We start from the raw sequence: 72,089 nt of genomic DNA, 5'->3' as shown, positions 1-72,089 counted from the left end.
ATGAGGAAGCCAAAAAATTCCATTGAGCTCACTTCAAAAGCACATTTTAGGGGATTGAGCTTCATTCGGTATCTTCTAAGGATGTCAAACATTTTTCTCGGATGTTCAATGTGGCTTTCGGCGACTTTTGACTTGAAGAGTATGTCGTCAATGTATACCTCCATAGTATTGCCGATTTGATCAACGAACATCTTGTTCACCAAGTGCTGGTAGGTCGCCCCAACATTCTTAAGGTCAAATGGCATAACCCTGTAACAATAAATTCCAGTAATAAAGGAGGTATGTTCTTCGTCGGGTTGGTACATCGGGATTTGGTTATATCTAGAGTATGCATCCATAAAGCTAAGTAATGCGTTTCCACCTATCGCATCTACAAGTTGGTCGATCCATGGTAGCGAAAAGCTATCTTTTGGACATGCTTTATTCATATCTATGAAGTCGACGCAAGTTCGCCTCTTGCCATTCGACTTCTTAACCATGACTAGGTTGGCGAGCCAATCTAGGTACTTCACTTCCTTGATGAAGTTGATGTTCAAGATATTGTCAACTTTATCCTTGAACGCTCTAGAGAGCTTTGCATCTATAAACCTTCTTTTCTGCCTTATCAGCCGAGCTTTCGGGTCGATGTTCAGCCTGTGACACATTAACTCGAAGCTGATCCCCACCATATCTACATGTACCCATGCGAAAATGTCAAGGATTTTCTTCAAAAACCCCGCCAAACTGTCAGCCATGTCTTTGCTCAGGCTGTTGTTGACTTTTAGTATGTGAGTTGGATCTTCTTCATTGACACATATTTCTCGCAGCTCTTCCCTTGGCGTTGCTGCGGGCTCCTCTTTATGGATGTGAGGATCAATGGTATCCTCGAGAGGCCCAGGGTTTGGCTCAAATTTTTTGATAACCATTGTTCTTGGAAACGACCATTTTTGTGTTGTATGTATGGCTCGATTGTAACATTTTCGAGATTCCTTTCTGCAACGCATAATCGTCGTGACTCCCCCAGGAGTGGAAAACCTCATTGCTTGGCAACGCACTGATGTGACTGTGCTCAAGTCATCCAAGATCGGTCTTTCAAGGATAACATTGTATTTGGTTAGGTAGTCTATCACTAGGAATTCGGCCATCACCGTCCTGATCTTGGGTTCTGTCCCCAGAGTCACAAGGAGGTCAATCATCCCTCTAGGAACCAGGCTATCCCCGATAAATCCATAGAGCAACGAAAGGCACGCTTTCAAGTCTTTCTTTGTGAACCTCATTCCTCGAAAAGCTCCCAAGAAAATGATGTTCACTGCACTCCCATTATCAACCATTACCCTTAGCAACCTGGCATTACTGATTCTAGCTGTGATTACGATTGCATCATGATTGTGGTGAGAGGATTATTCGCATTCCTCGACTGTGAATCCTATTATCTCGCTCTCTTGCCTAGGCCGCTTGGGTAGCTTCTGTTCACAACTCATTATTCAAGGGACCAAATCTATTCTAGTCTCATGAGCATATTGTTCACAGGTGTGCCTTGAGATGTTCACTATGTCAGGCTCCCTGTAGATCATACCTACCAAGACCTCATTGTTGGTATTTGTCGGGGCTTATTGGACTTGGTTCAAGACTTGATTGTTTTGCTCGCTAGCTCCTTCCCGAGCTGGTGCCTTCTTGATGAATTCTGTTAGGTGGCCTCTTCATATCAGGTCTTCGATGGCATCTTTTAAAGTCCAACACTCGTTGGTGTTATGCCCAATGTCCCAATGGTATCGGCAATGTTTTTACAGATCTTTTCTGCCTAGAGCTCCCCTCATCCTTTCTAGAGCGGATAATCTTTTTGCCTCACGGGAGACTTCATAGAAGTAATTTATGTCTCGCATGAGAGGGGTATATTCTACATACCACGAGAAAGACTACCTGTCCCCACAATTATCTGTTCTTTGTATTTTTTGGCACCTGTTGCGGTTCCTATCATTGCGATCTTGGTCCCTACGCTTATCTGAGGGGAGAATTGTTGCCAAGAATTAATAGAGTTCGCCTTGAGTCTCTTATACCACCTCTTAGCATCTCCTACCAATGTGACCGCGAAGCAGTGGCATTTCGCTAGGTCACATACCTAGTGCAGCTTCATCAGGTCATTGAAATTGTCAAGGTGGTTTCTCAGGTCTCCTCTCCCGTCGAACTTACTCTCTAGTGCCCTGAATCCCTATGGAAGTGGGGCCTAGCAAACCTCCTTCGTGAAGGGGAAACTCGCTATTTCTTCCACTACACTGTTCTGGCGGGCGCACACGATCCAAATCTTCATTGTGGTTGCATTGGCTAGCTCTATTTAGCCTTACTTCAAGCAAGTGTGTTCGCAAGTCTGTGGCTCTCAAAGCCCTTCCATTATGTGCATTGATGCACAAAGTTGAGTCATGATGGCTAGGTTGATAAGTGCTGTCATGCTCATCGGTGCGTTGCTCATGACGTCAGTTATAACTAGAATGTTGGTCATTGCCAAATTGGCAAACGTGACTCATCTCGCGAGCTTTCGAGGATCGAGCTTGTTTTGGGCATGGGTTAAGATCAACATGCTAACGTTGTGGATATCTTCAAACGTCTCGGGGGTGACCGTTGCCTTCGCTTTCACCCGGCGATTGCTTCCTTGGCCGCCTCTTGCGGTTAGTTTGCTCGTGGGACTCATACTCGTAAGCGTAGAGCAGTTTGTGATGTCAGAGGTATCGGTCGCCTCTTACCGCCGATGAACTAGACTGGCCACTTGCTGAATTCATAGCTGTTGGGAAGGCACTACTGAAGCGTGTCTGGTCAAGGTTCTAGGCAGTTGGTTGCTGATTTCTCAACTCAGCCACGTTTTGTTGCACTGATGAGTGCTTGGAAATGCACTCATACTTAGTGATTTTATGGGTAGATCGTGGGAAATTCATGACTTTTACGGATTATTTTTTGTTCAAGTTCTTTGCATATTTTTATTTGCAAGAATCACGGGTATGTGTATGAATTTCAGGTATTCAAGAAGAAAAAGTGAGGAATTTATGCTCACACGATGGTTGGAGGCTTTGTACGTGCTAAAGAAGAAAAAGGGATTGTCAAACAGAAGAAATGAAGTGAATTTGCTTAATGGCACCATGGCATGGACTTTTTGCACCATGACGCGAGAAGTTGAAGTTGGGTAGAAAGTTCATGCCGCGGCATGACAAGGTCGTATGTTTGTGGAAAAACTTTGCGCTGCGGCACCAAAAATTCACGCCGCGGTGTGGATCACGAGAAAAATAAAATCCTTATTTTTTTTAACTCCGACTTGAACTTGGGCTCTTCCAAAAACACCCCTAGCAGAGGAAAAGTATGAATAGGATTTTGTAATTTAGTTTAGGGTTAGCTGGAGATTACGAGGAGAGTTATTTTCTTAGTAAAAGGAGAGGAGATTTTTCTTAGGGTTTTGAAGATCATTCATACTTTTGGGGAATTTCAGGTTTGCTCTTTTCAATGTCAATGTGTAACTAAACTCTTCTCTAGGGATCCAATGTAGCCTAATTAGAAGGCTCTATGTGTAATCGTATATTTATTGTTATTAATTCAATGAAAATATGGATTCATTCATGTATTTATTACTCCTTTAATTTCCATTATTGTGTGACGACACTGAGTGTGAATTAGTAGGTTGTTTGTGTTGAGATTATTGAATGAATGATTAGTATTTTGTGCATATATCCTGATAGAATATTAGTTGGTTCATGATTTCTTAAATAATTAGTGTATGTGCATACGCCTTGATAGATGCACCTTTTGTTAGAGTGGGTGCCCTAGAGCCAATCAATTATTGTAGAATTGACTCTTTGTAATAATGTTCATTGATCAATAAAAAGGCATTTTATTCTATATCGTGTAATTCATTATTGTCTGTATTGATATATGTCCTTAGAATGGTAGAACCGTGACCAGGGTATCAAGTGTTTCAAATCTTGATAGTGAGAAACCAATGAGCTTATATGGTGAACATTCTAGAAACGTCTGTAGCCCTAGTATTATTATGAAGTAAGGGCACAAATAATATGGTAAGGCTATCATAGTATTGAACGACCCTGTCGAAAGGCAGTGACTGGTCTCATTTGTCAAAGTTGTTTGGTGACAACCTGGTGCAACACATGGGTGCTTACTGTAGGCAAGTTCACTGGACTGACCCACCAAAGGATTCCATATAGATGGTAACCCCAGTGTCTATGGAACAAATCCTCTAATGAATGGTAGTGCATGAGATCTTTAGACTTAAGATCATCGGAGTGCCTTGTGCACCGATTGGTGCAGATTGATACTAGCCCAATACAGTTCTATTTAGAGCTATCAATACGGTAGTGATTGGCTGCATCAAGGAGTGTATCAAGACTATGGTGGATCGACAAAGGATTCATCACTCCCAGGTACAGGAGAAGTTATCTCATGGCGCAATTTAGTAAATAGCAATGACACTAAAACTGTGGCCATAGTGGGATTGAGTTGTTGCTCTATCCAGATTACTATTCCGATCATTGGTCCAGTAACTGAATACATACATATCAAGAGTAACTGAGGTTGACACTATTTATGTGCCTCGATTTCGTTGAGATAACAGATGATGAAAGAATTGGATTGTACAGTAACCATATCGTTGATAGTAGCTGCTTCGCTGAATCTGAATCTATCGGGTGGCCATGATGCCTTGCTAGGGGCCAATCCTGGTCTATGTATAGTGAGATTATTAATTGGTGTTAATCGCGATACTACACACTACCGGTATGATAAGGAGCCTATGAATCACACACATAGAAGATAATTTAAGAACCAGCTTATAAGAAGGGCGTTTTCGTTTTTGTAGGCAAAAGGGGTATTTTTGTAATCTCACAGTGCAATTAAATTTGCTGAGGTCGTAGCCTTTATTTAATTTGATATTAAAAATTAAATAAGTGAGATTATATTTAAACATGTGTTCTCATATATTTAAATGAATTATTGTTATTGTTAAATATATATATATATATTAATTTAATTTAATTTAATTTAATTGAAATAATAATAATATTAATTAGAATGTCTAAATGGGGCTGTTTGGACATAGGGGTTGTTTAGGTTGGTGTCCAAGCCTATTCCATGTGAGAATAGGGCATTGTGTGCACTATATAAGTGCAGAATTTTTGTGAAATGAAGTAACATTTCATTCAATTATTAAGACTAAAAATTCCAGCCCCTTTTCTCTCTTCCCACGCCAGATTGCCTTTCGTGTTGAATCAAAATATTATTGATTTTGTTCTTGGTTCTTAAGGCTAAAGAGGATCTAGCAAGTCCCTCTTTAGTTCCTTGGGGTTATCTTCGTGTGGACTACTGCTAGTTCGATCCTACCCTTGGATCGGTAGCGAAACCCATTCAAAGACAAGTTGAAGGAGCCTCCAAACGTGCATATGATTTTTTAACTCTAAACTGATATTTTCTACTGATTCTACTATAATGTATAAACTGTAAATTTGTGCCCTGGTCTTGGTTCTAAGGAATGATCCATGTTGTAAATAATTTTTGTTTTCCGCTACCATGACTTGATCGTTTCCTAACACCTTTATTCATGATTCCAAGTATTCTTGTATTTAATGGGTTTTTAATTCATAGGCTAGACTATACGCCCTAGCTAGTCTTGTGTTAAAAATACTAGGTTAATCCCGAACACCTTACAGTGATACCTTGATTTAGTGAATGCGAACCCTAGAGACTAAATTGATAAACAATAGAGAGATGTTTGACATAGAGCTGGATAGTTATGGTGAAATTGGAACCCTAGGTTTTGGTCAATTTGGTTTTAGATAATTTTAGTAGTTGTTTAATTTTAGTTTTATTCAGTTGTTGCTTCTAAAGTGATTTTTCATAATTATTTATTATTAATTCTATTTATTTGGTTAATTAAGGCATAGTTATTAGAATTACTTGATAACTTACAAATCTCTATGGGATCGACCCTTGCTTTGTACACTATTCTGCGATAGCGATTCGTGCACTTGCGAGGAAGTAGAATTTGTTCATCAAGTTTTTGGTGCCGTTGTCGGGAATTTGTTTTAAGTTATTTAGTTTTCTTGATAACCGTGCTTTAATTATTGTTATTTAATTTAATTTGTATTATTTTTATTTGTGTTTTTTTTTTCTTTTGTTTTTGTTTTCGTTGGTGTGTTTGTATTTGAATGCAAGGTCGCCGATCACTAGATAAAGAATTAGTACCTTATGTGGATAGAGTCAATTTGATCAATTGAAAGAGGAAGGAACCAGAATTTCCAGAAAATTCATCAGATTCAAGTTCAGAGCCAGAGATAATGGCGGAATTACCTCGACCTATGAAGGAGTATGCACGTTCTACCATAGGAACGTTGCCATCTTGCATAGTGTTGAATGAGGCAGCAAGGAATTACGAACTGAAGCACATTCACTTTTAGATGTTACCTTTATTCTATGGCACAGCCACAGAGGACCCCTTAACGTTTATTCGTGATTTTTATTCTACTATTCAAACTTTTCCTTTTCCTTTGATAAAATACCAATTGCGGATGCGTTGTTTTCCTTACACCTTGAAGGATGCGGCTAAAACATGGTTCATGTCATTAACTCCCGCTTCACTTACCATCTGGGATGCAGTTTATAATAAGTTCATCAGTAAATTCTATTCTCGTGACAAAACTACAGAGTTTAGGGGTAAGATTGCTACTTTCTCACAAATGGAAGGTGAGCCATTCCATGAAGCTTGGGAATGTTTTAAATTGTTTTTAGTTCAGTGTCCACATCATAGATATCCTTTAGAGTTACTAAACCAATTTTTTCTATGATGGACTGACCCAGGCTTGGTAAGCCATGGTTGATAATGCTACAGGTGGTGCTATGGGGGAAAAGACTGCACAAGAGACGAATGAGTCATATGAGATACTTAGACCCAACTCACAGCAGAAAAGTGTTAGAGGAAAATCAAAAGGGATGTATGAAGTAAATACTAACACTGAGTTGGCGATGCAAGTTTCAGAGTTAGCCAAGCAGATGAAAACTATGTGCAATATGATGATGGGACAAGGACAAAGTATTGCAAAACAAGTATGTGCTATTTGTGGTAATATTGGTCATGTAACTAACTCTTGTCCTTCTGGTGGAATTTTTAGAGTATTCAGAGCAAGCTAATATGATGAACTCTGACAACCTGAGGCCTAAATATGATTCATTTTCAAATACGTACAACCAGAGTTGGAAGAGTCATCCTAATTTTTCATGAATAGCAATCATCAAAGGTCTGGCTTAAATGATCAATCAAGGATATCTTCACTAGAAGAGACATTGAATAACTTCATCTAAGTGTCTCAGCAGAACCAATAGAACTTTGAACAAAGGTTTCAGTAGCAAGAGGCATCCATTAGAAAGCTAGAGGTTTAGATAGGACAGATAGCAAAGGCGGTACAAGGCCATGTTCCTGGGAAATTAACAAACCAACCTGAGAAGCGAAAGCAGTCACAGTGCTCCAAAGTGTTAAGGTAATTCAAAAGGAAATTAATTTTGAATCTAATAAGCCTTTAATTGATCATGTAGGGGAAGATAAAGTGAAGGGGAAGCAATCACGTGTATCCATTCAGAATGAGAAGATCAGCCCCATCGTTGTTCCACTAAAGCCTTATGTTCCAGCTATTCCTTTTTCGAGCCTATTGAAGAACCGCAAATGGGATAAGTCATTCTCTGAAATTTATGATATTTTATCTAAATTTAATGTGAACTTACCCTTGCTTGATGTGATAAGGAATATGCCAGCTTACGCAAAGTTCTTAAAGGATTTGATTACTTGCAAGCGTAAGTTTGAACCCAATGAAAAAGTAATGGTTCCTAAAATGGTAAGTGTTATGCTTCAAAGGAATTTGGCACCCAAATTGAAAGATCCTCGTAGCTTCATCATCAACTTTACTGTGGGTGATAAAAAGGAAGAACGAGCAATGCTAGATTTGGGGGCAAGTATTAATCTCATGCCTTACTCCACTTACTTGCGATTAGGATTGGGGGAATTAAAGCCAACAACAATGTCTCTACAACTGGCTAACAATTCAATTAAATATCCAAGAGGTACTGTAGAGAATGTCTTGCTTAAAGTTGATAAACAGATAATTCCTATTGATTTTGTAGTCTTAGATATGGAGAAGTTTTCAACTCATGATAGAGATTTGCCCATTTTGCTCGGCCGCCCATTTATGGCTACAACTAAGACAGTGATTGATGTTCAGAATGGCAAGCTCACTACGACAATTTTGGATAAAATAGTGGAGTTCTTAGTTTTCAATTCCTTGGCATTTCCCTCAGATTCCAATGATTGAGCCTGATAAACTGTGCATTCCGTCTAGCCTAGATGTTAAATAAAGTGCTTCTTGGGAGGCAACCCAACTTTTTACTTTGAATTTTATGTTAATTTCATTTATGGTTTTATTTTCTTTAGTTTTTCAAGTGTTTTCATTGTTTTGTTTTAGGTTATTTCGTTGTATTTTATGGTTTAGTTGTTTTGTAGGAAAAGAACTTCATGCCGTGGTGCAACATATTTATGTCGCGATGGAGCAAGGAAGAGACATAAGCAATTTGGGCAGCAACTTGATGCCACAGCATGATGAAAACGACGCCACACGGGTTTTAACGATGTCTCTCAAGGGGGGTTACTTCTCTTTCCTTTTCTGCTTTTCCTTTCTAATTGTTACATTGAGGACAATGTAGGTTTTAGGTTAGGGGTGGGGAAGTTCTCCTTTCCTAAATTTTCTTAATTGAATTTTTTTTTTTTTTTTTTAAGATTTGGTGTGTATTTATATTATTTTTAATTGAGTGTGTTTCAGTTTTTCTGAATTAATTTATATGTTAATGATAATGACATGATTGCAATGACATGGACATTTAGAACAAGTTAAATTCTACTTCAGTTTAGAAATAATTCTGAATGTTGGTTTTGCTTAAATTTGAGACTCTCATGAATGTGGTTTGTAAGCAGTTAGTTCTAGCACTTAGGGATGTTTTGTGTGTGACTATTGTAATATCCCACTTGAGGTACGTACTTAAGATTTTCTGTATTACTTAAAGGATTCACTGTTTCAGCTTCAATTGAGTTTGTTTGTTGTCATGGTTGGTTGGTGAGTCTTTAATTTAAAATGGTATGTTGTATTGGTCAAGTGTTTGCCTTGGTTTGGTTGAAATTTAGTGAAGTTTGGAAATTCGAGCTTCGCCGGGGCGAAGAAGAAGCTTCGCCACGGTGATGAGAAGCTGCACCCACGGGTAGGCTCTGCCGTGTTTCGCCGGGGTGACGGATTGTTCTTTGTCGCGGCGAAGAGCCTAACAAAAAGTTTCTTGAGTTTTCTAGAGAATTCTTATTTTGGGGCACAATAACCTTTCTACCCCTAATTAGTAGGAAAAGTGGGGAGTAAAATGTAAGGAAATTTAGTAGAGATTGTGGTTGGATGGGGGTGTACTTGTAAAGAATCAAAGGATATAGATGAAATTTCTAAGGAAGGGCAATGGCAAAATGGGAAAGGATGACTATAATATGAGCTAAAAAGGGTTAAGTGTAGAGAAACCCTTTAGTCCATCCATTTCCACCACCTCTTCCATTGCCTATTTTCTCTCAATTTCTCCATCCAATCTTCCAAGATTTCTAAGGGGTTTAAGAGAGCTTTTGAGTAATTTTGAGTAGAGATTTCATCTAAAGCATCCTAAGGTAAGGATTCTTGCTTTAGATGTGAGTTTGCTTATAGTTATATTGAAGTCTTATTTGGTTGTTATTGCTTTTGTTGTTGTTTTGAGTTGTAGTGAGAATACAAGTCAACAAAGGAAAGGAAAAGTGCTAAAGAAGTCACTTTTTCACAAAGTAAGTAAATCCAACCAACTTGAGTTTTGAATAAGCTTTTGAGTAGAGATTTAAAGATTGAGTAGAGATGTATGCTTGTATAAGTATGTTATGTTGTTGAGAATTGAGTTGAGATGAAATGTATTATGAGAAGTGTTTTTGATGTGTGATGAGAGATGGAAATTGAGTTGAAGTTGGAGGAGTTTGTATGAATATTTTTGGGAGTGTTTTCCTTGGTATTTATTATTACTATATGAGGGAGTTTTTCTCCCATTTTGGATGATTAAAGAGAAGAGTAGAGTTATTGATAATTAGAGTTTTTGGTATGCACAAAAGTTGTTTGATGAAATGCCTAAGTGGAATCTGCCCTGTCACAGCCGTAACTTTATGAGTAATTTTTAGGCATGTTACGGATTGAACTGGGTTTAGACCAAAACATAAAAGTTGTAGCCCTGTCTCTAAGCTTTAAAAGAGACCAAAATCGTAGCAATCCGAGGTGTATAACGCAAGTTATGTCCTTTTTAGTGTGACATGTGCAGAATGACTGTTTTGATGCAATCTTGTATTTGGCATTTCATTAGTGCATTAGTGAGCATGAGCTATCCATACACATTTGTTTATGCACTTAAGAAGTAGCTTGAGACATAGTAGAGAATTTGAGTATAAGCTACTTTAAGAGCTAAGAGAAAGAGAATAGAGTAGGTTGTGCGATGGGGAACCCGTGAGTAATGGGTAGAGTATTCCCGCATGTACGCCGCATTGAGAGAGCGGCATGAGTATGAGATAGAGAAGTGGTGTAGCCTGTGAGAGTGCATGCGGATGAGGGCTATACCCGAGTACCCGAGAGAGAGATTATACACTCACATGGCCAAGGGTTCCGAATCCATGTATAACCGAGTCCGATCGGCTAGAACGAGTAGAGGTCACATAAAGCGGGAGCGAGTCCCAGCCATGCTCCCGGTAAGATGGGGCCGTGACTTACTAAAGAGAGTTAATAGAAAAGAGTTCTAAGAAAGAGAAAGAGAGAGAGAAGTACCAAAGAGAAATTGAATGAGGATTTGTAAGGAAAGAATTAGAGAGAGAGAGTTACGGGGATAGATGAGTAGAGGATTTACTTACTGGGCATTGTTTTAGTGCTCACCCCGTTATTTCTTATGTTTGCAAGATCCAGGTGAGGACGCGGTCGGATGGACGTCGACACGCGAGGGGAAGCGGTTACACTATCCACCATGTTTTTGATATCTTTTGTACATATTATAATTTTGTTTAAAAATATATATGGTTGTACAGAACATATACTTATGTTTAATTAAAAGAAACATTTGGGCCCAATTCTTTACACTGTTTTATATGTATTTTATTATGTATATTATATGAGTACTTGAGTAGAAAGTGGCTGTCACAACTATCCTATGACATTTTGAGATCCCCAAACTCTAGAACCTATTTGATGACCACTTGAGGCCAAATCCTAAACGACACGTGACTTAAGAAATGATTTAGGCCATCGTTGGACCGTTTGTGTCTTTCAAGCCAACCCTATATTTTATTATCTCTTGTCACCCTTTTGTGCCGATATTGAATTTATATTAGCCTTGACCTTCTTTCATTTATCCCACAATAACATACCCTTTTAACCCTTAAACACACTACTCTACCCACGATTTTTAAGAGGATTTAATTTGAATTTATGCAAAGTGAGAGTGTTTGTGTGTGACTTACAGTGTTTTCTCAAAATTAAGGAAAAAAAAAAAATGAATGAATCAAGGAAGTATGGAAAGTGTGTAAATGCAAATGCGGTTGAGAAGAGAGAAGTAACAAAGGCTTGGGAAATTTAGAGAGAATGTGACATGCTTTGAGTGATGTTGTTGCAAATAAGTAAGATTAATCCTCTTATTTTGTTTGATTCCTTTCCATTCTTTCATAACCTAATACCTTAGCCTAAACATTACAAGCTCAATAAAGTCCTAATGATCTAAAGTTGTGTGATTGTCCTACATTAGTGGAGAGTGGTTTGAGTTTGAAAAGTAGGCCTATGAAATTTGTATTAATAGAATTTTATTCATATTTCATAGTTATTGCAATCAATTTTTTTGTCTATGGATGTTGCATATGGAATTAGTTCTGGTGTTAGGATTGACAGATTGTGGATTGATGGATATTAGAGAGTTGAGAACGAAGGTGAGATCGATGTTTAGGATGTTCCTAGATCTAAGGTGAAGTTTGATTATTCTCTATGTGGTGCGTATGCGATTTTTGAGACACTTATATGAATTAGTTTGGAAAAGTTTTGTTTTATTTTTATTTTACGTGTGAGTGTTTATGTGTTAGTTAGATTTGTTGGATGTTTGTGGGTATCATCACTGTAAACGCTCACGAGACTATAACTCGTCCACTAGGGGGACCTATGGATTTAAAGGCTTATTGCATACGCTAAATGCAATCGTGTCAACCTACAGAAATGGTTTAGGTTAGGTTATAGTTAGAACTAGATTTTAGATCGCTTCGGTTGCTAGGGACTAGCAAGAAGCCGGTTGGGGGTTGTGATGAGTGCTTGGTAGTGCACTAATACTTAATGATTTTATGGGTAGATCGTAGGGAATTCGTGACATTTATGAATTATTTTTTGTTCAAGTTCTTTGCATATTTTTATTTGCAAGAATCACGGGTATGTGTATGAGTTTCAGGTTTTCAGGTAGAAAAAGTGAGAAATTTATGCTCACACAATAGTTGGAGGCTTTGTACGTGCTAAAAAAGAAAAATGGATCGTCAAACAGAAGAAAGGAAATGAATTTGCTGGATGGCGTGCGGCATGGACTTTTCGCGCCGCGGCGTGAGAAGCTAAAGTTGGGTAGAAAGTTCATGCCGCGGTGTGAAGAAAGTGGCGCCATGGCATGACAAGGTCGTATGTTTGTGGAAGAACTCTGCGCTGTGGCGCCAAAAATTCACATTGCGGTGTGGATCGCGAGAAAAGTAAAATCCTTATTTTTTTTAACTCCAACTTGAACTTGGACTCTTCCAAAAACACCCCTAGCAGAGGAAAAGTATAAATAGGATTTTGTAATTTAGTTTAGGGTTAGCTGGAGATTGAAAGGAGAGTTATTTTCTTAGTAAAAAGAGAGGAGATTTTTCTTAGGGTTTTGAAGATCATTCATGCTTTTGGGGAATTTCAGGTTTGCTCTTTTCAATGTCAATTTGTAACTAAACTCTTCTCTAGGGATCCAATGTAGCCTAATTAGAAGGCTCTATGTGTAATCGTATATTTATTGTTATTAATTCAATGAAAATCTAGATTCATTCATGTATTTATTACTCCTTTAATTTCCATTATTGTGTGACGACACTTAGTGTGAATTAGTAGGTTGTTTGTGTTGAGATTATTGAATGAATGATTAGTATTTTGTGCATACACCTTGATAGAATATTAGTTGGTTCATGATTTCTTAAATAATTAGTGTATGTGCATACGCCCTGACAGATGCGTCTTTATTCATGATTTCAAGTATTCTTGTGTTTAATGGGTTTTTAATTCATAGACTAGACTATAGACCCTAGAATTATTATTAATAAAATAGTCATGGTGTAATGAAATTTGTGTAAAGGTAGTATTACCCATTTTAAAAAGTATCCATGCCATGAGCCCCATGTCGTAGTATTAACTATTAAGCCACTAGTACTGTGGCGGTTGATGCAGCCTGCCCAGATTTTTTTTATTTTTTTATTTTTTTATTTTTTTATTTTTTTGAGTAAAAAATTTTCCCACCCAAAGTTTGACAAATCTCCGTTCCCACCCAAGGTTTGGCAAATCTACAGTTCTCACCCATAGTTTCATAAATTCTATATTCCCCTCTTAAATAAACATAAAATCATTTAATGAAACGGTCAAGGTATTTAGGTTTTTTTTATCCAAAAAAATAGTAAATCCTAATCTATCACTCCCCAAATTAGCCAAATTTCAAAATAACCTTTCAAATCTCAAAATTTTTTACCAAACTTTCAGCTGGCACTTTTGTTGGTCATTGTTGCCGTTTCTAGTGACAACTCACTATCCCCAAGCCTCATTTCGAATCCTCAACTATCCTCTTGCCATTGTCGACGTCCTTGCAACGCAACCACCAACCAACCGCAGCCTTTTGCTCCCACGCGACAACCTCCTTCGACCGTTGTTGGGCTGTTTCTGACAGCGAACCACCCAACATCACCATCACTTTTGCCTCAACTTGCTGGCCAAAACCCTCACTGCAAACTACCTCGTTGACCACCAGATCTCCATGAATGACAACCTATGTCATTCACGTGCGCCTTCTCACCTCTTAACATGCGCGATTTGCACTGACTCACAGTCGCCCATTTTCTCCCCTTCTGGACCACCATCATTCACCACTGTTGTTGTTTCTTGTTGCATGTAAACCAGTCATCGGAAAACCCCCCATCAACACAACCTCTCCACTCACAACTCGCCCACCAAGTGTTCGAAGAAACACCCTAGCCAGCCTCTCCAACCTTACACACAGCACACCAGTGCCCAACAGCCACGCGCGTTCCAAGTGGAGAAGAGGAAAGTTGAAGAAGGTGGTGTTTTTTAAAATAAATTTGAAAGTAAGATGATTATTTTCTAATTTTACTAATTTGGGGGTTATAAATAATTTGTTAATTTAGTTGTGAAGGGCAGTTTGATAATAGCTAATAACATTTTTTTATACTGTGTCAGAACCCAAAAATCACAGGTGTTAATTAAAAGGTTGGAATGTAGAATTTATGAAACCATTGGTACAAGCGTTTAGATTCGCCAAACCTTGGTGGGTACATGTTTACTCTTTTTTTCTTTTTGGTTTTTTTTGTTCAGACGGCCTGCCCCAGATGAAGCCTCTTAGTTTAATTAGGATTGAAATTTGAAAGTGATGGCATGGGCATCAATTTCATTAATGCAAAATAGATCACCGTCAAACTCAATTTAAAGCCATATGCTACAAGGAATTTTTGAATTACGATCCGAGGATTTCCATCAATCAAGCGGCGTACAGACAAAATGATAAGTGGGTCCACCTTCTATTTTCAACTCTCGGATCCAAGTCGTGCTTTAAGATATGTACTAACCATGCGTCGCCAAGTGAACCACCGACACCAAGCTCAAAAATATTAAACAAGATACAAAATCCTGATATCTCCACGTGGCACTCTCCCTAAATATCTGATCATGGAGCCTGCAACCGCGTTGTTTGAGTCTGGATACTCTACAGCACCATCTTTACAATCATTTCCATCCTTCTTCTATTTCTACTCTTTTCATTTCTTAACTGGCATTATTAGTTGAAGGATATTTTTTATTTTTTAGAAATTTATTAAAACGGCATAGATACTGTATATTTTATCAGTAAAAAATTTCGAATTTCAAATAATTAATATGTATATAAACTTTTAACAAATATAAAATTTGGTTGAATTATAAAATTGGGATTCTAACGATAATACTGGGCCAATGGTTTTCTTGTACTTTTAAAACTTTATTCTCTTTAATTATTGGTTTATTGGACCTATTAAAGGCAAATAAATAAAGGATAAATTGTCATAAAATGGGTAAATTGCAAAATATGAAATTGGAAAAAGATATATATAAATTGAAAAAATATATACAAGAAAAAGGCTTTTCATAACTTTCATATAATACATAATATAATTGCCAAAATAATTTAATATTTGCTCTGTTGGGGGCCTATTTGACATGACCCATTGAAAAGAAAATAATACTCCACATAGTTCCAATCTTCCATGTTCTTACCAACTTAGATTTGTGGTTGTTAGTTTGCTGTTATATATTTACTAATTTAATATATCACGTGATTACTTAGGTTTTAATTAATACTGAATTTTGTATTATGATATTAGGGCAAAGGTTTAGCCTCTATATACCCTTTAAAATATTATTCATCTACTCCAATTCTCATAATTTTAAATAAATATTATGCAACTAATATAACATAACAAATCAATCCTTAATTAAGATAAAAAAAACAAAAACAAAAACAAAACAAAACAAAAAATACTGTCGAGAATTTAAGAAAAAAATAATTTTCAAAATTTTAATAATAATATATTTAATAAAGGATCAAACTATTGTAAATTTGTAATACAAAATACACCAATTTTTTAATCGTTAATCTGGTGTGATCTAATAGACAAATTGCTTATAAGATGTTAACTTGACACTAAAAACAATTATCCTTTAACCTCTCTTTCTAAATAATTGGATTTGTCATAAGTTGTGTAATAAATTTAAAATAACCTAATATTTTACTAAAACATGAGTACAAAATTACAAATATACCATTTTTAAAGCAAATTATTTTACTAAAACATAAGTACATTTTTCAAGTAGTATAAATTTTGTTAGCAACATTAAATTGCAATGGAAAAAAAACTAAACCGGATGGGAGACTTACTTTTGAAAGAGTGATGCTATTTCACCCAATGTTTTAAAACCCAGTCTAACCCGGTCCGTTGAACCGATTGAACCGAGACCCGAGGGCTTCATCGGGTTACACATTTTTCTATTCATTAAAAACTCTAGAAATTACGGCATCAATATGTGAACAATTAAAGACTATACTGTTAGGGCTTTTAAAGATCAATGGCCAATGAGTGCAATAATGGCGACGTCGGTAATTTATGATGAGTGGACCGACTAGAAATCGTAAAACTATGTCATCGGAAAAAGCCCGCTATTGTCAACGATTGGAGAGACGAACGAGGGAATGGTGAGATGGTTTTTTATCACAAGGCTGAGGGGAGTATTTTCGTAGTGATGAGGAGTGTTGTTGTCACCGGAAATAGGCCTTATTTACCAAAATTGACAGTGGTGTTTGGGGTGTTTTTACAAGATTTCAAACCTATAAGGACTTATAGAATTTTTAGGGGTATTTTTATTAGATTTCAAACCTTTTGACACTTGTTTGATTCGTTGATCAAATCGGTTAAACTGGTCAATCTAGAACCCAACCACTTTGTCGGGTTTCACCTAGGTTGGGTTTTAAAACACTAATTTCACCTCGTTAAATTTTTTAAGAGACCTCATTTTAATAACTTTTTAAAATTACAATATTATCATCAATTAAAATTACATAAAAGAGTAAATATAATGTTATCTATACATCTTGTTACTCTAGTCTCTTCTATGATTAATCGAAGTATACGTAAAGTTGACTGGAACACTTTGGTTACAAAAAAAAAGAAGTATATGTAAATCATTTCATTGTTTAAAACATTTATGTGCCCATAAGTTTGAGCTATAAAACATTTTTACAGATTATATTCTTCTTGAATATCCTAGGACCTAGGCTATGAAGTACATAATTTTGAAGTACAAACTTATTTTGCATCAAATTTGGGATATTTTTTTTAGGGCAAAATTGGAATGAAAAAATAATTTAAATTTTTTTATTAGATTTATAGCATCACTCTCTTCGAAATCGGCCAGGGGCCCAGCGCTTACTGCTAGTCTAAGAAAGACACTGGGATTTACATAAATTATTCTATTTAAAGGGATGTTGATCCAATGGCTGAAAAATCATCTAAAAGAAATAAAAAAAGGAATTTCATTATTTTAAATTGTTACTGTACATATAAATTTACGTCGATCAAACGGCTGATATTGGAAGTACAACCCGTATACCAAACACATGGGAGACGAACCCATCTTCTTCACTAACCACGATATCTACGTCTAACTATATATGCATGTATATCTGTTTGAGTGAGCGCGTACTTAATTGTTAAAACAAAGAATCACAGCACACAGATTCGCGATTAACACCAATTCAGCAACAATGGAGTTGTTCTATTTCCTTGTGTTCGGTGGATTGGGTGCAGTGGTTGCTGCGATGGAGCTCAGCAAAAATAACAAAGATAGAATCAACACCTCTCCCGCTTTCAATTCTTTCAAGAACAATTACCTTCTTGTCTACTCTCTTATGATGGGTACTTTCTTTTTTTCTCTTCAGATCTGATTCTTTTCTTGTTAGATCTGACTTTAATTTCATACCCATGTTTTAGATTTGTGTTTTCAATTTGATTTACTTGTTTTGAAGTAGTTTGATGTTAATTAAGCTTCAATTTATGTGCATTGCCTTTGTATAAAGGGCTAAAGGTCCTGGATCAAGCTTTTGACTTTGATCCAAGGGCTGGCAATATTCCCAGTAATACTGTGGGATGAATAGGAGCTTAAATGCAAAAAAGAAAAGTATGAATGATATGGGATCTGGGTTGCATCTGATTGCTGAGAAAATGTACTTAATAGAACTCTTAAGTACTCTGGTACTGAAGTTGAGCAATCTTTTTTTTTTAGGAAAACTTTAGCTTTTAGTGCAGGATGATTCAAAGTCACATTGCTTTCTTGGTGTAGATCGTGATGATGTTTTTCTTTTTTAATGGCAGATGCAATTGTTAACTAGAGATCTGAACTTTAAAACAAATGGGATAAACACCTAAAGGTTTGAGCTTGCTTGAAGCTTCTTTCATGAATTTCAGGTTTAAAAAATGATAAATAAATTTATTTAATTATTACCAATTTGTCAAACTCATTATAAGTCCTGATTTCCTCAATAAGTCAGGTCTTGTCATCGAAACACACACACTTTTGTTGTTATGAAAGACTACTCTTTTTTTAGCTATGATCATGGTTTGTATGGTTGTTGTTCTGTGATAGAAATTGTTTGACTTGAGTTGAAGTTATTGTGGTGTTTTTCTTTTTTAATTCTTTGTCTGACTGATTGTTGTTATGTGGCAATAGCTGGGGACTGGTTGCAGGGCCCTTATGTCTACTTCCTTTACAGTCAGTATGGATATGGCAAAGGGGAAATAGGACAGCTTTTTATAGCTGGTTTTGGATCCTCCATGTTGTTTGGGACAATTGTTGGATCTCTAGCTGACAAACAGTGAGATTTTTCTTCATGTGGTTTTGTGGTTCGTGATCAATGAATTATGCTTACAAAAATTAACAATGCATTTCTTGTTCTTAAATTCAGAGGTCGAAGGAGAGCATGTGCGACTTATTGCATAACATACATACTGAGTTGCATCACTAAGCATTCTCCCCAATACAAAGTTCTGATGATAGGTCGTATTTTGGGAGGTATTGCTACTTCTCTCCTATTTTCAGCATTTGAGTCATGGCTTGTTGCTGAGCACAACAAGGTGAGACATTGCTTCTCTTGTCTATCCATGCTTTTCAAATAAATCATTTATTGTTAGCTGACAGTTTTCTGCTAAATGGTCCCTTGAGTTGTTAGTTTTTACTTTATTTTTAATGTTTCTCAAGTGATTGATTGTACTGTCTTAGTCAAGTGTAACCGCTCTTCACTATTTTGTTTATACACAACATCTGTGCAGAGGGGCTTTGAGCAACAATGGCTGTCAATAACTTTCTCAAAGGCAATATTTCTTGGCAATGGTCTTGTTGCTATTGTCTCTGGATTGTTTGGAAACTTACTTGTTGATTCATTTGCTCTTGGTCCTGTGGCCCCCTTTGATGCTGCTGCATGCTTTCTTGCAATTGGGATGGCCATTATTTTATCTTCATGGACTGAAAATTATGGAGATGCTTCTGAGAACAAGGATTTACTCACCCAATTCAGGTCTGCTGCTGTGGCAATTGCTTCAGGTAAAGTTTTTTCATCAATTGACATCGATAATATTGATCATGGTGGCCTTTGGTGGCCAATTTTTGTTCTTGGTGCCTCACTACTTGTTTGTCTACCGCCTTTAATTGTTATCTGTTTCTTTGAGATTCCTCATATTAATTTTGCTTTGGTCCCCACCTTTGGTGTTTAGTATTATCTTCCCTGTGCTGCAGATGAAAAAATTGCTTTGCTGGGTGCTATCCAGTCCCTATTTGAAGGTTCAATGTATACCTTTGTCTTCCTCTGGACTCCTGCTCTAAGCCCAAACAATGAGGAGATTCCCCATGGCTTTATTTTTGCTACTTTCATGTTGGCTTCAATGTTGGGCAGTTCCCTTGCATCTCGGTTGCTGGCTCGCTCATCACTCAGGGTAGAGAGCTACATGCAGATTGTTTTTCTAGTGTCTTCTGTCTCCCTCCTCCTTCCAATTATTACCAGTGTATGTTATCCGTTCCAGTTGACATCTTCTTCTTGTATTAATTTTATTTATCTGCTCTTCTGCTGTTTGTTTGCTGGATGCGTTTTTCTAATGATCTCTAATTTCACAAATTTGGACAGCTTCTGGTTACACCCTCCAAGGTAAGAGGTGGAAGCATCTCATTTTCTGGTTGTATTCAGCTTCTTGGCTTCTGTACCTTTGAGGCTTGTGTAGGGCTATTTTGGCCATCCATTATGAAGATGAGGTCCCAGTACATTCCTGAGGAGGCCAGAAGCACCATCATGAACTTCTTCCGCATTCCTCTCAATATCTTTGTGTGCGTCGTGCTATATAATGTATGTTCCGCGCTTTACTCTGAAACATTGAGATGTTTATTGTTTTTTTCGATATAGGATTTCTTAGAGTTATAGAAATTTAATCTATGGTTGTATATAAGATTAAGTGCTCTCTATACATCCAAATCTGATTGGTGTTATTAATTTGAAATTCTGTGGATGGTCAACCTTGTTGGGTTGGTTTGCACACTAGACAGTTGACTCGAGCTAATCTAGTAGCAGCCCTTTTTAAATATGTAGACTTAAGCACTCTTGTTCTTGGTATCTTATTCTCTCTTTGAATCTCTCTCTCACGTTTATTGATTTCTGGTTTTCTTTTCTACCTCAAGGTTGATGCATTTCCCATTACCGTTATGTTTGGTATGTGCTCGATTTTCCTCTTAGTGGCATCAGTCTTGCAGAGGCGACTGATGGTGATTGCAGAAAAATCAAGTGAGTATATTATTCACGCAATACTTACACTAAGATTCAAATATAAATGCGGTAGATATCATTTGTTACTGGCCTGTATCCTACGTGTTGAAAACAATATAAATGGATGCTTTCCAACATTAATTTTATGCACTTTATATATCCTGCTTTTCAGATCCGGACTTCTTAAAAACTAGTCATAAATCATCAAATATCCTGGAGTTCAAATCTCTTTGTGTTTGTTGCAGGGCCACAAGATTGGTCACTAAAGGAAAGGGACGCCGAGGCAGAGCCATTAAACATTTGATCGATGTTGAGTTGATAATTCGCCAGCATTGCCGTAAGGTTGAAAACAACCACTTGATTCATTCCATTCACTGTTGAAGTTTCTGTTTGATTGAGGTGTATTAAATTTACCAGTGATGATTCAAATGGATGAGAAAATTAGTGGTCTGCTAAGCAGGGTGAAGGAAAGGTCACTTGAGCATTTAAAATAGTTTTTTTGGCCGCTATTATAACATGTGGTGCATCAGATTATAGTCGGAAATTAAATATCTACTTCTGTAATTCAGATGATATTGATATTCTTTTTCGAAACAGGGTTTATAAGTTGTACTGAAATAGTTATATTTTCTTCTTTATTTCCTCCATAATCTTGAATCGGTGATTTGCTTTAGCATCTGTCATTTTTTGAATATAAGAGTAAATTGCATTCATAGCTCTGAATATTGTATAGAAACTTTTGAATGCTATGATGGCTCCAATTGTTCTTGTATGATTGTTCACAGGTTGGAGTTGCTTTAAGTTAAAGAAATGACAAGAAAGTAGCTTAAAATTGATTTGGTAGAAGTTTACATCATTCATTAATTTTATTTTATTTAAAAGATGGATGTGTGAGACTGAGTCCAATCTTATATTGTTGAGTTAAAAAGTGAAAACAGGCTAACTCATTAATGTCTAATAGCTGTATAAAAATGTACCAATTTGATTTGTTATAAGTATGATCCAGGGTGATTAATGTATTTGAATTCGTCCATCGTTCAAAGTATTTGGTATTTTTTGAAAGACACTGTCGAATAAAATAGATTCCTTTTATTCTCATAATCCTCCTAAAGAGAGCAAATTATTTTTGCGCCATGATTTTGAAGAATTGGTAGTTAGGCAGATTAACGAGTTTCTAACCGTTCAAGATTAAATTTACCCATCTCTGTGAGTAAAGGGTGTCAAAATTAGAGAGGGTTAACTTTTGTGCATAATACCCAGTTAAACTTTACAAAGACTAGAATTATGGAGCTAAGGATCCCCGTCCTCCCACAATTGAAATCGAGAATTGGACACAATTGCTGATCTAGTTCATCTGTTAGCATCCCAAATTCTGAGCGCAGAATGAGGAATGCAGGCAAAGCTTGGGGAAGTTATGGCCCCGGCCTGTTGAACTTGATGTGTGAGTTTCAATTTGTGAATATGTTTACATTACAACTGGAATAAATATACAAATGTTTCTACATAGTGATAATGCATAGTCTTTAACAGTTGCCATCCAAGACCATCATATTCATAGCATTCGGCAGCGTTTGGCATCCGTTGAAGCAACTTCCAAGTCTCTAATGAAGAAAAGGATTCTGTTCAGAATGCCTTCCCTGGATTCCTCTTCTTCAGAATTGGATGTACAATTATCATCTCCTCTTTGACTTCTGGAACCCAAGTAGCGTTGGACTTCACCTTGGTGAACAAGATTGTAGTCAATGCCTTCTCTGATTATTTTCAACCCCCTGAAAACATTACCACGAACCATCTCATCAAGTATGCCCAACAAAATACTATATTTTACCATCTCGTGTTATCGTTAACTATTATATAAAATGCACTTGTTTTTGCTGAAGATTCTCCATGTTTATTCAATAGTTTCAACTTTCAATTCCCGGGAAATGATATTGTCCCAGTATCATAGAATTCCGCGAGGCGGTGATAATCATATTGGTTGAAGGTTAACTTACAATCCAACTCGATCACATCGATCTTGCACCTCATACACATCTTTCCAAGATCTTGAATCGGCAGGGGCATAAAATGCGGCGCGATCTCCTCCCCATCTTTCCTTGAATAGGTTACACCACAGATTGTTGTCCGAGGCTAAGACCTTCCACTTCCTGCAAACTTTGCGACACCAAATTGCCGTGGTTTCCAACATTTTACAAATGAGACCTCAAAACAATCAAGATAAATACATACAACAAAAGGATGAAAAAAGGCATAAAAGCAAGATTTCCTTTAAACAGATTATTTTAAGAACTACAAACAGTTCCTACAATTGAATTAAACAACTACTGTAATTAGAGTCAGATTTGCGGATTATCCAATAGATATCAACAACAAAGAAAACCATGACGATCCAATAAACACAAAACTTTACTTAATTTAACATAATCTAGAATCACCATCCAATTTTTGCAAATTCAAAAATTCCCAGTTGGCATCTTATCGTGAAAAGAAAACTTACNCGATGATTTGCTTTAGCATCTGTCATTTTTTGAATATAAAAGTAAATTGCATTCATAGCTCTGAATATTGTATAGAAACTTTTGAATGCTGTGATGGCTCCAATTGTTCTTGTATGATTGTTCACAGGTTGGAGTTGCTTTAAGTTAAAGAAATGACAAGAAAGTAGCTTAAAATTGATTTGGTACAAGTTTACATCATTCATTAATTTAATTTTATTTAAAAGATGGATGTGTGAGACTGAGTCCAATCTTATATTGTTGAGTTAAAAAGTGAAAACAGGCTAACTCATTAATGTCTAATAGCTGTATAAAAATGTACCAATTTGATTTGTTATAAGTATGATCCAGGGTGATTAATGTATTTGAATTCGTCCATCGTTCAAAGTATTTGGTATTTTTTGAAAGACACTGTCGAATAAAATAGATTCCTTTTATTCTCATAATCCTCCTAAAGAGAGCAAATTATTTTTGCGCCATGATTTTGAAGAATTGGTAGTTAGGCAGATTAACGAGTTTCTAACCGTTCAAGATTAAATTTACCCATCTCTGTGAGTAAAGGGTGTCAAAATTAGAGAGGGTTAACTTTTGTGCATAATACCCAGTTAAACTTTACAAAGACTAGAATTATGGAGCTAAGGATCCCCGTCCTCCCACAATTGAAATCGAGAATTGGACACAATTGCTGATCTAGTTCATCTGTTAGCATCCCAAATTCTGAGCGCAGAATGAGGAATGCAGGCAAAGCTTGGGGAAGTTATGGCCCCGGCCTGTTGAACTTGATGTGTGAGTTTCAATTTGTGAATATGTTTACATTACAACTGGAATAAATATACAAATGTTTCTACATAGTGATAATGCATAGTCTTTAACAGTTGCCATCCAAGACCATCATATTCATAGCATTCGGCAGCGTTTGGCATCCGTTGAAGCAACTTCCAAGTCTCTAATGAAGAAAAGGATTCTGTTCAGAATGCCTTCCCTGGATTCCTCTTCTTCAGAATTGGATGTACAATTATCATCTCCTCTTTGACTTCTGGAACCCAAGTAGCGTTGGACTTCACCTTGGTGAACAAGATTGTAGTCAATGCCTTCTCTGATTATTTTCAACCCCCTGAAAACATTACCACGAACCATCTCATCAAGTATGCCCAACAAAATACTATATTTTACCATCTCGTGTTATCGTTAACTATTATATAAAATGCACTTGTTTTTGCTGAAGATTCTCCATGTTTATTCAATAGTTTCAACTTTCAATTCCCGGGAAATGATATTGTCCCAGTATCATAGAATTCCGCGAGGCGGTGATAATCATATTGGTTGAAGGTTAACTTACAATCCAACTCGATCACATCGATCTTGCACCTCATACACATCTTTCCAAGATCTTGAATCGGCAGGGGCATAAAATGCGGCGCGATCTCCTCCCCATCTTTCCTTGAATAGGTTACACCACAGATTGTTGTCCGAGGCTAAGACCTTCCACTTCCTGCAAACTTTGCGACACCAAATTGCCGTGGTTTCCAACATTTTACAAATGAGACCTCAAAACAATCAAGATAAATACATACAACAAAAGGATGAAAAAAGGCATAAAAGCAAGATTTCCTTTAAACAGATTATTTTAAGAACTACAAACAGTTCCTACAATTGAATTAAACAACTACTGTAATTAGAGTCAGATTTGCGGATTATCCAATAGATATCAACAACAAAGAAAACCATGACGATCCAATAAACACAAAACTTTACTTAATTTAACATAATCTAGAATCACCATCCAATTTTTGCAAATTCAAAAATTCCCAGTTGGCATCTTATCGTGAAAAGAAAACTTACCAACAAAAACACAAAATAAAATAAAATAAAAATAAAAAAACGGCTCAGACAGAATTGAGAACTGAGAAAGTGTATGAGCTTAAAACTAACCTTGGTGAGCAGTGGAAAGGCTCTGCTGATCCAGAAAACGGAAAATCTTAAGGCACATATCTTCTGATAATCTATCCATATTTACTTGTCGTAAATTTGTCTTGGATTCTTTTATTCAGATGATCTGACGCTTGACCATTTTTTGTTCGAAGAAAAAAGGAAAAGACAAAAACCCTAGAACTTATAAAACCGGTTGAGTAAGAATAACAAAACAAGTGTCGACAAAATATAAAAGTATAGTGATACTAGGTTTGCAACACCTTCTCACGTCATGACGTGGTAGATGACGTAACAGTATTACATCATCTGTCACATTAACAAAATGACACGTCATTTCCCTCCAAATTATAAAAGAAAAAACCCAAAATTTCAATTCCCCTAAATCTAATCTCTCTCCCAAAACAAAATCAAAACGTCAAACTCTCTTCTTCCCCTAAATTAGAAATCTCTCTCAAAATTGCCCTACAATCAGTCTTCCACCACCGTCATGCGCAACTCCTCTTCCTAACAAAAAAATTTTTCTCCCAAAATTCAATTGAAACCTTAGAATGGAACTTGAACTCAGCACCGTTGACAGACTATTCGCAAGTATACGAAATCGTGCAAGTAATAAAGCTCGAGTAAACGAGTGTCGAATCCCAAGAGAACTACTTACCAAGTACTAAACTAGTCTATTTTATTGCTATTTGATGAAACAAAATTTTATTAATGAATTTAATGAAAAAGAAAACAAATTAAAAACTAAACAAAATCAGAATTTTATAAATACTTGGATATAAAGATCAATATGGCTAAACCCTAGGGTACAGATTTCACACCAATTTAATCATATGTATTGACGATTATTGCTAATTTAATTAAGCTTATTCTAAAGGTCAAACTCCCTAATATTCCACTAACTTTCTCTCAAACAATTAGCGAATTAACCATTAAACAACAACCCAAAATATCTCTAAGTTGGATTTAGAAGCTAAGAGATCATTAAGTTCTATGAAATTTACCAGAGCCTCATAAATCGCGGTAACCTATCTCTAGCGTTTGCTCAATCTATGATTTTATTACCTTAGACAAATCAGGTTTCATCTCTCAATCTCAACCCAATCCCATGATATCATTCAACTCTCGGATCCTTAAGAATTAAAAACATTACACACAATAATAAAACTTAGAATTAATGATCAATAAGGAATCAATAAAGATAACGTCAACACATATTTAATAAATTGGGCTACAACTTTGGCCCTAGAAAAGAGATTTAGTTCATAGTTGCAGTAATAAAAATAACCATTGTATTCAATAACATGAGTTCAAGAAAGAAAACTAGAAAAACTTCTCTTATTGGCGAAAGAGAACTGTAAGAATTCCGATCTCCAAAATAGTAGTTGTCCTTTCCCCTTCTTTAATCTCTAAAAAACTAATTAAAGACCATTATTTATAGTGCTAGGGTTTGGGGGTTACTTAGGAAAGAATTAAATGCCTTAACCCATCCAAATTTGGACTAGGAGAATGCAATAACCCAAACAGGCCAGTGACCCATCGTTGCAACGATCGTTCTTTCTATCCCATGAGTTAGTGATCTTCAGAATTTGGTAAAGTCATCAACACAAACTTTGTAGCTCTCTGAATAAGATTTCCAACGCCACAAGAATCGTCCAATTCCGATTTCTACAGCTCAAGTGATGATCGAAATATTGAAGCATGCTCATCTTGAAGGATTTCCAGATTTTACGTTGTATTTTCGACGCGTCACAACTTTCTCGTTTCAACTCCGATTCTTGCACCGTTTGTTCCTACTTGTCACGAATTCCATTGACATCATTATTTTTTTTTAAATATCATTTTGAACCTAAAAATACTCAAAATACACTCGTGATCCTGTAAAAGGTATTTATGATCGTTTTGAACCTAAAAATATTCAAAATACACCCGTGATCCCGTAAAAGATATTTATGAAATAATTAATTCAAATTCCACAAACTAAACACATTTTTCCACAAATAATCCAATTAAATCACTAACAAAATATATACTTTTAAGCTCTTATCAACCGTCATTTGCGACTCCTCTTCCACCACTGTCATTCTTGACTCCTCTTCCACCATCGTTATTCGTGACTCCTCTTCCGCGACAGTAGGCTATCGTCTTCCACCACCACTCGCATTCATAGTTTAAAATAAAAGGTAGCTTTACTTAGATAATTTAATTTTGGCATTCATAGTTTAAAATGAAATGTAGCTTTACTTAGATAATTTAATTTTGGCATTCATAGTTTAAAATAAAAGAGTTGGGCTATGGATTGGGCATCTATTTTTGTTGTAAAATGAGATTTTATGCTGTATATGAAAAAAAAAAAAAAAAAAGGGCAATGTGTAGGAAGGGAAGAGTGAGTCATGACAATATAAAGATTATGTGTTTTTAGAGATTACGTGTTTTGGAATTTTGGTTCAGTTTGCATGACAATTAAAAGGATAACAACAAAATAGAATGAACTTAAATAATTATCATAAGTTCACTATTGTTTTTTAATGTAAGCCTCGGGACAACCCCAACACCCCCCCCCCCCCCCCCCCCGGCCCCCCTTTTTTTTGTTCTTGGTTGTAGCTCAAAATCCAATTGGTTGAAATTGTTGTTGACATGCTTTAATATAGGTTTTATTGTTTACATTAAAAGTTTTTGTATGTGCATACTTCTTAATTGAGCACGCCACCACCACCAATCACAACCGTTTTACACATTTAGTGTCTCTTGCAGCACGACCAATTCAAACCGCACCACTACCGTAAACAGTCAGTGTTTGCTCATCCTCTTCCACCACCACTTTAAAGATGGAGGAGTGTAACTTGAAAAAAGTAGAGAACCATTCCTCTCAATTCAATATGGTGGAGGTAAGTTTGTCTTTGTAATCTTTTTTTTATTCATTAATATGATTGTAATTCCTTTAATAGTATTATTTCTACCTTTTTTTTTTTAGTTCTTGTGGTGGGAAGCGAGATAGCAACTCCAGAAATGTTTGTAAAATGGTACCATTTAAAGTGGTTGTAAGGCTCGTTGCACTGCATCTCAACGTTCTGATGGAAAATAGGAAATAGTATCGATCATCTATAAGCATAACTATGAACTCAGTAGTCCTAGCAAAACTAGATTTTTCAAGAGCAATCGAATTATACAGCCGTATGTGAAAAGGAAGCTTGAAGTAAATGATAAGGTTGGGATTAGACCTAATAAAAATTTTAATTCCTTGTTAATTGAAGATGGTGGTGCTAAGAATTTGACTTTCTTACAAAAGGATTGTAGGAATTACATTGAAAAGGTTAGAAGGACCCGACTTGGTGCTGGGGATGCTACTACAATCCAAAAATATTTTCTGAAGATGCAAAAGGATAATCCAAATTTCTTCTACGTTATGGATTTAGATGAGGATGGTCGATTGTAGAATGTTCTATGGGTGGATGTAAGAAGTAGAGCCGTATTTAGGGAATTCGGCGATGTTGTCACATTCAACACGACATATTTGACTAACAAGTATGATATGCCGTTTGCTGCGTTTGTCGGTGTTGACCATCACGGCCATTCCACATTGTTAGGTTGTGGGTTGGTCTCCCACAAGGACACACAAACTTTTGTATTGCTTTTTGAATCTTGGCTTGCATGTATGTGGAATTCTGCTCCTAAGGCTATAATCACTAATCAAGACAAGGCAATGCAAAATGCAATCGAGATTGTTTTTCCCGGTTCATGACATAGATGGTGTTTATGGCATATAATGAAGAAGTTTCCGGAAATGTTAAGTGGTTATTGTGAATATGAACATATAAAGTTTTCTTTGCAAAATGTCGTGTATGAGTCATTGACGTGTGAGGAGTTTGAAGAACGTTGGAATAGGTTCATTGATAAACACAGCCTTCATGAAAATGACTGGTTACTTGGTTTGTATAATGAAAGATATCGGTGGGTGCCAGCATTTCTAAAAGATACTTTCTGGGTAGGTATGTCTACTACTCAACGTAGTGAAAGTATGCATTCATTTTTTGATGGGTATGTAAAATCAAAAACCACATTAAAACAATTTGTGGAACAATATGAGAACGCATTGCGTGATAAAGTGGAAAAAGAAAATGAAGGTGATTTCAAGTCGTTTAAATCATAGATCCCTTGTATAAGCACTTATTCGATAGAGAAAAAATTTCAAGATGCATACACTACTGCAAAATTCAAAGAGTTTCAAAAAGAGCTTGTTGCTAAGCTCTATTGTCAAATTCATTCTTTCAAGGAGACTGATTCCAATATCGAATATGTAGTCGAGGAAGATGTATTGGTTGGAAAGAGCTACCGTCATGTTCCTTTTGTAGTTTGCTTTGGTGAACATGTTTCTGAGGTTCGTTGCAATTGTCAATTGTTTGAGTTTAGAGAGATTTTATGTCGACATGCAATTGCAGTATTGATTCATAAAAAAATTTATCTTATACTAGAAAAATACATTTTAAGGCAGTGGAGGAAAAATGTATACAGATGTCACACCAAAGTTATGATAAGTTATAATAGTTGGAGCACGACTCTTGAAGGACAACAATTTGATCAGTTGTCTAATTCATTCTGTGAGGTGGCAGATTTGGCATCAAGCAATGACGATGATTGTAATATAGTCATGCAAATGATTAGTGACATGAAGAACAAATTAGTATTGAATGTTGGTATTGGCAGGATTGATAGCTACCTAAACATGTCATCTAAAAGTCTCCAGGACCGCGATAGCGTTCACTCTACTTCCATAGAGGGCAGCAATAACATTCTGACTCCACGAGTTGTTCGTACGAAAGGTCAACCTCCATTCAAAAGAAAGTAATCAAAGGTCGAGCAGATTGTATGTAAATTTAAAGGGAAGAAATTGCTTAACCAAGTGAGTGTCACATCTAATTTTATAACGTTTAAAATATGTTAATAAATGTTATGTACTTATAAATTTTATTTGATTGCAGGCTAGGAGTTCCCAAGAATCAAAAGAATCAACTGAAGCTGGTGCATATGCGAGTAATGTCCACCCACTTGAAGCAGGAGTCCTTGTATTAATTCAAGTATGAATCCTTTAGGTTGAACTATGTTTTAGGCTATAATATTAATGTTGTTGTCTTTTCACTGCCCAGGGTTACAGTGAACTGTCTGTCACTTACAGGCCATCACTTGCAGATGCAAATTATTGATTGAAGTATGGTCTCGCAATATACAGTTTGTGGTACTTCACTTTACTTCTATCACACTCTCTCTGTTCTTTCACTTTACATATGAAGGATGGTTTAGCAATATGCAGTTGGTGTGGTTGGGGGTGGTCACTTTAAGCAGGATTTTCTAATTGTTCTTTTACTTTAAGTGGTATTGTTTTTAGCTTTTCTTTTTGGTGTCTGGAATTTTATAAATTTAGTGTTTATTCTATCATGGTTGTCCAAGAAATTACTTGGCTGTGGTTGTTGCTTATGTTGGGTTGGCTGGCCGATTCGTTTGGGTGTTAGACTAGAAAGGCTACAAGCAAGTGGAGGGGTTGAGGGCTGCTAAGAGTTGGGGTAATCCTTGCTGGGAGGCTGGCTTTTTTTTCTACTGCAATGGGTGATATGTCCCATGGCTGCTGGCAGCAACTTGGTTTGGCCTGTTTCCCTTCACTTTTCATGAGCTACTACTGAAGTTTTTAGTGGCTGGATTGGGTTTTTGCTTGCTGCAACTGCTTGTTTTGTTTGCCTGGTTTTTTTGAAGATTTGGCTTCGTTGAAGTCTTGTGCTTAGGCTTCCCTGTTTGTTGTCTTGTATGCATTATTGTTGATAATATCTATTGGCACATTATGTGTTTTGGACTTTTGCTTCACTTTGCTTGACAATTAAAAGGATAACAAGAAAATGGAATGATACTGATTCTGATCAAAACAGCAAGTTCATCGGACGAGAGTACTGATACTGATCAAAACAACCAGCTCATCACTTTATTTTCTTGCTGTTGTAATGTATGTTGTGTACACGTTTTTATAATATATGTTGTAATGTATGTTGTGTACAAGTTTTTATAATGCAACAATGAGGTTCTAATTCATTATTGGATGAATTTTTCTCTTGGATGTACTTTTTATTTTAAGTTTCATGACCAAAAAATCCAGCAAGTAATTGAAGTCTTATTATGGTGGAAATAAGAGATTATGAATGCATCATTTAAAGTTTGTAACACTTGTTTTGAATCATCTCTAACTCTCCTATGAATGATCACTTTCTATCTTGAGTTAAAAAATCTCTATAAATTTATGACAAGTTACCAAGTGCTTTTGTTTATTGCAAATGAAACCACAAAACATAATATAATACGTATTACCACAATTTCAGAAAATTATTTGCATAATTTAACTTATTTTATGCATTTAGGAAGGCCTAAAGTCATTTCAAAATTTTCTCTATGATGCTTAAAACAAATTGTCTTTAAATATGCTTCAAAACATGGAAGAAACTCTGCTTCAAAATTCAAACCACTCAATCAAGCAGCAAAATTGAGATAAAAAGGTAAAGAATAAAGAGCGTCAATTTACTTTCAAATAAAAAAATAAATTCATTGATAAAGGTCCTATTAATCTGTAAAGAGACAGGCGACACTTCTGAAATAAAGAAAGAATAACTAAAGTACAATAAACAAAGATACATTTTTTATTCTTTGCTTAATACAAGAAAACAAAAGGAAGTTTTTTGTAACAATCAAAATTCACTCCTTCAAATCATACACTTGGAGGCTTGTACAATTTCTCAACCATCTTCCCATACTCTGCGGACCACCCTAGACAAGTAAGGGACGCCGCCTAACAAAAGAAAGCAAGGGAGCCAGAATGTACACCCTTTACACACCCCTTAAACAACCAAAAGAAACCATCTAGGGATGGAAAACCAAAAAAGTCTTTACACAGCCAAGAGAATAGCAGTAGCCACAACACAAGACCCAAAAAACACCTAGAGCAGGAGCATAAAACTGCCCATAAAACAGCAACAAAAAATCAATTGGAGAAGTGAATCAGCCATAGCCCCACTCTACAAACCACAACAGCAACATCCAAGCAATAACACAATAGTAAGAATGGACAGCCAACAGCAAAAAAGCAGCAAGAACAGCCCCCTGCTGGTAAAAAAAAGTTGCAGCAGTAAAGGAGAAAATGAGTCTATAGCAATGCACAAAGTGTTAGAGTAGATGCCCTGGAGCCAATCAATTATTGTAGAATTGACTCTTTGAAATAATGTTCATTAATCAATAATAAAAGGCATTTTGTTCTATATCGCATAAATCATTATTATTGCAATATGTATTGATATATGTCCTTAGAATGGTAGAACCGTGATGAGGGTATCAAGTGTTTCAAATCTTGATAGTGAGAACCCTATGAGCACATATGGTGGCCATTCTAGAAACTATTTTACGTGTGTTTGGTAAATCATAATCTAAAATTGTTTTTGATTTCTAAAACTTTAATTTACATATGGTTTATTTGTATAATGACTTAGTATGTATTACTGGATATTACAATATATTAAAATAATTTATATTATTAAAATATATCAAATCAATATTTTTGAAAAAAAAAGAATTCACAAGAAAAAAGGCTGGTCGCCCAGAATTTGATAGCAAACCATCGGCCAAATGCATAGATGTCACAATGGTTCTTGAGAACGGGTATTAGTCATATGTTGGAATATGATGAAGCCTCTGGATTCTGACAAGCCATTTGGCCACATAAGGTGATCCAATGTTTTTTCACCTCCTACGACCAAATGACTTGCTGGAATCCTGTGAACCCACATATTCTGACAGATCGGCTCATGTTGGTCCTTAGAGGATCATTTGTTATGTCGACACTAGGGGTGGCTATATGTTAACCAGCTAATTTTCATGCAAAAATTTTCAATCTTTAAATAAGTCATATACATGAAATTTTTTTAAGGTAATATTAGTTTAATTTCAATTATCATGTTTAGAATCTACATACTTTCTTTAAGTAGTTACCTTTTACCTTTTACTGCAAAGTATGCGTATGTATAAATAAATTGAGTCCAAAAGTTCCCACCAAGGCTGCAAACAACTTTTACGGAAGTCTGAAGTGTGAATTTTGAAGATTTGTATTCAACTAGCGTTTAAAAACAAATAATAATCTCGAATGGGTTGAAGGGTCCACTATGAGAATAATTTCTAAGAGGTAATAACATAACTCTCCATGGGTTAACTCTCCATAGGTGTGACCGAAACTAACTATAATTAACACAAATGGTGCGTTTGGATTCGGGGCACATAAGAAACAGGGGTAATCTTCGTTTATTTTGCAAGATTCTGATGTTTGGTTTGTAAGTAATAAATCTTTTAGATATCTTTTATTGCAAATAGGTTTACAGTTGGTAATGTAGGGGTATTTTGATCCCCTCCTCCAAGGGCGTTATTAAAGATTATTGAGTAATATGATTTTTATACCTATTTTGCACTTAATTAAATACCATTTCGACACAATTGCTCTAAAATGTCTACCAAATACTTACCTATCAGCACCCCCCCCCCCCCCCCCCTCTCCACATTTGAGAAATTATTAAAACACTCCAGCCACAAAAAAGTTTAAAGTTAACAAAATACCTCCAGCCACTCAAGACCACAGCCAGGTTAGTTGTCGTAGTGGCGCACGACCGACTGAAGGTAAGGTCTTTTCTAGCCATGGATCTGGCCGATCCATGGCCGAAAATGGCAGATCTGGTCGTTTCTATGGTCGTTTCACGGCCAAAGATGTAGCCGTGAAATGGCTACATATTTGGCCGTTTCATGACCACCATTTTACAGCCGCCATTTCATGGCCAAAGATCTAGTCTTTTCACTACCAGATATGTGGTTGTTTTGCGGCCACATCTTGGCTGTGAAATGGACATAGATCTGGCCGTGAAAGGGTCATGAATTTGTGATCCATGGCTGGAAATGGCTTTGTCGGTGCATCGCCGGCCATATAAGACCAGTCATGTGCCATTTGTCGTCGTCTGCTGCAGCGATCGGCGGTGGTGGCTGGCTAGCTGTCAGCAGTGGCTTGGGTGGGTGGGAGTGATTTTGCTACAAATTAAAGTTTTATATAGCTGAGGTGTTTTAGCAAAATTTCAAATGCAGGGGGTTAAAAGTATGATTCAAAAATAATATATATTAATATCTCAAAGGAAGGCAATTAGTAATTTATATAACATATCCACCCATTTTTTCTCCTAACCAAACATATTATTCACCATTTATTCGAACCAACCAAACACATTCCAACATTCTCAGTAATCTTTAAAGTGATTTATCTTTATGTTAATATAACATCCCCCTATAATAAAACATTATAGATCCTAACACCCCCCAAAGAATTTTTGTTATTTCAAAAATTTTAGAAAGATTTTATTATTATACAAACTTAAAAAGGTCTAATATTAACTCTTTTTCTAATTGTGTAGAATTATTAAGCATTTTAAAATAGTACAACACACTCTTTAAAAAAAAAACCTAAAGTTTATTATCAAAGCAAGGAGAGGCAACTCTTCGATTTATGTTACCAAACTATATTAAATTATATAAAATAAAAAAATTATCACCTGCTACAGTTACTTTTACTCCCAATACATCACCTGATTACCTCATTTTCATTCATCCTTAACTCTTAGGGGACGTTTGGTTGGACGTAATGGAAGATACTAGGGTTATGTCATCTTATATTACTTATTACCATGTTTGGTTATCAAGTATAAGATTCTGGTAATCTTGCATTACCAATAGTTGTTACTGTTAGTAATATTGGAGGTAATTGATTACCTTCATTTTCTTAGGTATTGTAGATTACCAGGTAATCTTATTTTTGTTACAATTCTATCCCTTATTAATAAAAAAATTTGGACATAATGCCCCTGTTTTAAAATAAATTTACATTAATATACTATTTCAATTTTACCCTTGTTTAATTAAGTTTTTGGACATAATGCCCTTATATTTAAACAAATTACAGACCACCACTGCCACGCCACCCAGCCACCACCGCCGGCAGTGGGCCAACCACCGTCGGAAAGTTGTCGATCCCTGAAAATGATCGAGATTCGCTAGGAGGCTCTAGGAGGCTTCGATATGGACGTTCGGCCATATTGTGGCCGAAAACGGCCAAATAGGCGAGATCTGGCAAAAAATGGCTAGAGTAGATTTGACCATTTTCGGCCAGATCTGACATGATATGGCCGTTTTCAGCCATCAATGGTCGAAAACGGCCAATTGAAGCCTTGTGGTCACGGTAAGCTACTCACATCGAATTTCGGAGGCTTCCAGCGGTGGTTTGCGGTGGCAACAGACAGCAGGGGGTCGGGGTCATTTTGTCATAAATTAAAGTTTTATATAAGCGGTGTTTTTAGCTAAATCTTAAATATTGGGGATTAAAAGAAATTATTCAAAAATTAATAATAAAATAATGTTATATTAATATCTAAAAAGAGGGCAATTTAGTAATTTAAATAACATACCCACCAATTTATTCCCTCTAACCAAAATATTAATGTAACATACCCACCAACTAACCAAACACATTTTCCTAAAGATTTCTAGTAATTTTCAAGTAATATAATTCCCGTAATCGAACATTCCCAGTAATCTAACATTCCTTGAACCAACGCCCCTTTAGGGGCTATTTGGTTGGGGGTTATTCCCCATTTTGAGGTATATCATCCTATATTACTTACATTACTATTTTTGATTAACAAGTATATAAGATTCTGATAATCTTTCAAAAAACCATTATTACTGTTGGTTATATTGGTGGTAATCTAAATACCATCATTTTCTTAGGTATTAGAATTCTGCTAATCATTTTTGTTACAATTTTACCTCCAGGGTGCATTTTGATCAAGGTAATATAAGATAATGGGGTAATCTTTGTTTATTTTGCAAAATTCTATTGTTTGCTTTGCAAGTAAAAAATATTACGAGTATCTTTTATTGCAAATAGTGTTTACTGTCTAATGTAGGGGGTAATATATACCCTCCCTCAGAGCTGTTATTAAAGAGTACCAAGTACTGATTTTTATACAAATAACCATTAGCTAGCCCCCCATATTTGAGAATTTGGCTAAAACACCCCAGCTACAAAAAAATTTAAAGTTAAAAACACCCCAGTCACCCAAGACCACCCTAGCCCCCATCGTCGGTCGCTGGCGTCGGTCATTGTAATGGTGCACGATCAACAGGATCTAGCCGGCCATGCACCGGTAAGGCCTTTTTTGACAGTGGATCTGTGATCCATGGCTAGAAACGGCCAATCTTTGTTTTTATGCCCGTTTCACGACTGATGTTTCACGACTATGGATCACAAATCCATGGTAAGAATGCTTTTTTGGGGCATGGTCGGCCATATTGGTTAGTCGTGCGCCATTCTATCAACTTCCGTTGGCAGTCGGCGGCAGTGGCTGGCTGCTCGCAAGGGCTTGGGTGGGTTGGGGTGATTTTGCTACAAATTAAAGTTGTATATAACTGGTGTTTTAGCAAAATTTCAAATGTAGTTTAGCCTTTTCACGACCATAGATCTGGTCATGAAATGGCCATGGATTTGTGATCCATGGCCGAAAATGACTTTTTCGGTGGACGGTCGGCCATATACGGCCGTCGTGAGCCATTTTGTCGATTTTCGGTGGCGACTGGCTGCCGCAGTGACTTGGGGTGGGTTGGAGTGATTTTGCTACAAATTAAAGTTTTATATGACTGGGGTGCTTTAGTAAATTTTCAAATGTAAGGGGTTAAAAAAAGATTCAAATAATATATATAATAATAAATATTAATATTTAAAAATGAGGTCAATTTAGAAATCTATATAACATAGTCACAGATTTATTCTCCCACCCAACATATTACTCAATTTTTCGAACCAACCAACACTTTTTCTAAACATTCCAAGTAATCTTCAAGGTGATCTATCTTTCCATTAATATAATATCCCCCTATATAAAACATTATATATCCAAACGTCCCCTAACTATTAAAATTTTGAACAATAATGCCCTTATTTTTTAAAACAATACAAAATATTAATGGACTATTTTATCCTTATATACAAAATATTTAGGACATAAATACACTTAACTTAAAAAATTACCTAAGACTGGTGGCCAAATTTGGTCACCATCCACCAGCGGCCAGTCGCCGCCAGCCACCACCACTGGCTCCAAAATGGTGCACGGCTACGGCCAGCGTGCGATGATCTAGCCATTTCCAACTAGATCCAGAAATTTGGCCGCAAATGGCCAAAACTAATCTAGTTGTTTTCGGCCAGATCAACGAATTTGGCCAGAAATCCATGGCCAAAATGGCACACGGCCAGTCAATCCAAGCAATTGTGTGCTGTTCCAACCACAACTTCCATCGACCGACAATGGCTTGGTGGTTGGGGTCTTTTGTTAATTTTAAATTTTATTATGGGGGTGTTTTAGCTAAATTCTCAAAGGTGGGAGTTAAAATTAATAATCTAAATAATTAATGAATAATAATTATTAAATAGAAGGGCATTCAATAATCTAAATATATTCCCACCAGTTTTTTCCTCCCACCCAACATATCAATGTAACATACCCACCAATTTATTCAAATATAACCAAACGCATTTCTCTAAATATTCCTAGTATCTTATTACTTTTTATTTAACTATTAATTCTACATTTAGCTTTTTGGAAATAACAAACTTATTTTTAAAACAACTAACTCTTTTAAGTAACAAATTATAATATAATTCTAGTAATTAAATTAATACAATTTAAATGATCGAGATTTAATTTAATTTGCTCATTCAATATAATTTACACATTTAATACCTTCTAAAAATGACATAATTCAAATGCATTGTATCCAATTTGTTAAAATATTTATCATTCTTAATTTTAATATTTGATTTTAATTTCTTTATTAGTTATTATACGAAATATTCTTCTTTTCATATTTTATAGTTAGTATGATTTTATGGATGAATATATAGATATATAATATTTGTAAACTTTATTTATATTATATAAATAACGTAATGGATATGGTGTAATAGAATATTCCTCTTGGGACTTTTTAAAAGAATTTTATTGATTTTTCTTTTTCTTTTAAAAAAAAAAATTGCCAATATCAAAACAAGTATTATAGATTTAATTATTTCCCATATTTTAATTACGTAATAAAATATTATTTTAATTAAGTGTAATAAATATAAAAATATTATTGTATATTTATAATAATTTAAATTATATTATGCCTAAAAATAATTATTTTAAATCTACTATACTATAATATTAAACACCTATAATTATTTAATAATATAAGGATTAATATTAAAAGTGGATTGGGGTGGGAACAACAAATCACTCATATCCTACCCAATCAACCTAATGTTGGATTCAACTAATGGTTTTGCACAAGATGGTGAAAAGATCAACCGAGAGATGGTCCCTACCTTTGCACAAGAAAAGGCAGCAAGAGGCTAAGCTGCATCCTGCCCATTGTTGCATAAATTTTGAGTGAACAAGCCCTTTGTTAAAACGAAAAGACCCCTACTTTGAGGGTTCCTGCAAGTGGGAGATTATTAAGTAGTTGCCCTACAACCAATCATATTTGACTCTTCATAATCATTTGATTGAATTTTTTTTTTTAAACTATGACTATACTTGTTATAATATGATATGCTTGATTCTCCATGCATCCATCTTTCACTTTTTATTTTAAGTTTCATGACAAAAAAATCTAGCAAGTAATTGAAGTCTTATTAGGGTGGAAATAAGAGATTATGAATGCATCATTTAAAGTTTGTAACACTTGTTTTGAATCATCTCTAACTCTCCTATGAATGATCACTTACTATCTTGAGTTAAAAAATCTGCATAAATTTCTTCTTCTCGGCTATAAAACCAGCCTCCACGCTTTCATATTTTCAGCACAAAACATAGCAAAAACTAGTCAGTAAGAGCTTCATTTTTGAGCTCAGAAATGGTCTCCAATACTATTTTCTGGTTTCTGGCTCTTGCAAGCTTGTTCTTGAGTTTGAGTTTGAGTTTTTCAGATGCTCAAATGAATCACCTCTTTCTAATCAGAGATTCAGAGTGTATTGAACAAAATAAGTCACTGACCATAACACTCTGTAATATAGCTCAATATTAGATAGAATAAAATCTTACACAAAATAAGATTGTCATGGACAAGGACACATTTTATCAAGAGAAAGAACTAAATTTCACATTTTTCCAACCCAACTGTCAGCCAATTCTCATTTAATATATCAATCTATCATCTGAGCCATAACAAAATTCATTCAATACAATCTGTATTCACTTCTCCTTATGCCTCAAATATAGGCATCATTCAAACAGATAGGACATATAAAACATAACAAAAACATATGAAAAAACAAAACAGCCAAGAGGCAATTTTCCTCAGTGGGTAGAGTATAGTATACCCAAAAAAGAGAAAACTGAATCCCAGTTGATTAAGCTTGGACTTTGTCCCACTTGAGAGGCTTCACAACTTCCCAAACGAAGTCTGCATCATCTCTACCAAAATGTCCATAAGCTACAGTCTCCAAAAACTTGCCATTGCCACCCCTCTTAAGGTCAAGGTTAATCAAAATCATTCCAGGCCTGAAATCAAAATTCTCCTTCACAATCTCCAGTATCTCTTTGTCAAGAATCTTGCCAGTACCATAAGGTTAGAGTTTGCTTAATATATGATTAACATAACCAGGACAAGACCAGTATACCATTGACATCTGATAAATATTTGCTCTATATATGCTGGAGCAGGAGCATAAAACTGCCCATAAAACAGCAGCAAAAACTAAACTGGAGAAGTGAATCAGCCATAGCCCCACGCTACAAACCACAGCAACAACATCCAAGCAACAACACAGTAGCAAGAATGGACAGCCAACAGCAAAAAAGCAGCAAGAACAGCCCCCTACTGGTAAAAAAAATTGCAGCAGTAGGGGAGAAAATGAGTCTATAGCAACGCACAAAGACCCCAGTGCCAGCTACCTCAATGCAGCCCTCACTTCCTCCCACAAAGCCAACCTCCAAGCCAACCACCCTAGCACCAAAAACACCCCCCAACCACTAGTCCCTCTCACCAGCCACACAAACCACACACAACCCCAAGAGATGGGTCTGCAACAGCCACAACACAGGACCCCAAACCAAAAAGTCAACCCACGCACCAGGAGAGAAAAAAAAACTGAAACAATATCCCTTCCTCCAGAAACATCAACAAGTCCGAGTGGGTTAAGGGCCAGGTAGAGGCTCTCAAAACTAAAACAACAACAACAACAATGGCCTCAGCATTGGCTTCTCTCCTCAAGTCATCTCCCGTTCTTGACAAGTCCGAGTGGGTTAAGGGCCAGACCATAGTTCGTCAGCCCTCTGTCTCTGTTGTTAGATGCCACCCCAACGCCCCTTCTGCTCTTACCATTCATGTTAGTTCCTATGCTAATGAGCTCGTCAAAACTGCGGTGCTGAGTTCAAGTTCCATTCTAGGGTTTCAATTGGATTTTGGGAGAGAAAAAATTTTTAGGAAGAGGAGTTGCGCATGACAGTGGTGGAAGATTGATTGTAGGGCAACTTTGAGAGAAATTTCTAATTTAGGGGAAGAAGAGAGTTTGATTCAGATGATTTTGTTTTGGGAGAGAGATTAGATTTAGGGCAAACGAAATTTTGGGTTTTTTTTAAATTTGAGGGGAAATTGTGTGGTTTTTTGATGACGTGGCAGATGATGTGACACTGCCACGTCATCTGACACGTCATAATGTGAAAGAGTGGTGTGAGATAGTGGTGTAAGCCTAGTATTATTGGGTTTTTTTGCTGCTTTGAATGTTGTTGGGTTTCTCACTTCAAAAAGTTAAAAGTTAAATATATTTGAAAAATTATAACTTCACAAGAAATATGCTTATCTGTGACATCGGCTTTTCCAACGCAACAGAATCTCATCATAATCTACACTATATTACCTAACTTGGTATTTGACACTCAATTATGAAACACAAATAATTAGAGGTTAAGGGTTAATCTGAGATTATTGTAACTTTTAAGTTTAATCAGTTGTTTTTTTTTTTTTTCTAATTTTTAAAATAATCAGCTTTAAAAATAATTTTACGTGTGTTTGGTAAATCATAATCTTAAAATTGTTTTTGATTTCTAAAACTTTAATTTACATATTGGTTTTATGTGTATAATGACTTAGTATGTATTCAATGGATATTACAAAATATATTAAAATAATTTATATTAATTAAAATATATCAAATCAAATATTTTTGGAAAAAAAAAAAAAGAATTCACTAGAAAAAAAGGCTGGTCAACCAGAATTCGACAGCAAACCTTCATAATTTGGAAACCATCGGCCAAATGCATAGATGTCACAATTGGTTCTTTGAGAACCGGTATTAGTCGACATGTTGGAATCCGATGAAGCCTTTGGATTCTGACAAGCCATTTGGCCACATAAGGTGATCCAATGTTTTTTCACCTCCTACGACCAAATGACTTGCTGGAATCCTGTGAACCCACATATTCTGACAGATCGGCTCATGTTGGTCCTTAGAGGATCATTTGTTATGTCGACACTAGGGGTGGCTATATGTTAACCGGAGCTTAATTTTCATGCAAAAATTTTCAATCTTTAAATAAAGTCATATACATGAAATTTTTTTAAGGTAATATTAGTTTAATTTCAATTATCATGTTTAGAATCTACATACTTTCTTTAAAGTAGTTACCTTTTAAGCCTTTTACTGCAAAGTATGCGTATGTATAAATAAATTGAGTCCAAAAGTTACCACCAAGGCTGCAAACAACTTTTACGGAAGTCTGAAGTGTGAATTTTGAAGATTTGTATTCAACTAGCGTTTAAAAACAAATAATAATCTCGAATGGGTTGAAGGGTCCACTATGAGAATATATTTTCTAAGAGGTAATAACAATAACTCTCCATGGGTTAACTCTCCATAGGTGTGACCGAAACTAACTATTAATTAACAACAATGGTGCGTTTGGATCTGGGGCACATAAGATAACAGGGGTAATCTTCGTTTATTTTGCAAGATTCTGATGTTTGGTTTGTAAGTAATAAAATCTTTTAGATATCTTTTATTGCAAATAGTGTTTACAGTTGGTAATGTAGGGGGTAGTTTGATACCCTCCTCCAAGGGCGTTATTAAAAGATTATTGAGTAATATGATTTTTATACCTATTTTGCACTTAATTAAATACCATTTCGGACACAATTGCTCTAAAATGTCTACCAAATAACAATTACCTATCAGCACCCCCCCCCCCCCCCTTCCACATTTGAGAAATTAATTAAAACACTCCAGCCACAAAAAAGTTTAAAAGTTAACAAAATACCTCCAGCCACTCAAGACCACAGCCAGAGTTAGTTGTCGTAGTGGCGCACGACCGACTGAAGGTAAGGTCTTTTCTAGCCATGGATCTGGCCAGATCCATGGCCGAAAATGGCAAGATCTGGTCGTTTCTATGGTCGTTTCACGGCCAAAGATGTAGCCGTGAAATGGCTACATATTTGGCCGTTTCATGACCACCATTTTACAGCCGCCATTTCATGGCCAAAGATCTAGTCTTTTCACTACCAGATATGTGGTTGTTTTGCGGCCACATCTTTGGCTGTGAAATGGACATAGATCTGGCCGTGAAAGGGTCATGAATTTGTGATCCATGGCTGGAAATGGCTTTGTCGGTGCATCGCCGGCCATATAAGACCAGTCATGTGCCATTCTGTCGTCTGCTGGCAGCGATCGGCGGTGGTGGCTGGCTAGCTGTCAGCAGTGGCTTGGGGTGGGTGGGAGTGATTTTGCTACAAATTAAAGTTTTATATAGCTGAGGTGTTTTAGCAAAATTTCAAATGCAGGGGGTTAAAAGTATGATTCAAAAAATAATATTATATTAATATTCAAAAGGAAGGCAATTTAGTAATTTATATAACATATCCACCCATTTTTTCTCCTAACCAAACATATTATTCACCAATTTATTCGAACCAACCAAACACATTTCCTAAACATTCTCAGTAATCTTTAAAGTGATTTATCTTTATGTTAATATAACATCCCCCTATAATAAAACATTATATGATCCTAACACCCCCCAAAAGAATTTTTGTTATTTCAAAAATTTTAGAAAGATTTTTATTATTATATCAAACTTTAAAAAGGTCTAATATTAACTCTTTTTCTAATTGTGTAGAATTATTAAGCATTTTAAAATAGTACAACACACTCTTTAAAAAAAAAAACCTAAAGTTTATTATCAAAGCAAGGGAGAAGGCAACTCTTCGATTTATGTTACCAAACTAATATTAAATTATATAAAATAAAAAAATTATCACCTGCTACAGTTACTTTTACTCCCAATACATCACCTGATTACCTCATTGTCATTCATCACTTAACTCTTAGGGGACGTTTGGTTGGACGTAATGGAAGATTACTAGGGTTATGTCATCTTATATTACTTAATTACCATGTTTGGTTATCAAGTAATATAAGATTCTGGTAATCTTGCATTACCAATAGTTGTTACTGTTAGTAATATTGGAGGTAATTTGATTACCTTCATTTTCTTAGGTATTGTAAGATTACCAAGGTAATCTTATTTTTGTTACAATTCTATCCCTTATTAATAAAAAAATTTGGACAATAATGCCCCTGTTTTAAAATAAATTTACATTAATATACTATTTCAATTTTACCCTTGTTTAATTAAGTTTTTGGACAATAATGCCCTTATATTTAAAACAAATTACAGACCACCACTGCCACCCAGCCACCACCGCCGGCAGTGGGCCAACCACCGTCGGAAAGTTGTCGGATCCCTGAAAATGATCGAGATTCGCTAGGAGGCTCTAGGAGGCTTCGATATGGACGTTCGGCCATATTGATGGCCGAAAACGGCCAAATATAGGCGAGATCTGGCAAAAAATGGCTAGAGTAGATTTGACCATTTTCGGCCAGATCTGACATGATATGGCCGTTTTCAGCCATCAATATGGTCGAAAACGGCCATATTGAAGCCTTGTGGTCACGGTAAGCTACTCACATCGAATTTCGGAGGCTTCCAGCGGTGGTTTGCGGTGGCAACAGACAGCGGCAGGGGGTCGGGGTCATTTTGTCATAAATTAAAGTTTTATATAAGCGGTGGTGTTTTAGCTAAATCTTAAATATTGGGGATTAAAAGAAATTATTCAAAAATTAATAATAAAAATAATGTTATATTAATATCTAAAAAGAGGGCAATTTAGTAATTTAAATAACATACCCACCAATTTATTCCCTCTAACCAAAAATATTAATGTAACATACCCACCAACTAACCAAACACATTTTCCTAAAGATTTCTAGTAATTTTCAAAGTAATATAAGATTCCCGTAATCGAACATTCCCAGTAATCTAACATTCCTTGAACCAAACGCCCCTTTAGGGGCTATTTGGTTGGGGGTTATTCCCCATTATTGAGGTAATATCATCCTATATTACTTACATTACTATGTTTGATTAACAAGTGATATAAGATTCTGATAATCTTTCAAAACCAATAGTAATTACTGTTGGTTATATTGGTGGTAATCTAAATACCATCATTTTCTTAGGTAATTTAAGATTACTTGCTAATCTTAATTTTGTTACAATTTTACCTCCAAGGGTGCATTTTGATCAAGGTAATATAAGATAATGGGGGTAATCTTTGTTTATTTTGCAAAATTCTATTGTTTGCTTTGCAAGTAATAAAATATTACGAGTATCTTTTATTGCAAATAGTGTTTACTGTCAGTAATGTAGGGGGTAATAATATACCCTCCCTCAGAGCTGTTATTAAAAGATTACCAAGTAATCTGATTTTTATACCAAATAACCATTAGCTAGCCCCCCATATTTGAGAATTTGGCTAAAACACCCCAGCTACAAAAAAATTTAAAAGTTAACAAAACACCCCCAGTCACCCAAGACCACCGCTAGCCACCATCGTCGGTCGCTGGCGTCGGTCATTGTAATGGTGCACGATCAACAGGATCTAGCCGGCCATGCACCGGTAAGGCCTTTTTTGACAGTGGATCTGTGATCCATGGCTAGAAACGGCCAGATCTAGTTGTTTTTATGCCCGTTTCACGACTGATGTTTCACGACTATGGATCACAAATCCATGGTAAGAATGGCTTTTTTGGGGCATGGTCGGCCATATATGGTTAGTCGTGCGCCATTCTATCAACTTCCGTTGGCAGTCGGCGGCAGTGGCTGGCTGCTCGCAAGGGCTTGGGGTGGGTTGGGGTGATTTTGCTACAAATTAAAGTTGTATATAACTATGGTGTTTTAGCAAAATTTCAAATGTAGTTTAGCCTTTTCACGACCATAGATCTGGTCATGAAATGGCCATGGATTTGTGATCCATGGCCGAAAATGACTTTTTCGGTGGACGGTCGGCCATATACGGCCAGTCGTGAGCCATTTTGTCGATTTTCGGTGGCGACTGGCTGCCGGCAGTGACTTGGGGTGGGTTGGAGTGATTTTGCTACAAATTAAAGTTTTATATGACTGGGGTGCTTTAGTAAAATTTCAAATGTAAGGGGTTAAAAGAAATGATTCAAATAATAATAATAATAATAATAAATATTAATATTTAAAAATGAGGTCAATTTAGAAATCTATATAACATAGTCACAGATTTATTCTCCCAACCAAACATATTACTCAATTTATTCGAACCAACCAAACACATTTTCTAAACATTCCAAGTAATCTTCAAGGTGATCTATCTTTCCATTAATATAATATCCCCCTATAATAAAACATTATATAATCCAAACGTCCCCTAACTATTAAAATTTTGAACAATAATGCCCTTATTTTTAAAACAATACAAAATATTAATGGACTATTTTATCCTTATATACAAAATATTTAGGACATAAATACACTTGAACTTAAAAAAAATTACCTAAGACTGGTGGCCAAATTTGGTCACCATCACCAGCGGCCAGTCGCCGCCAGCCACCACCACTGGCTCCAAAATGGTGCACGGCTACGGCCAGCCGTGCGATGATCTAGCCATTTCCAACTAGATCCAGAAATTTGGCCGCAAATGGCCAGAACTAATCTAGTTGTTTTCGGCCAGATCAACGAATTTGGCCAGAAATCCATGGCCAAAATGGCACACGGCCAGTCAGATCCAAGCAATTGTGTGCTGTTCCAACCACAACTTCCATCGACCGACAATGGCTTGGGTGGTTGGGGTCTTTTGTTAATTTTAAAATTTTATTATGGGGGTGTTTTAGCTAAATTCTCAAAGGTGGGGAGTTAAAATTAATAATCTAAATAATAATAATGAATAATAATATATTAAAATAGAAGGGCAATTCAATAATCTAAATAATATTCCCACCAGTTTATTCCTCCCAACCAAACATATCAATGTAACATACCCACCAATTTATTCAAATATAACCAAACGCATTTCTCTAAATATTCCTAGTAATCTTATTACTTTTTATTTAACTATTAATTCTACATTTAGCTTTTTGGAAATAACAAACTTATTTTTAAAACAACTAACTCTTTTAAGTAACAAAATTATAATATAATTCTAGTAATTAAATTAATACAATTTAAATGATCGAGATTTAATTTAATTTGCCCATTCAATATAATTTACACATTTAATACCTTCTAAAAATGACATAATTCAAATGCATTGTATCCAATTTGTATAAAATATTTATCATTCTTAATTTTAATATTTGATTTTTAATTTCTTTAATTAGTTATTATTCGAAATATTGTTCTTTTCAAATTATGTATAGTTAGTATGACTTTAGTGGATGAATATATAGATAATATAATATTTGATAAACTTTATTTATATTATATAAATAACGCAATGGATATGGTGTAATAGAAATATTCCTCTTGGGACTTTTTAAAAGAATTTTATTGATTTTTCTTTTTCTTTTAAAGAAAAAAAATTGACAATATCAAAACAAGTAATTATAGATTTAATTATTTCTCACATTTTAATTACACAATAAAATAATTATTTTAATTAAGTGTAGTAAATAATAAAAATATATATTGTAATATTTATAATAATTTAAATTATAATTATGCCTAAAAATAATTATTTTAAAATCTACTATACTAATAATATTAAACACCTATAATTATTTAATAATATAAGGGATTAATATTAAAAGTGATTGGGGTGGGAAAACACAAATCACTCATATCCTACCCAAATCAACCTAATGTTGGATTCAACTAATGGGTTTGCACAAGATGGTGAAAAGATCAACCGAGAGATGGTCCCTACCTTTGCACAAGAAAAGGCAGCAAGAGGCTAAGCTGCATCCTGCCCATTGTTGCATAAATTTTGAGTGAACAAGCCCTTTGTTGAAAACGAAAAGACCCCTACTTTGAGGGTTCCTGCAAGTGGGAGATTATTAAAGTAGTTGCCCTACAACCAATCATATTTGACTCTTCATAATATCAAATAAAGGCATTTCTTTATATCATGTAAATCATATCGTTGTATGTTTTGATATATGTCCTTAGAGTGGTAGAACCGTGACGAGGGAATCAAGTGCTATAAATCTTGATTGTGAGGACCTTATGATCACATATGATGGCCATTCTAGAAATGTTCATAGCCCTAATGTTATTCTAACCTAGGGCACAAATAATACAGTAAGACTATCATAGCGTTGAACAACTCTACGGAAAGGTAGTGACAGATCTCACATGTCAAGGTTGTTTGGTGACAACCTAGTGCAATGTGTGAGTATTTGTTGTTTGTAAGTTCACTAGACTGACCCACCAAAGGATTCCATATGGATGGTAACCCTAGTGTCTATGGAACAAATCCTCTAACGGATGGTGGTGCATGTGATCCTTAGACTTGAGATCATTGGAGTGTCTTGTGTAGCTATTGGTGTAGTTTGACATTAGCCTAACATAGTCTTATTTAGTGATATCAATACGGTTGTGATTGGCTGCAATGAGAAGTATATTGAGGTCATGGTAGATTAATATAAAATTCATCACTCCTAGGTATAGCAGAGAGTTATCCCATTGTACAATTTGGTTAAGTGGACACGACACATAAATCTATGCAAGTGATTTCTTAGCTTGTTTCTATCCCAATTCCAATGATAGGGAGTTGGAATATNACATAACCTGATAATTATGATGGAGTTAGAGCCCTAGGATTCTTTGTAAATATTTAGATTTAAGTTTTCTTTAATGTCATTTATATGTTTTCTTTATTTCATTCTTGTTATGCTCATCAAGGCATAGTTACTAGGTCATAAGAGCATCTCCAGTCTCTGTGGGATTGACCCTTATTCGTGCACTATGCTATGATTGTGACTCGTGCACTTGTGAAGAATTAAACTTTGTATCTGTCACTAGGGCACAGATAATACAGTAAGGCTATCATAGCGTTGAACGACCCTACCAAAAAGTAGTGACAGATCTCACATGTCAAAGTTGTTTGGTGACAACTTGGTGCAACGCATGGGTGCTTGTTGTTTGTAAGTTCACTAGATTGACCCACCAAAGGATTTCATATGGATGGTAACCCTAGTGTCTATGGAACAAATCCTCTAATGGATGGTGGTGCATGTGATCCTTAGACTTGAGATCACTAAAGAGTCTTGTGTACTATTGGTGTAGTTTGACACTAACTGTAATAACTTTTTTTCTACTAGTATACTTAGAACATATACTATGAAAAATATACATACTTAATAAATGAAAAGCAGTTCGGCCCAAAATTTTTCTTTACTTAACATATATTATTCTGTACATAGCAAAACCGCATGTATAAAAGCTTTTACAACGGTGGATAGTCATGCCATTTCTCTCTGTTTGCCAACGTCCATCCAACCACTTCTCACCTATTTCCTGCAAAACATGGAAAAACAACGAGGTGAGCACAAAAATGCTCAATAATTAAATCCTCTACTTCTCTATCCCCACAACTTATACTTTGGTTCTTTCCTTACTCTATTCTTTTCTTCTTCATTCTTTCTTTGCTCTTTCTTTGTTTCTAGTTTTCACTATTCTTTCCTTTCTTTCTAATTCTCTCTATTCTTTCTTTCTATTCTTTCTTTCTTGCTATTCTTTCTTTCTATTCTTAGTCTCACTAACCATGCTGGAAATCATGGTAACATGCATGAATGAAATGCATATGTGATAATCTGTGGATTATACAATTTTCATTAGACTTTTTAATCGGATTTCAGGTACTTTCTAGTGCATTTTGACCTAAATTGTTGCTTAATTCTTTACATTTCGTGTTTCAGGTTAAAATGGACATTTTGAGCTCACTGTTCATAATTTCATACTTCAATAATTATCCAATAAAAGACTTGAGATCACACCTCCAGTTTCTTCGAGGACCAGGATTCTCTCCTAATCCGGCTCCGATCTGAGCTACTGCAAACCATAGAGGACTCGTATGCCTTGAATATCATCCGCAGTGAGCTCTCTTTTTATCTTCCCATACTCAAAACTATCATACATAATTGCATCTGGCTTGCCCAGTTCATGATCAAGCCCTAATAAGTGTCCTATTTCATGCACAGCAACCGATTCCAAATCTACCTTATTAACTGTAGGATTGATGCTCCACATTTCATACGCATCAAAATGGCAGTTACCCCCTGTTGGTGGATTTGCATGCGCCAGAGTTTTAAACATTCCATCAAAATCATCGGAGTCTCCATGGGGACCGCGGTGAAAGCCGATCACGATATTTGCATTCGAATTAGCTGGGACTTCCTGGAAAGTGAAATGGCTGACTTGAGCCCATCTTTGGAAAGCTTGTTGAATGACAGACCTCAAGTTTAGTGAGATAGGAACTGGCACGCTAGAAGCGAAGCGATATTTGAGTTGAGATTGGGTCCATTTACTTGGTCCTGGGAAGAATTTATAATGACCAACTGTGTGGAAACTAGAGTTGTGATTGTGTTTGTGGTGGTTTTGGTTTGTGTCATTCACAAAATCTGGCACCCCGCATCTTGGTTTCATCATTTGATTCAGTGTGTTAGAATCCAGGGTTCCAGTGACATTCAAATGATGATTTTGCTGGCATTTTTTGACGGCAGACTCCAAAAGGTCATCAAACTCATCATCGTTTTCATGGTTTTTGTGGCTTGAATTAAGATCATCATAATTCAAGTATCCGAATTTCCCAAGATATCGTTTAATATTATGCAGGTCACTAATATTCTGACCCTTATGGCATCCCTCCAGGTGTTGAATGAATCCGAAAGGGTTACCACTACCAGTTGATTCAGAATGAATATTGGTAGGCATTGACATAGCGATAAGAAGGAAAAATAAGCCAAAAAGGAAGGAACTTCTAGAGGCCATTACTCTAATTCTCATCTTAATCATGAAAGAAATTAATTAAGGGTTTATTTGTGTGTTTCCTCGATCTCTCGCCAAGCTTATATATATACATTTTTCATTCATGAAAAGTTGCCTTCCAAAATCTACATGGAAATCTTGTTGAGGCGGCAGGCAAAGTCATCCTTCAACCCTCAATTGGTTTAGACGAGGGCATCCCCGAGCGAAAGATGTGGTAGGGCCGAGTTCTCTCTGGCAACACCCTGAGGCCTTTTGGTTTAGACTCTGACTCTTCCTCAGTAGGCAGTTGCTTTTTCTTCCTAGTCTTTTGGCCCACGATCTTCTTCTTCGTTGTGCGAGCGACCGCAGGCTGGGGAGCTTCTTCTCGTCGCTCTGTGGTTGGTTGCCTTTCGACACCGATCTGTATCCCTCCCATGGGGACATTACTGAAGGTCAATCTAGTCGGTTTAGTCGAGCCGATCCTGGGGAATGTGAATCCCTCAATTCTCCCCGATGTCTTCAGAACCCTTGGTGGCATGGTTGCTGTGTGACAAGAAATTGTGTCAACAAAGGAAGTTTTTTAATAATAAAGATAGAGTTCTCCTACATTGGAAGGTACTTACGAATTGGAGCTTCCAATAACGCTTCACGGCTAAAGAAACTGTATTTTCGTAAGTTGGCAGTAGTCACGAGCAGCTTCGCGTTGCAACTTTGGTCAGGCATTAGACGGAATGCCTCGATGCGGCTAAAGTCTACTAGAGCCGATAATCTAGTCATCTTGTTTCCAGCAAGAAAGTGAAAGGTGCGTTAACCTTACTTATTAAGGAAAGGATAAAGATAAGGGATAAACAATTTGGAAATTAAAGGGAAAACCTACTCGGCTTTCTAAATTTACAAACACCATCATATTCGAAGAATAAATATTTGGTTTCGTAAGCCCCAACGTTGCTAGGGTAACCAAATATCCCTCCCTCGATCGTCGATCATTTCAAGAGGTAATATGAATCCTTACCTTTACTTCTCTTCAAATAATAGGTGCGGCCAAGCTCCACAACTGTCAACTCACCGAGTCTATGTTCGCTACATGCGATATACATAGCGATCGCTATCGTATATGCATTGGGTGTCAACTGGAATGATGCAACCTTGAAGTGGGTAAGAATCAACCTGATGAAGGGGTGAAAGGGTATCGTCACCCCGTATTTGAAAATTGCTTTTGAGATCATAGTCATTTCCTCTGGAGGGTCCTGAGCAGTGTGCGACCTGTGCCGATAAACGTTTTCATTAATTGCAAACTAATCTACCGCCTTTTAAATTTCATCTGTAGTGGTTGCTAATAGTACTACATGTCCGGGACCCGCCGAGGTGCCCCGTGGCTGCGAGCTTATCCCTTCAACTGCTCTTACCTCAAATACGTCCATTGCTCTTAAAGTATGAAAATGTGTGACATGTAGAGATGACTCAGTCTCCATACGCATTGTCTCGTACGACGACTCATAAGAATAAAATGAAACCCTAGTTTCTCTCCTTTAACCCTAAAAAATCTTAAGGATGATTTCCCAAAGATATGTGGCCTATTTTTTAGCTCTTAAAAGCGTTCCATCTTAAACACTACCTGCAAATATGCATTGTGTAATCCTAGCAGAAATCTACTCCCACCATTACCGTGGAAAATTGAGTTTTTCTTCACAGAAATGAAAAAGAGAAAAGGAGAAGAAATTTTCTTTACATCTGGATTATTGGGAGTGAACGTTCTGTCGTAGCAACGAGTGCGCATCAACCGGAAAGAGAATGAATTGATTTCTTGAGTAGGAAAACGTTGTTTTCTCTTTCTGGAAATGCAAGTTCTGTGAAAAATGTGGAATGAGCTCATGGTTTTATAGGGAAGAAGGTGACAATTGGCTTCCCTTGCAAGCGACGTTTGGGCGGGATGCGTTCCTAGCCATTGGATGCGACCACGTATCGTCAATCCTCGTGAAGAGTAACCTTCGCGCTTCGTGGAGATCAATTGACATTTCCCTCTATTGGAGACACCAAATGTCGATGTGGTTATCTCATCCGCATTTAATGCGCCCTCATCCCTAGTTAGTAAATACGGATACGGCAAAAAAACGGTATGAGAATTATACGGGTATAATATGGTAAACGGTGAAAAATACGTTTATAAAAATTTGGCCATTAATCTAGTACTATAATCAAACTATTTTGAATTATATTTATTTATTGGTTAGAATTGGATTATATAGTATATTTATTTATTTGAATATAAGAAATAATTTTTATTTTACAACTAAATAATAGAGAGTCACATATTTTAATAGGCTGAATGACATTTTCTCAACCCAAAGTTTGGCGAATCTACATTTTCCCACCCATTATTAAAATTCTTACGTTAGTTTTAATGGTTAAAAGACATTCTTGTCAGTCTAGTCTGCACAAATTTTATTATAAAGTTAATATTATTTACAGCCCTAAAATACAAATAGATGGTAATTACTTTCATTAACTTGGAAATTAGTCACTTAAACTCCTATTTTTAATTTCTATTAAAAATTATATTTTTTATTAAAAATCAGGTTATTAAATAAAAGAAAAGTTAAGTTTTATAAAAATAATATAAAATAAAATGTATAAATTAATAAATAACCATTTTTAATAATTAAGAAAAAAAATATAAAAAAAAAATTTGCCCCAACCCCTTTTATCCTTCTCCCACACCCCACCACCACAAAATCCTCCACCCCCAATATTCTTTCATAATTCACACCTGCTACGCACCTTCCCTCATCCCCAAAATCTAACAACCCTAGCGCCCCACCTTCATCATCTTTCGAAACCACTACGAACTCTAGCAGGGCCACCTCCTCTAATTTCTTTTCTTCTTTCTCTTCTTTCTTGTTTTCCCTCTCTCACTATTAGTTTAATGTTTTCATGGATTTGTTCATTTTCAAGGTGAATTTGATGGTTGTTTGGGGCGCACTGCTGACTGCCGAAGAACTGAAGAAGAAGGACTGAACCAGATCTGTTTTAATTTTTTGTATAAACCCACCAAAACGACGTCGTTTTGGGGGTGTGAGATTTTGTTTTTTTTTTTTTTTTCAAAAATTCGCGAATAATTCGCGAATTATATGGGAAACCTTATTATACGCGAATTATACGACAGATTTTACAAAATACGTATACACGCGTTTTATACGCGAATTATATGGTTGTCCGTATAATTCACGTATAATACGCATTTTTACTAACTAGGCCCTCATCTGCATTTAATGCTTTCAAAAAGAATGTCGTTTCAGCATGACTTGCATTTAATGCTCATGGCTAACACTTATGGCGCAAAGACGTGTTTGTTAGATAAAGCTTATTTTATTAACCAAGACAACTGTCAAGTGCAACGAATAACATCTGAAGAGGTCGTTCAAAAAAGCACTCTTCCCCATATATCAAGCTCAGAGCGAAGTGATTTCCAGCTTTCGACAACAAAATACTCTTAAGAACTTTCAAGTCGCAAATGACAGATAGAGTTCGAAACACCTCAGTATAGCATCGGGTAGGATCCGACATAAGTCGCTGAACCTTTTGGGATGATCACCCAGGTTGCTTGTGTAACTCTCAAAGATCCATGTCGCAGCCTCCATTCTGTTCGTTGATCGAGTGGAATCATCGACCTTGTTTCGTTCAGGCTGTTCTCAACTGATAGTTCGAGTAGATGCTCTTTAAAACAAGTCAGGTCGCGGCATAATCATGAAGTTCTCAAAATTCAATTCTTGAACCTTAAGAATTGGAGAGCTTCTGTTATACCTAAAAAATCGAGGCTGATGCAAGCTTACATCAGCCAACGCTAGTTAGAGTTCAGGAAGGCTTTGTGCCCTCCAAGAGCTGCCACATCATCAAAAGACAGAAAGAGTATAGTTGTCATCAACTTAGCAGACTCGGGCTTTGTCTACGAATGGATGGGAGTCACCCACATGTCCAAGCCTTATGCGATTTGAAGATATATGTCATGTGATCAGCCAATGGGAAGCGCGGTAGGAATTATACTATACCTGCTCACGTGCAGAATTGTAATTATTACCCTAAAACCTTCTACTATAAATAGAGGGCTCCCCCTCTTATTTTCGGGATTCTGATAAGAAACCTACATTCTGATTGTAACCTTTTACTCTCAAAACACAGATAACATGTGAGAAAGAGACTGACTTGATATTTTCTCTGAATAATCAATCACTTGTACCTCTGCTCGTTATACGCGACCTTTTGTAACCTCATAAATATATAAAAGAACAGTGGACGTAGGATTCGCTTTGAGCATCTGAACCACTTTAAAAATCATCTTCTATTTACTTCATTGCATTTTTCATTCACGTGTAATTTCTAAATCAGCTTAGCACTTTATACGTGCAAATCGTTGGTGTCAAAATCAAGTATCAACAGGTTTAAACGATTTTGTTTCTTAATTCATCTACTAGGACTAGTATTTTGGTTTTATATGTGATCGGTTTTCTTTCTTTTAACATTAATTAGTTGAAGTTGACTTGAGATATTTCATGCATAAACTATAAAGAGTAATTAATTATACAGTACTCGTGATGGAATTATTATGTAATGTGTACACATATTAAACACGGGTTTATAATACTATTATTCTTAGAAGATTATTTTTGACGAGGTTTTTCATATAAATGATGTGTTATTTTGTTTAACTAGAGTTAATAAAATTATCTTCATTTGATACCCAAAATAATGATTAGTTTCTAAAAAAAATTAATTTATTGCATGGTGAGAAGTTATTCAAGGTTAGAAATTTATTTTTGTTTGACCTACCAAAACAATCAAAAAATTTCTTCACAAATTTCCACATCTAGAACATTAAATTGCAGTTTACTAGTACTACTTTTCAGTTTTCACATGTCCAACTTGTAAGAACTTTCCTCATTTCAAATTATGAAAGACTTGTTATACGGAAGTCCACACATCTGTAACATTAGACTGCAGTTTACTTTGAATTTATTTTCATAAATCAACACCTCGTTGAACGCTGAAATAAGAAATATATAATCAACCTTGTATTGTTAGATTACTATTTTAGGTAAAACAACTTAAATTATTATGTAAGAGTTGAATAGTGTAGTTAAATTTATGTAGGTCTATTACTTGAAACATGATTTCTTTTATCAGTTTAAGCTGCGAAGATCTAAACTTACCTTTAAAGATTTATAGGGTATTTGACATTACTCCAATAATATTATCTTATATTACTTATATTATTATGTTTGGTTATCAAGTAATCAAATTTTCCGATAATCTTCCAAAACTAATAGTAATTACTATTGATTATATATGTGTAATCTGAATACCACTATTTTCTTAGGTATTTGAAGATTATTTAATAATCTTAATTTTGTTACAATTTTACCCCTAACTATTAAAATTTTTGGAAAGTAATGTCCTTGTTCTTAACACAATTTACAAGAATATTCATGAATTATTTTATCTTTATACACAAGATTTTTAGAACATTATTACTCTTGAACTTGAACCGAATTACCCAAGACAAATGGTCGAATCTGGCCACCGTTGACCATTGACCGACATCGCTAGAACGGCGCATGACCAACCGGATATGGGACGGCCAAATCGATGACCATTAACAACCATATTTGGCTGGTCATGCGTCGTTCAGGCCACGACCAATCGCACTGGCGGTGGTGCTCGGCAATGGCTGGGGTGGGAAAGGGTGTTTTTGTTAAAATTTAAACTTTTATTGTAGTTGGGGTGTTTCAGCGAAATCTCAAATATAGGAGGTTAAAAAAATAATCCAAATAATAATAATAAAAAACGAAGGACAATTCATTAATCTATAAAATATACCTACCAATTTATTTCAATCTAACCAAACAAATTTAATATATTATTCCTAATCATTTTCAAGATAATTTATCTTCCCATTAATATAACATTCATAGTTTTATAACATTCTCTGAATCAAACGCACCATAATTCTAATGTCATGTTAAGTTATGTTATATCAATAATACTACTCTTTTGAAATGATATCCCAAATTTCTTATAGCAAGCCATATATTCCCTTATATGGCTTTGATATGTTAGTGAGAAGTTAAGGTGTTAAATAACATTTCAATGCTACATGAGTACATATCATTTGAGATAGAAATGAGAGAGTGCAAATTAAGACTACTTTTTTCCAAAGAATTAAGATACTTTGTTAAGGAAAACCTGTATCTGTGTACAAAATTTCTGGGAGGGATGATGAAGGTCTTCTTTCTATTTATTATCCTAAAACTTGGTATTACAACATATCTTAATGCAAATGGAATAAATCCCAAAACTTCAGCCAAATTTTCTGGGTTCCCTAAGTACACCACTTATTGTAAAATTTTAACACAGTAAACACTGAATTATACTAGCAAAAAATTGACACAGGCTGTTTATTTCAAACGTCTCCATTTACTGCAAACCATAAAGGACTCGTATGCCTTGAATATCATCCGCAGTCAGCTCTCTCTTTATCTTCCCGTATTCAAAATAATCATACATAATTGAATCCGGCTTTCCCGACTCATGCGAAAGCCCTAATAAGTGGCCTATTTCATGCACAGCAACCGATTCCAAGTCTAGCTCATATTGTCCAGGATTGATACTCCATCTTTCTTCTGCATCAAAATGGCAATCTCCAACCGTTGGCGCAAACGCATGCGCGAAAACTCCCTGAGGGCCATCAAATCGGTTATTTTCTCCATCTCCGTGGCTACCACGGTGAAAGCCAATCACAATATCAGCATCCAAATTTTCCGCGACTTCCTGGAAAGTGAAATGGCTGACTTGAGCCCATCTGTTAAAAGATTGTTGAATGACAGACCTCAAATTTAGTGAGGCGGGAACCGGCGCGCTAGAATCGAAGCGATATGTGAGCCTGGATTTGGACCATCTCCTTGGTCCAGGGAAATAGAATTGATAGTGACCAACTGTGTGGAAGCCGGACTTGTGATTGTGTTTGTGGTGGTTTTGCTTTGTGCCATTCACAAAATCTGCTACACCACATCTCGGTTTCATCATTTGATTCACTGTGTTAGAATCCAGACTTCCAGTGACATTCATATGATGATTTTGCTGGTATTTTTTGATGGCAGACTCCAACGTATCATCAAATTCATCATCCTTTTCATAATTTTTGAGGCGATCATAATTCAAGTATCCAAATTTCTGAAGATATCGTTTGAGATCATGCAGACCACTAATATTCTGGCCCTTGTGGCATCCTTCCAGATGTTGGATGAATCCAAAAGGGTTACCACTACCAGTTGATTTAGATTGAATAATGGTGGGCATTTATAAAGCAAAAAGAAGGAAAAATGAGCCAAAAAATAAGGAATTTCTGAAGGCCATTACTCTAATTCTTAGCTTAGGAAAGAAATAAGTAGATTGAAAGTGTATTGGTGCGTTTCGTCGATCTCTTACCAAGCTTATATATATACATTTTGATTCATGGAAAATTGCCTTCCAAAACCTTCCTGGTAGTTGCCTTAATTGTTGACGCGGGAGGCAGTCGTCTTTCAACCCTCTAAGACTGGTTTTCACATTTCCCTGTTCACACTAATAGAAATGGTTTTCACATTTCCCCGTTCACACTTATAGAAATGTGCAATTTCCGACTTGTACGAACTTTCCCCGTTTCAAGTTATCAAAGACTGGTTTTAGGAAAGTTCACACAAATATAACATTATTAGACTGCACGGCCAACGTCTCCATGGCCGCGACGGTCAAAGCCAACCACAATATTAGCATTCGAATTAGCACGTACTTCCCGGAAACTTTTTGAATGACAGACCTCAACTTTAGTGAGTGCCGTGGGGTGTGGGGAACTTGCACACCTAAAATACCGAAGCTAGGGATGATTTGTTAAGGGGCCAGTAGGGATTGGTGACCCCACTCAAAAGAATTTTCATTAATTTTACTTTTAGCCATTTTTTATTTGACTAGGTTATACTTGTATTGACCGCACTCATGAAGGGTGAACTCAGGTATAAAGTGTTAAATAGTTGTTATAACGGTAGAGAATCAGTTACTGNCATCATAATTCTAATGTCATGTTAAGTTATGTTATATCAATAATACTACTCTTTTGAAATGATATCCCAAATTTCTTATACCAAGTGAAATATTCCCTTATATGGCTTTGATATGTTAGTGAGAAGTTAAGGTGTTAAATAACATTTCAATGCTACATGAGTACATATCATTTGAGATAGAAATGAGAGAGTGCAAATTAAGACTACTTTTTTCCAAAGAATTAAGATCATTTTTTAAGGAAAACCTGTATCTGTGTACAAAATTTCTGGGAGGGATGATGAAGGTCTTCTTTCTATTTATTATCCTAAAACTTGGTATTACAACATATCTTAATGCAAATGGAATAAATCCCAAAACTTCAGCCAAATTTTCTGGGTTCCCTAAGTACACCACTTATTGTAAAATTTTAACACAGTAAACACTGAATTATACTAGCAAAAAATTGACACAGGCTGTTTATTTCAAACGTCTCCATTTACTGCAAACCATAAAGGACTCGTATGCCTTGAATATCATCCGCAGTCAGCTCCCTCTTTATCTTCCCGTATTCAAAATAATCATACATAATTGAATCCGGCTTTCCCGACTCATGCGAAAGCCCTAATAAGTGGCCTATTTCATGCACAGCAACCGATTCCAAGTCTAGCTCATATTGTCCAGGATTGATACTCCATCTTTCTTCTGCATCAAAATGGCAATCTCCAACCGTTGGCGCAAACGCATGCGCGAAAACTCCCTGAGGGCCATCAAATCGGTTATTTTCTCCATCTCCGTGGCTACCACGGTGAAAGCCAATCACAATATCAGCATCCAAATTTTCCGCGACTTCCTGGAAAGTGAAATGGCTGACTTGAGCCCATCTGTTAAAAGATTGTTGAATGACAGACCTCAAATTTAGTGAGGCGGGAACCGGCGCGCTAGAATCGAAGCGATATGTGAGCCTGGATTTGGACCATCTCCTTGGTCCAGGGAAATAGAATTGATAGTGACCAACTGTGTGGAAGCCGGACTTGTGATTGTGTTTGTGGTGGTTTTGCTTTGTGCCATTCACAAAATCTGCTACACCACATCTCGGTTTCATCATTTGATTCACTGTGTTAGAATCCAGACTTCCAGTGACATTCATATGATGATTTTGCTGGTATTTTTTGATGGCAGACTCCAACGTATCATCAAATTCATCATCCTTTTCATAATTTTTGAGGCGATCATAATTCAAGTATCCAAATTTCTGAAGATATCGTTTGAGATCATGCAGACCACTAATATTCTGGCCCTTGTGGCATCCTTCCAGATGTTGGATGAATCCAAAAGGGTTACCACTACCAGTTGATTTAGATTGAATAATGGTGGGCATTTATAAAGCAAAAAGAAGGAAAAATGAGCCAAAAAATAAGGAATTTCTGAAGGCCATTACTCTAATTCTTAGCTTAGGAAAGAAATAAGTAGATTGAAAGTGTATTGGTGCGTTTCGTCGATCTCTTACCAAGCTTATATATATACATTTTGATTCATGGAAAATTGCCTTCCAAAACCTTCCTGGTAGTTGCCTTAATTGTTGACGCGGGAGGCAGTCGTCTTTCAACCCTCTAAGACTGGTTTTCACATTTCCCTGTTCACACTAATAGAAATGGTTTTCACATTTCCCCGTTCACACTTATAGAAATGTGCAATTTCCGACTTGTACGAACTTTCCCCGTTTCAAGTTATCAAAGACTGGTTTTAGGAAAGTTCACACAAATATAACATTATTAGACTGCACGGCCAACGTCTCCATGGCCGCGACGGTCAAAGCCAACCACAATATTAGCATTCGAATTAGCACGTACTTCCCGGAAACTTTTTGAATGACAGACCTCAACTTTAGTGAGTGCCGTGGGGTGTGGGGAACTTGCACACCTAAAATACCGAAGCTAGGGATGATTTGTTAAGGGGCCAGTAGGGATTGGTGACCCCACTCAAAAGAATTTTCATTAATTTTACTTTAGCCATTTTTATTTTACTAGGTTATACTTGTATTGACCGCACTCATGAAGGGTGAACTCAGGTATAAAGTGTTAAATAGTTGTTATAACGGTAGAGAATCAGTTACTGCATCAGTTTAGTTTACAGTTCAATTAGTTAGTTGTTTACTTGAGTTAGTTACACCCTGAGTTAGTTAACTAGTTAGTTGAGTTAATTTATCTAAATGTAGTATAAATCACTTGTACAGTAACGAGAAGGGTATCAGTTGAATCAGTAAAGCAATATTTTTCCCCAAATTTCCTTCTGTTCACCGAGACTGAAACTCTTCAACATGGTATCAGAGCTTCAATTTTCCGCAATCTAAATTGAAAATCAGCTGAATCAAGCTTCCAATTTGATCTTTGCTAAGCTCGATAGAGCTTAAAATTTCTCAGTTTCTTTATTTCAAGCTTGATTTGCTAAGAGTTCAATATCGACAATGACATCATCCACTGAAGAATCAGTTGCTCCTTCGATCGATTCAAACTCTCCTCTCTATGTTCATCCTTCTGATACACCAGGTACTGTTCTTGTTTCTGAACAACTTATAGTAACAGAAAACTATGGATTATGGAGTAGAGCTTTGACTGTTTCTCTATGTGCAAAGAACAAATTAGGTTTCGTTAATAGAACATGCACAAAATCATCAACTCATACTCAGTTAGTGCCACAATGGGAAAGATGCAATTCCTTAGTGTTGTCCTAGATCTTTAATTCAGTATCAAAAGAAATTTTTAATGGAATTGTATATTCTACTGATGCTTACCAAGTTTGGCAAGATTTAAAGGAACAATTCCATAAAGTCAATAGGACTAGGATTTTTGGTATCCACAGAGAAATTGTTAATTTTACACAGGGAACAAACACTGTAGCAGTGTATTACAACAAACTCAAGTCTCTGTGGGATGAGTTAGATTCGTTAGTAAGTTTACCTACACTAGATAGTGAATCAGCAAAGGCATTCCTTGAACACCTGAATCAACAGAAATTGTTATAATTTTTGATGGGATTGAATGACTCGTATTCTATGGTTAGAAGTCAGATCTTGTTGATGAATCCATTGCCAAGTGTTAAACAGTCCTATTTTGTAGTACATCAGGATGAAAGCCAGAGAATTCTTGCTGGCATGAATGTTAATTCAGAGGTCACAACTGCACTTTATGCTCATAACAACAGTAAGCATCATAATCTAGGCCAAAAATATAAGGGTAAAAGACCATATATTGAGTGTGAGTACTACCATTTACTTGGTCATAAACGAGAGAGTTGCTACAAACTAAATGGGTATCCTACTTATTATCAGTTCATAAAAGGTAGAACAAATTCTAAGGGCAAGGTTTCTGCTAATCAAGCTCAAATGCAGAACATGGTCTTAGAGTCATCAGATGCTGGAACTGCAAAGGCTTCTGAAAATATTAATGCTCAAGTTGGTCCCGTTTTAACAATTGACCAATATAATCAAATCCTTCATCTCTTGGGAAAGGAAAATGTCAATCCTCCAGCCGCCAATCTTGTAGGTACCTTCATTGATTCTGCTACTGCTTTCTTTTCTTGCTTGAATAATGCCACTTGGATCATAGATATAGGAGCTACAGATCACATGATTAGCAATTATTCAATTTTGCAATCACCTATAGCTATAGAACCTACCACACAATCTTGTAGGACTACCGAATGGAACCAAAACACATATTAGACATATAGGTTTTGTAGACTTGGATAATGGTTTTTACCTTTCAAAAGTTTTGCACATCCTAGACTTTAAACATAATTTGCTGTTAGTCTCTAAATTTACTATTTCCAATAATTGTGCCATTACATTTTATCCTGATTTTTGCCTCATTCAGGATCTTTGCAGTGGCAAGTTGAGGGAGATTGGTAAGCATGACCAAGGCTTATATCTTCTTGATCCAATGTCCAAACATTTGCCAACTTTGTTAGATTTAAAGATTTTAAATAAGACTGCTTCAAATGTTTTGTATTCAAAAGATACTATTTCCAATGTTTTTCATTCGAATAATCATGTACCATCAATTTTACCATTGAATAAGGATGTTAATTCACATGTGTCTCTTTTATCTACAACTTTGCCTACTGCACTTGAGTTATGGCATCAAAGGCTAGGACATATCCCTTACAAGACTTTACAGCTTATGCAACATAAGCTGAAAATGAATTTTTCTACACCTTTTCACTATGATGTTTGTCCATTAGCCAAACAAACTAGAATTCCTTTTTTGCATGAAAATCCAATCTTGTTTCTTATGATCTCTAATTTATTCCTGTTACACTTTGTCTCCATAAGGAAAACAAAATCGGGACACTTAGTCTTCACCCAGTGATGAAGTTCGCGAACTGTCCGTGGGTTCCCAAGCCCATGGCAGTTCCAGCTAAAGCAAATCATTGGGAGTGGTGGGGCCGCGAAGCAGCCTCCACCATGAAGAGAGTAGTATCAGATTCATCTGAAACTTTTTGTTTCTTGGAACTTTGTTTCTCAGTAGAACCTTCTACTGATAATTGAAAAATTCTTTTTTTTTCCTGAGTAATACCCTCCTTCACACTGATATGATTAATGCCTCTAGCTTTCCGTTTCCAAGTGGATCTCTTAGACCCATCCTGATGTAACGCTTGGGAGGAGACATCAGGAAGTTGGGGCGTAACTGTCACAAACTCATGGGAGGGGCTTGTTTCCCGTCTTGTGCCGCAACATCCTCAATTAAAGCATTTGATTCTGGGAGAGAATCTTGGGGCTAATCCGTTATTGGCAGAGATATTCGGAGAATTCATGGATGAAATATTCTCTGCATCTTCTTTGGAAAGTTGACCTGACAGGCCATCTCTACCATGTAACGTATCCGTTATAGAGACAGTTTGCATGCTTTTACTACCTTCCTTTATTCTTACCTGAAAATCAGCCTCCGAATCTGTCTGATCTGAGTTTACGTCTGTGCCCCTTGTTTCACCGGCAGCAGCCATGGAAGGTGAAAGACAATGCTCTGTGTTTCGAACTGTTGAGCCACCGTAGCATTTGGATTCTTTAGAATAGAACTTTGGTGAACCGGCTCGCAGCCAAGGCCCGAATTGATTACTGGGTTCTTCAGTCTGTCTAATGGAAGAGCAACCGCTATTCTTGTGTTTAAGAACTCCACATTTAAAACAAAAATTTTGTAATCGTTCATACTTGAAAGCAATCCAATACTTTTGCTCCCCAATCCTTAATATTCTCCCCCGAACCAGAGGTTTGGTAAGTTCAACCTCTACTTTCACCCTCAAAAAGCTACCCAGCCCAAACCATTCGCACCAACATCCACTTCAAGAACTTTGCCAATTGCAGACGCTAGTTGGACTCCATAATCATCATTCATGGCAGCAAAAGGCATATTGTGAAGTTGAACCCAGAAAGGTTCATGTGTGAAACAGCTAGCATTAGAAGGAATGCTACTATCGACTCGTTGAATAGCTATCAAAGCCCTATCGAAGGACCACGGTCGACCGTTGAGGACTTTCTGCAGATCAGTGACATTTTGAAATTCTAGCAAAAATAGTTTCTCACCTGCATCTGTAAAGTGGATCCAGCCTTCCAGTTTCCAAACTAGAGACATTGTAGATCGAAATGCTTCTTTGCTGAAATTTTTCTCCGTGACAAGGAGAGCCAGAAGGCAGTGTTTAACTTTGGCGGCCGCATCTTCGATCGTCTTGTTGGAAATGACGACGTCATTTTCTTCCTCTTCAGTTAAGGAAAAGCTTTCCCATAACGACGTTAACGTAGACTCAGCCATGCATGCGTTCCACAGTAACCACTAAATGACTAAAAAAAAAAAGACAAAACTCTCTGTCAGAACAGAGAGACACACCTTACTCTAGAGAGAAGGACCTCATGGCCAAAACATGCATCACTCATGGCCAAAACATGCATCAAATACAAGACATTGTTAAGTTGCTATCAAGTGAGACAACAAAACCGACCATGATATTATATTATAATTTCACATTACATCAAGATGAAGATACCACGTCATTAACAATTAATTATATAATTAATGTTTTCAAAGTGAATATATATAATGAGATTTTATTTAACAAACATACAAATAAATATAATATTACACATGTTTCATAATAATTTTTACAGATTTTTTTTTTTTAATTGAGGATTGTATTTAATTAATGGAGAAATTGAATGAAATTTTTTGTTATGGTATATATATGTGGTTGAGTTTTCTCCTCTCTTGAGTTAGTTATTGTGAGTGAGTTTTATTCAAGCTGGTTTATCATGGTATCAGAATTACATTTGTTTGGATTTAAACTTTGACCTTGCACGGCGGGCTTGAGGAAGGACGTTAGAAATTATATTTGTCCCACATCGCCAAGTTAGTAAGTTGTTATGACGTATGTATGTGGTTGGGTTTCCTCATTCATTGAGCTAACTTTTGTGAGTGAGTTCTATTCAAATCTGTTTATCAATTTTAAATCCAAAATGTTGTTAAGTTGCTATCAAAATTATTATACTATAATTTTCACATTGTTAAGTTGGTTCTAGATAATCTCGATTAATTTTTAGAGAAGTCATTTTCAACTAAGTTTCTAAGAAGATGAAATAAGAAGACAATGTTTGGATGCTAGTCTTCGCTTTTATTTGAATTTTTGGAAGTTCTTTTGTCCTCTATTAGGAAAAGATAAGGTAAAATTTGGCCACTAAGTCAAGGGAATTCATGCGTAACACATGATTAAGAAAGAATTTAATCGATTTGAGATCAACATAACTAAGCACATTCGATCAATTATTGGGTGTAAATAGGAAATAAGTTCGAGCAAATTAGATGATGCAATCTGTCAAGGTATGTACATTTAGTCATATCATTTATATTTATAATTTTTAAAATGCCAACTTCATTGTGTTGATTAATATTAAAAGACAAAATTTTTTAGCTTTATACATTGTTTTAAAACCCGGACTGGAGGACAACCCGTTTTGCTGTACGAGTCACGGGTCAACCGGTCCAGCCGGTTGGACCGATGATGTCAGGACAATTTTATTTTTTAAAAATTACATATTATCTCTCAAATTTTAATACATTACAAAAATTCCCCAAAAAAAGTTCAATTAGTCTCTAAAATTTTTATTTAATTAAAAAATACCCTAAAAAATTACCAATTAATCCCTAAACTTTTGAAATACCTCCAAAACACCCTTATAAAATTATAAATTAACCCTTATAATTTTGAAATATTATAAAAACTCACCTAAGACCTGAACCAGACCGGGAAAGTTGCCAAGTCACGGTCTAACCGATCCGATCCGGTTTTTAAAGCGGAGGTTTTATATGCAAGAAAGGTTGGTTGAAATATTATTTTTTAATGTTATTTGATACCAATTATGCCCGTGCATTTCTTTTTTAAAATACGAGCCTCGTGATGTATTTGATTTAAAAGACAAACTTCTACAATTTTCTATGAAAGAAAGTTTGGACAAAATGTTTAATCTAAGCCATATTTTATTTTCTTTAGAATGCAAATTTTGTAGTGTAGAGCAACGTTAAAATACAAACTTTTTTGGTCTTTACCATGAGAAAGTTTAATTGAAATTTTATTAAGCGCACATTAATACTAAGTCACTAACTAATAACACTTCCGTACTTGAGAATTCTTATTTTGCCATATTCATTAAACATTTCTAGTATTTTTGTCTTCACACCTCAAAGAATAACAACATCTTCTTTATGTTATCAATCTTGCAGCATCCATTTAACATTATTGCATTAGTTCTAGCTTTGGTGAGGTAAAATATCACCCATGTGGTAACGGGCAAAATATTTGTTTGAAGAAGCATGGAGGATCTTTGTGTTTGGACCATTTTGGGTTTGAAATGAAAGTGGGTTAAAGAGATTGACATATGATACTGTAAATGGGTTGTTAATTGGACTTCTGGAAAAGCCATAGCTCGCTCAGTTCATGATTTTTCAGTTGGGCTTGATATTGGACCAGTTGACCAATGGAGAAGCAAAACAAAGATACTTCTGGCCCATTAGTATCTTCAATTGTGTGGCCCATTTTTGGTTTCACATTTCTCCAGCGTTCTTCTGTCATTAGGCTCTGAAATCTATAAGGCACGAGCTAGAAGGGAAGTATCTGCAGGAGTGTAAAAGAATCCTGGAAAGGTAAACAAAAGAAATTCCCATTATGGATAATGTTCTCAAAACCAACATGGACCATTTCTGCAAAGAATATGCAGCAGAATGAGTAGGAGATGAAAAGTTTCAGCACTTGATCTATGAGTACTGCTTTTCAATGGATTCATCTTGGTGATAATTTAAAATATTAATCATGCATCTGAATCATTTTAAAATATTTTGATTGTGCTTTCGTTTGTACTTTTTATTTGTATATTGATCATGTATTAGAATCACCGATTTCATACAATCTCTTGCTTAGACTCCACTCAGGATTCTACGTACTTCTAGTTGGTGCTATTTTAGGTTAACTTTATTTACAAGTCTATCATTGTAACATTATATAAGCTGATGTTTGACTCTAATTGAGGGATCTGAGAAAAACTTCTCATAGAAATTTTGATAGTTGCAATTGTATTAAGAGGAAAAAAAAAAATACAAAAACAGTGGACGTAAGATTTGCATCTAGCATCCAAACCACTTTAAAAATCTGTTGATTGTGCTTTCGTTTGTGCTGTTTATTTGTATATTAATCCTACATCAAAATCACTAATTTCATACAATCTCGTGCATCTCCAAGATTCTACGTACTTCTTGTTAGTGCAAATCACAACATCAACAGTCATGATAAAGAAACAACAAAATAAAAAAAAAAATTAATGCTTTAGTAAATAAACCAAGAAGGAAAAAAATATAATTAAATTTGTTCGATTCTGCTTCAGAGAGAAAGTAAAGTGAATTTCTTTTTTTCAACTCAACCATTGACTGTACAAGAGTTATTTACAGTTATATACAATCTGCAGTAACTATGGTTAAGTTAACCATAGTCAATTATTTCTAACTAAACCATAACAATATTCTAACTAACCATAACAGCAGTAACTAACTATAAAACTAATTAACTACTTTGTTAACTAATTACAACAATTAATCAATAATCCAAGATCCCCCCTCAAGGTGGTGGTGATGAATATCAAGCATCCCCAACTTGGATAATAAATGGCGATGAAGAGAAGGAGGAACAACCTTAGTAAACAAATCAGCAGGCTGCTCTTGTGTTGGAACATGGACAGGATGCACCAAACCCTCTTTAAACTTTGTACGAACGATGTGACAATCAATATCAATGTGCTTTGTCCGTTCATGGAACATAGGGTTGGAAGCAATGTGAATGGCTGATTGATTGTCGCAGCCAAGGGAAATGGGCAGCTGTAGTGAGAAACCAAGGTCATGCAGAAGTTGAGTAAGCCAAATAAGTTCACAAACTGTGGATGCCATGGCACGATATTCAGCTTCAGAGGATGATCTAGAAATCGTAACTTGACGTTTAGACTTCCAGGACAACAAAGAATTTCCCAAGAAAATGCAGAAACCAGTCACTGATTTACGAGTCATAAGGCAAGAAGCCCAATCAGAGTCACAAAATGCTTGAAGATGCAAAAAGCCATGTGCTGGGAAAAATAAACCCAAACCTGGAGACCCTTTCACATATCTGACTATCTTGAGGGCAGCATGGAGATGTGATTGTTTAGGTTTGTGCATAAATTGGCTGAGGAGGTTTACTGCAAAATTGAGATCAGGCCTGGTGAGACACAAATAAAGCAATTTTCCTATCAATTTTTGATAGACCGAGGGATCAACTAAGGCTGGATCCTGTTGGCCAGGAAAGGCTACATCATACTCAACATTTGTGAATTTTAGATGATGATCAAGAGGAACCAAAGCTGGTTTGGCAGCAGCTAATCCTGAATCAGCTATCAATTCCAAAGCATATTTCCTTTGACATAGACTTATACCTTTGGAGGATCGAGCAACTTCAAAACCTAAAAAATATCTAAGAGAGCCTAAGTCCTTTAGCTTGAAGTGAGAATGTAAGAGATCCTTAGTAGCTTGAATGAGGGAATTGTCACTTCCATTGAGGACCAAGTCATCAACATACACAAGTAAGATAACAATGTGCCCATTATGTTTCTTAAAAAAGAATGAGTGATCTGATGGGGATTGTTGAAAACCACCTATCAACAAGGCATTTGTAAGCTTAGTATTCCAAGCCCTGGAGGCTTGTTTTAAGCCATATAAAGACTTGTGAAGTTTACAAACTAAGGACTTGTCAGGTTGCTTGGAGAAACCTTGTGGCAAATTCATGTATATTTCCTCTTGAAGATCACTTTGTAAGAAGGCATTATCAACATCTAAATGAAAAAGAGGCCAATCTTTCATGGATGCAATGGCTAAGACTAACCTCACTGTCACCATCTTTACTACAGGAGAAAATGTCTCCTCATAATCAATCCTAGCCTGTTGAGTAAACCCTTTGGCCACTAACCTGGCCTTGTACCTTTCCAAAGTCCCATCAGCATTATACTTAAGCTTATACACCCATTTACACCCTATTGGATTCTTACCAGGAGGCAAGGAAACTAGAGACCAAGTGCCATTTCTTTCCAAAGCTTGAATTTCCTGTTGCATAGCTTTAATCCAATTGGGATCTTTGGATGCTTGGGTAAAGGATGTGGGTTCAATGATAGCAGAAATACTGGACAGACACTTTTGGTAGGCAGAAGAAAGATTAGTATAGGTAATGTAATTGTGTATGACTCACTATCTGGTGGCAGCAGACTTACCAATGAACTCAGTTCATCCCACAGAGTTTTCAATTTGTTGTAATAAATTGCAACTGTACTTGTTCCTTGTACCAAATTAGCTACCTCTCTGTGAATACCAAACACTCTCGTACCATTGACTTTATTGTATTGTTCTTGAAGATCTTGCCAGACCTGATGAGCACTGGTAGAGTACACAATACTGTTGAATATTTCCTTCGACACAGTGTTGAAAATCCATGCCAAAACTAAGGAGTTACAACGTTCCCACTGTGCATGCAAAGACTCATTGTATTTTGACTTCTCACAATGTCCGTCAACAAAGCCCAATTTGTTCTTCGCCCTTAAAGAGACTGTCATCGCACGACTCCATATCCCATAATTTTCTGTTCCAGTAAGTTGTTCTGAAATCAGAGTTGAACCTGGGGTGTCCGACGGATGAATGTAGAGAGGAGAACCCGAGTCAATAACATTCGCCATCTAGAATCGATTGACTTTAAGGTAGTAGAAATCAAGCTAATCAAGAACTGATTTAGCAGAAAATCAGCTTAATCAAAGACGAAATTTGCTGATGAAGATAGAAGAAATCAACTTGGCATAAAACCTATTTTAATCAAGGAAGAAATTGACGACAACAAGGAAGAAATTGATGACGACGATCAACCGGTCTTGAAGGATGATACAAACACAGCTTCTATTTGAGCTTGATTCTTCAATTGAAAGAGTGTAAATTCCGCAGCTTAAAACACAGCTCTGATACCATGTTCGATTCTGCTTCAGAGAGAAAGTAAAGTGAATTTCTTTTATTCAACTCAACCATTGACTGTACAAGAGTTATTTACAGTTATATACAATCTACAGTAACTATGGTTAAGTTAACCATAGTCAATTATTTCTAACTAAATCATAACAATATTCTAACTAACCATAACAACAGTAACTAACTATAAAACTAATTAACTACTTTGTTAACTAATTAGAACAATTAATCAATAATCCAAGAAAATTAAATAAATAGATTGTGATCTTAAAATTGCAGGATGTCTAAAAAGTTTTTAAAACGAAAAACTTGTTGAAGGTTTTGATAAAATAGTAATTTTTGTAATTTGTATTTATAAAATATTTTTAAATTAAAAAAAATTAATAATGAGGTTTAAAAAATTTGATTTCTATAAAAATGGGTATTATTAATTTATTACAACCCAGCAAGAAATCCCACATATTGATATCAAAGGCCAATAGACAACTACACGGAAGCAAATCAGAGTCAAAAATAAAAAATAGAATACCCGAAAACTTCCTATAAATTCAAAAATGAAACTCAAATCTTAAAACACACCACCGAAATGTCTATTGCAGAAAGTATCAAAGCTCTATTTGGTCCAATCATTTCCTGAATCCCTCAAAGGTCAGACGCGCCTTCGCCATCGCAAACACCATCTTCCTCTTCCTCTTCTACCGATTTAGAATCGCAAGAAATTCGTTCTCCTCAATAGAATGGAAAACAGCTTCTACAGCAGTGGCGAAATGTTGTTATGACATTTTGCTTTACATCCGCGCTTGAAATAGCTCTCCTGTTTGCACAAATTCAATCCCAATTCCCTGTTTCATTTCATATTCTCTCTTTTGTTATCTTTCAGTCATTCTTTTTGCTACGACTGTTGTCTTCACCATTGCAATTCCGTTTCCTCTTACTCTCAAGTGTGTAACTTGGGCTCTGTATGCAATCTCCTTGTTAATTATTTTGATTTCCAAATATTACTTTTAATCACTTATTATTTGTTATGCCTGTAAAAATAGGGCTGATGCAGAGCCCAGTCAGCTTAAATGGTCAGAGACTATGCAGATCCTACAGCTGTTTAGACGAAGCCACATCGCATGCTGGCATGAGCAGCATGCTCCTGCCAGTGCAGTGGGTGCGCGCTAGATTGACGAAAGGCTGAAGGTCATCCACGTGTCCAATCCCTGCACAAATCGAGGAAATCGCTTGAGTAGGTGAGCAACGGGACACAAGGAAGGATTTGCATGGTATCTGCTCCCCTTTTTACGAATTTTGTAATGATTACTCTAATTCATCCCACTATAAATAGAGAGCTCCTCTCCCGCTTGTGGGATTGGCTCATTTCAGTCCAGATTAGCTAATTTCTCTATAATAGCTCTTTCTCTCTCCTCTTCTCTTGTAATCTCTGTACTATAAATCAGCTCGCTGGTCGCGACCTGATTCCAATACATCAATACAATATCAGTGGATGTAGGAGTCGTTTGTTAAGCATCCGAACCACTTTAAAACACCGCTTCTTCACTTTTTAATCAAGTCAATACTCTAATTCACGTGTGTCTTCTGGACCAACTCAGCATTTCACACGTTTGTTTAGTTGATGTCAAAATCAAGCATCAATAGTTTGGCACTAGAAGGGGAGCCTGATTTAGTATTCGTCCTTCATTAGAAGAATCTCTAACTAACTGGCCCTACAACAGCAAATGGCTCGCAGATTCGAATCTAAGTGACCCCATAATGGCAAGGATGAATTCCCCTAGGTGCAAGAGGACACTTCTTCCGACGTGCCTCCAATTCCGCAAGATCTTGTGGAGGATATTCCCTCAAGCTCACTGCTTGATCCAGCCATTATGAGCTACCTGGAGAGGTTCAACAATACTCTCCAAACGGTCAACCGAAGGTTGGACCGC

At 36.1% G+C, this 72,089-nt stretch overlaps 6 protein-coding genes and 1 non-coding gene across 8 annotated transcripts; 1 reads left to right on the top strand and 6 right to left on the bottom strand.

The window, feature by feature from the left end:
• Positions 1–6,672: 6,672 nt before the first annotated feature.
• LOC116122380 lies at positions 6,673–6,777 on the bottom strand. The gene has a single exon (XR_004126893.1). It is a non-coding gene; the product is annotated as a small nucleolar RNA R71 (small nucleolar RNA).
• A 10,770-nt stretch (positions 6,778–17,547) lies between these two features.
• Positions 17,548–21,367, top strand: LOC116122363 (molybdate-anion transporter-like). Its single transcript, XM_031408224.1, has 8 exons — positions 17,548–17,806; positions 18,618–18,762; positions 18,853–19,021; positions 19,217–19,487; positions 19,680–19,945; positions 20,065–20,280; positions 20,610–20,712; positions 20,940–21,367. Exons 1-8 carry the CDS (start codon positions 17,656–17,658, stop codon positions 20,996–20,998), a joined length of 1,380 nt encoding a protein of 459 aa, XP_031264084.1. The 5' UTR covers positions 17,548–17,655; the 3' UTR covers positions 20,999–21,367.
• Positions 21,368–22,099: 732 nt separating this feature from the next.
• Positions 22,100–23,163, bottom strand: LOC116122371. Its single transcript, XM_031408232.1, has 2 exons — positions 22,689–23,163; positions 22,100–22,463 (listed from the first exon to the last, which is right to left on the bottom strand). Exons 1-2 carry the CDS (start codon positions 22,880–22,882, stop codon positions 22,247–22,249), a joined length of 411 nt encoding a protein of 136 aa, XP_031264092.1. The 5' UTR covers positions 22,883–23,163; the 3' UTR covers positions 22,100–22,246.
• Positions 23,164–23,937: 774 nt separating this feature from the next.
• LOC116122364 lies at positions 23,938–25,308 on the bottom strand. 2 transcript variants are annotated; one of them, XM_031408225.1, is made up of 3 exons: positions 25,122–25,308; positions 24,529–24,706; positions 23,938–24,303 (listed from the first exon to the last, which is right to left on the bottom strand). In XM_031408225.1, exons 1-3 carry the CDS (start codon positions 25,198–25,200, stop codon positions 24,087–24,089), a joined length of 474 nt encoding a protein of 157 aa, XP_031264085.1. In that variant the 5' UTR covers positions 25,201–25,308; the 3' UTR covers positions 23,938–24,086. The 2 variants fall into 2 exon arrangements, with proteins under 2 accessions (XP_031264085.1, XP_031264086.1); XM_031408226.1 differs by having other exon boundaries at positions 23,953–24,303; positions 24,529–24,688.
• Positions 25,309–49,615: 24,307 nt separating this feature from the next.
• Positions 49,616–50,557, bottom strand: LOC116122321 (metalloendoproteinase 3-MMP-like). Its single transcript, XM_031408177.1, has 2 exons — positions 49,934–50,557; positions 49,616–49,786 (listed from the first exon to the last, which is right to left on the bottom strand). Exons 1-2 carry the CDS (start codon positions 50,555–50,557, stop codon positions 49,616–49,618), a joined length of 795 nt encoding a protein of 264 aa, XP_031264037.1.
• A 6,193-nt stretch (positions 50,558–56,750) lies between these two features.
• On the bottom strand, positions 56,751–57,981 carry LOC116122365 (metalloendoproteinase 3-MMP-like). Its single transcript, XM_031408227.1, has one exon. The coding sequence runs from the start codon at positions 57,881–57,883 to the stop codon at positions 57,002–57,004; it is 882 nt and encodes a 293-aa protein (XP_031264087.1). The 5' UTR covers positions 57,884–57,981; the 3' UTR covers positions 56,751–57,001.
• An 892-nt stretch (positions 57,982–58,873) lies between these two features.
• Positions 58,874–60,079, bottom strand: LOC116122372 (metalloendoproteinase 3-MMP-like). Its single transcript, XM_031408233.1, has one exon. The coding sequence runs from the start codon at positions 59,979–59,981 to the stop codon at positions 59,100–59,102; it is 882 nt and encodes a 293-aa protein (XP_031264093.1). The 5' UTR covers positions 59,982–60,079; the 3' UTR covers positions 58,874–59,099.
• Positions 60,080–72,089: the final 12,010 nt, after the last annotated feature.

The sequence above is a fragment of the Pistacia vera genome, unplaced genomic scaffold, assembly GCF_008641045.1.
Source record: "Pistacia vera cultivar Batoury unplaced genomic scaffold, PisVer_v2 Contig133, whole genome shotgun sequence".
Lineage (NCBI taxonomy): Eukaryota > Viridiplantae > Streptophyta > Magnoliopsida > Sapindales > Anacardiaceae > Pistacia > Pistacia vera.
Note: the sequence above shows the minus strand (reverse complement) of the source record. Positions and strands in the feature narration are given on the sequence as shown.

Excerpts from the sequence above, each read along its gene's own strand:
- LOC116122363 (XM_031408224.1), top strand. The coding sequence starts at position 17,656 with ATGGAGTTGTTCTATTTCCTTGTGTTCGGTGGATTGGGTGCAGTGGTT. Across the intron at positions 20,281-20,609 it reads TGTGCGTCGTGCTATATAAT|GTTGATGCATTTCCCATTAC; the intron begins GTATGTTCCGCG and ends TTCTACCTCAAG. Across the intron at positions 20,713-20,939 it reads GGTGATTGCAGAAAAATCAA|GGCCACAAGATTGGTCACTA; the intron begins GTGAGTATATTA and ends TGTTTGTTGCAG.
- LOC116122371 (XM_031408232.1), bottom strand. The coding sequence starts at position 22,882 with ATGTTGGAAACCACGGCAATTTGGTGTCGCAAAGTTTGCAGGAAGTGG. Across the intron at positions 22,464-22,688 it reads CGATGTGATCGAGTTGGATT|GGGGTTGAAAATAATCAGAG; the intron begins GTAAGTTAACCT and ends TAATGTTTTCAG.
- LOC116122364 (XM_031408225.1), bottom strand. The coding sequence starts at position 25,200 with ATGGATAGATTATCAGAAGATATGTGCCTTAAGATTTTCCGTTTTCTG. Across the intron at positions 24,707-25,121 it reads CCTTTCCACTGCTCACCAAG|CAATTTGGTGTCGCAAAGTT; the intron begins GTTAGTTTTAAG and ends TGGAAACCACGG. Across the intron at positions 24,304-24,528 it reads CGATGTGATCGAGTTGGATT|GGGGTTGAAAATAATCAGAG; the intron begins GTAAGTTAACCT and ends TAATGTTTTCAG.
- LOC116122321 (XM_031408177.1), bottom strand. The coding sequence starts at position 50,557 with ATGGCCTCTAGAAGTTCCTTCCTTTTTGGCTTATTTTTCCTTCTTATC. Across the intron at positions 49,787-49,933 it reads CTAATTCGAATGCAAATATC|GTAGATTTGGAATCGGTTGC; the intron begins GTGATCGGCTTT and ends ACAGTTAATAAG.
- LOC116122365 (XM_031408227.1), bottom strand. The coding sequence starts at position 57,883 with ATGCCCACCATTATTCAATCTAAATCAACTGGTAGTGGTAACCCTTTT.
- LOC116122372 (XM_031408233.1), bottom strand. The coding sequence starts at position 59,981 with ATGCCCACCATTATTCAATCTAAATCAACTGGTAGTGGTAACCCTTTT.